The sequence below is a fragment of the Eleutherodactylus coqui genome, chromosome 7, assembly GCF_035609145.1.
Source record: "Eleutherodactylus coqui strain aEleCoq1 chromosome 7, aEleCoq1.hap1, whole genome shotgun sequence".
In the NCBI taxonomy this organism is placed as follows: Eukaryota; Metazoa; Chordata; class Amphibia; order Anura; family Eleutherodactylidae; genus Eleutherodactylus; species Eleutherodactylus coqui.
In genome coordinates, this window is record NC_089843.1 from 228,022,590 (window position 1) to 228,094,498 (window position 71,909).

The 71,909-nt window shown below is 48.2% G+C and overlaps 2 protein-coding genes across 3 annotated transcripts; one reads left to right on the top strand and one right to left on the bottom strand.

Annotated features, from left to right (window-relative positions):
* The first annotated feature begins 3,752 nt into the window (after nt 1-3,752).
* On the top strand, nt 3,753-13,693 carry ERI1 (exoribonuclease 1). The gene is made up of 7 exons (XM_066574522.1): nt 3,753-4,001; nt 6,958-7,136; nt 9,095-9,299; nt 10,447-10,530; nt 10,926-11,035; nt 13,028-13,142; nt 13,281-13,693. The coding sequence occupies exons 1-7, from the start codon at nt 3,852-3,854 to the stop codon at nt 13,521-13,523; spliced, it is 1,086 nt and encodes a 361-aa protein (XP_066430619.1). The 5' UTR covers nt 3,753-3,851; the 3' UTR covers nt 13,524-13,693.
* Nucleotides 13,694-19,719: 6,026 nt separating this feature from the next.
* Nucleotides 19,720-27,702, bottom strand: PPP1R3B (protein phosphatase 1 regulatory subunit 3B). Of its 2 annotated transcripts, none has more exons than XM_066574523.1 (3): nt 27,527-27,702; nt 25,333-25,418; nt 19,720-22,332 (listed from the first exon to the last, which is right to left on the bottom strand). In XM_066574523.1, exons 2-3 carry the CDS (start codon nt 25,365-25,367, stop codon nt 21,471-21,473), a joined length of 897 nt encoding a protein of 298 aa, XP_066430620.1. In that variant the 5' UTR covers nt 25,368-25,418; nt 27,527-27,702; the 3' UTR covers nt 19,720-21,470. The 2 variants fall into 2 exon arrangements, with proteins under 2 accessions (XP_066430620.1, XP_066430621.1); XM_066574524.1 differs by having other exon boundaries at nt 27,503-27,702.
* Nucleotides 27,703-71,909: the final 44,207 nt, after the last annotated feature.

Here is a 71,909-nt window from a genome sequence, read left to right on the forward strand (position 1 = left end):
TTCTTTTTCATGAGAACCAAGTCTGGACAACAGTTCTTATCAGGAAAAAGTCCTCCCACACTTTCAGAAAAACTTGGACAAGGGAACTGACTGTACTACAGCGAGCTGAATAACAAAGGGAGGACCAGGGAGGACGAGATAACGCTGAAGCTTGAGAACATAAATATATTCTCACTAAACAGTGCATGATTCCAATGTTTTTTCTAACCCAATGAGATTAACCCCCGTGACTAATGACGTATTCATTTTCTGTATTAGAACTATAGTCAGTCAATAAACTTTTCAGTGTGTACGCGCCTTAAGCAGAGTGGGCTGTATATACTTGCCGCGGCTCATCTCGACATATCTGTGAGAGCTAATTACTATACATCATAGTTTTTGGCCTCTCTGATGCATCCAGGTATGAACTAATTTGGAACCCAAGGCTTGAAAGGTTAATGTGACCGGTCATGTGTAACGGTCCTTAACAGTCCCATGTCAAAGGTCCCTACCAGGTCCCTGCCCGCCGCATTCTCCATATACAGCCGGGAAGCTGCGAATGGGGAACAGGTCAGATTAGTATGTAGCTGCACAGGGGACCCCCAGAATGAATTTTACTGGTGGACCCCAGTCCGACACCGGCTATCTCCACAGGAAAATAACAAAGGTATGTCTCTTGAAAATTGCAGATTATAAAATGAAAATTTAAAAAATGGTAGTATTTAACCCCGTAAGGACACGGCCTATTTTGGGCTTAAGAATGCAACGATTTTTGGGGGATTTTTATTTACACTTTTCAAGAGCCATAACTTTTTATTGTTCCGTCGACACGGTTGTATGAGGGCTTGTTTTTCGCGTGGCGAACAATATTTTTTTATTGGTACCATTTTTGGGTGCATATAAGGTATTGTCAAACTTTTATTATTTTTTTTTAGAGCAGGGCGAGAAAACACATCCATTCTGCCATTGTTTTTTATTTATTTTTTTACAGAGTCAATCATACAGCATAAATGACACAATACGTTTTTCCGCGGGTCGGTACGATTACAACAATACCAAAAACATAATTTTTTTAGGTTTTTCCACTTTTGTGCAATAAAACCCCCCTTTGTTAAAACTATAATTATTTTTACATCACTGCATTCAAAGTCCCATAACTTTTTTATTTATCCATGGACGGAGCTCTGTGGGGGCTTGTTTTTTGCGTCACGAGCTGTAGTTTTTATTTGTACCATTTTGGAGAACATACGGCTTCTTTGATCACTTTTATTGTGCTTTTTGGGAAGTTAAATGAATAAAATAAGCATTTTGCCTTTGTTTTTTTTTACGGTTTTTGCTGCACAGGACAATTAGTGTGCTTAACTTATAGTACAGGTCGCTATGGACACGCTGACACCACACGTGGGGCTTTTCTTAATTTTATTTCACACAAATAGGAGAAAATTAGCAAAAAATTGTTTTTTTTAATTATTTTTTTTACACTATTTCTTTTGTTTTTTTGTACGTTGTTTATGACCCTGATGGGGACCTGATCCACAACAGCTATGATCGCCATGCTAAGGCACTGCAGGACTTATGTACTGCAATGCCTTATTGCTCGTAATAGCAAACATAGGCAATGGCAAAGCATGGCAACACGTCAGCACTCCGCGATTACATTTTGGGGGTCCGATAATGTTACAGAGGGAGCACCCTCCCTCTGTGAACCCTTTACATGTCACGATCTACATAGATTTCAGTAAGAGGCTAACAGCGGGGGTCAGTGTTCTCGTGCACCACCGCTGTTGCAGCCAGATAGCATGGGCTTGCTTCCAATCCGGCGCCATCCACATGGCGTAAGGTTACGTCATGTTGCGTTGAATATTCTGCTGCCATGATGTAACCTTACGTCCTGTGTTGTTAAGGGGATGAAGGAAGTCTGTCCCCTAATTGTAGCAGTTCCAAGCGCTGCCATGAAGAATCCACAGATACCGTTATCAGTGTCCAGTGGGTGACCAGACGTCATGGCTTCCACCACAATGTGTGAGCAGTGCTGAGCGATCATGTGCATGCATGCTGATATCAGTACGGCCGAGAAGCAGTCACGCACATGCGCCTGTTCGCACACACATTGCGGTAGAACACACGACATCTCCAGCGGGCGGAGCTAGAGAGGTCACCGAGGATGGGAAGGGCGATGGGCAGGAACTGTAGACAGAAGTGGCCCACCTATCAGACAGTCCACGGTTAATTTGCATATGGTGCGCCACACTAATGAGCAGGGAGATCTCAGGACTGATAACCCGCTGAAACTGATAAAGGTGTCTGTGGATTCATCATAATCGCACGTGGAACCGCGCCAGACGCTCGTATACTACAACAAGGGGGCAGACTTCCTGTCAGGGACCTGTCACACAGGACGAAATATTCCGTAACACGCCCTCCTGTGGAATGTTCAATCCCAAGGACCGCGCCGCTGACGTGCAGATTGTGGTGAGGAATGTTCAGTCCCAAGGACCACGCCGCTGACTTGCAGATTGTGGTGCAGAATGTTCAGCCCCAAGGACCACACCGCTAATGTGCAGATTGCGGTGCGGACTGTTCAGTCCCAAGGACCGCGCCCCTGACGTGCAGATTGTGGTGCGGACTGTTCAGTCCCAAGGACCGCGCCCCTGACGTGCAGATTGTGGGGCAGAATGTTCAGTCCCAAGGATGAGGGGATGATCTTTCCCTTTCGCCGCCTTTTCAAACTCCGTGCCAGAGTGCACGAGTTTGGAAATAACCGCTGGAAGATAGGCGCCGCCCGATCTTTCCCGCACGTAGTATTCTCTACAGGGCAGGACCTATCTTATCTCGGCTGTATACTTAACGGGCGAGAATCCTGCTAGTCAAACGGAAAACACCGGAATCCACTGAAATGAGTAGTTTCGTTTTGTCCCATTATGAATATCACGGTCGCATAACGGGGAAAAAACCACGTCCGTCTGACTCCGCCCTCAGGAACAGCATATTACGCCACGCTGTGGCAGGATATTCCCTCCCTACGGCCCTGCCCTCTCACACAGGGCGGATTTGTCCGCAGATGTGTGATTTTGTCGCGTTTTCATCTACAGGATGCGTTCTGCGGAACGTCTTGCAGAATTTCTGCCGTTCTTTTACCCGGACTTTATCTGTGGGATTCCATTTCTTGTATGTTAGAAATCCGTAATAATTCCCCAGACGTCCTTCAGTAACGCTTTTCTGCGGCGGAACTGAATCTTGCGATTTTGAAGCAAAGACGTTCGGATTTTAACAAATTCAATCCCCATAGTGATGCCGAAAAGTCCGCATGTGAAAGATCCTTAAGGGACCGTTCTCAGGGGACGCGATCACCCCGCAGGACGCCTAATCCGCAGCTGCAGAGTTCCACGCCAAAAGCCTCGGGTCTAGCTGCGGATGCTGATGCGGATTTGCAGGCCATTTTCAATTCTGCGTCGACACCTGCAGGAGCCTCTGGATTGGGTGCATCTTATTCCGTGCTGTGTGAACGCTCTCCAACGGGATTAGCCCGCGCGGACGTATCTGCAGCACTATGTTATCCCTATGGGGCTTCCATTCTGCTAAACCTTAAGCTTCCTGCATACTCTCTGTGGCCCGGTCAGCTAAATAAACCCCTAGGGTGGATAGGGCATGTATTAATCACTACTGTCAGCGCCCTCATGCGGTCGGCTCATTTCTCTTTCCACCTCCAAGATGGCGGCTTGGCGCTGCTCCGACGCCGGACGTCCGCTTCCTTTATACCGGAAGTACGTCACCGGCCTCCTAGACGCGGGCTGGACAAGTGGTTAGTGCGGCAGTCGGAGCTATGACTTACGGCAGTGCTGTGGAGAAGCCCTAATGACCCCGCGGTGTGTATGGAGCTGCCGGTTGATGAGCGCCTTATGATGTGGCCTTCCTGTAGAGCCGCCATGGAGGAGCAGAAGGAGAACAGGCCCGTGTACCCCGGCGGCGGGGAGGAGGACGAGCTGTGCAGGACGCTGGGGACCATGGAGCTTCCTGGAGGGGTAATGGTGGCTAGTGGGGTCTGTGGTGTCCTGATCCGCCCTGCTGGCCGCGGTCACACTGTGCGGTACAGCAGGACGTTGTTAACCACTTGAGGCCCGACTGTTTTTCAGTGGCGTTCCCAAACACATTTCAATGGATTGTAACGCAGTCGTCATGGCAACCGGTGATGTGCGGCGTGTAAGAAGCCTGCAACGCGCTAAAATAGAACAGACCGTTTTTCGATTACGTGACGTTAGAACGCTTGTTGGAGAAGCCCCACTAAAGGCGGCGCAGGCTCAGAGCCGCGCTGCAGACACCTTCTCCATTTTAATTTTTTTTTACCTCCCCACATTCAAAAAAATTTTATTTTTTTTTAAATCCTCCATTAATGTCGCTGTCTGAGTTGTATTTTTCAAGAAGACTAGTTAATGTACTGAAAAAACCGTGTACGTTTGTGATCCGCCATCTTGTCTCACAACGATGTAAACATTGTGGGAGAAAGATGACATAACTGTGTTATTATACGGGCCGCATCGGTCGGAATCCGACCCGGCTGTCTGCGTGAGGCCGCACTCTTCATCCATCTGTTGCTACGGTTACGTGAGGGCTTATTTTTTGCGTGGCGCCCTGTAGTTTCTTAGTAACATTTTGGTGTGTGTGTGGTGTTTGTAATTTTATGTCGTTCACCGTGCGGGATAAATAATGTGACTTTGATAGATCGGGCTTTAACGGACGCGGCGATATCAAGGATACTTTTTTTTTTTCTCTAACTTAAAATAAACTTTTTAACCTTTGGCCCCTATAGGGGCCCTCTGCTCATACAGTGTGATGTAACATGGCGGCCCGTCTGTGGACCCCTCTGCTCATACAGTGTGATGTAACATGGCGGCCCGTCTGTGGGCCCCTCTGCTCATACAGTGTGATGTAACATGGCGGCCCGCCTGTGGACCCCTCTGCTCATACAGTGTGATGTGACATGGCGGCCCGTCTGTGGACCCCTCTGCTCATACAGTGTGATGTGACATGGCGGCCCGTCTGTGGGCCCCTCTGCTCATACAGTGTGATGTAACATGGCGGCCCGTCTGTGGGCCCCTCTGCTCATACAGTGTGATGTAACATGGCGGCCCGTCTGTGGGCCCCTCTGCTCATACAGTGTGATGTAACATGGCGGCCCGTCTGTGGACCCCTCTGCTCATACAGTGTGATGTAACATGGCGGCCCGTCTGTGGGCCCCTCTGCTCATACAGTGTGATGTAACATGGCGGCCCGTCTGTGGGCCCCTCTGCTCATACAGTGTGATGTAACATGGCGGCCCGCCTGTGGACCCCTCTGCTCATACAGTGTGATGTACATGGCGGCCCGTCTGTGGGCCCCTCTGCTCATACAGTGTGATGTAACATGGCGGCCCGCCTGTGGACCCCTCTGCTCATACAGTGTGATGTGACATGGCGGCCCGTCTGTGGACCCCTCTGCTCATACAGTGTGATGTGACATGGCGGCCCGTCTGTGGACCCCTCTGCTCATACAGTGTGATGTAACATGGCGGCCCGTCTGTGGACCCCTCTGCTCATACAGTGTGATGTAACATGGCGGCCCGCCTGTGGACCCCTCTGCTCATACAGTGTGATGTAACATGGCGGCCCGCCTGTGGACCCCTCTGCTCATACAGTGTGATGTAACATGGCGGCCCGCCTGTGGACCCCTCTGCTCATACAGTGTGATGTAACATGGCGGCCCGTCTGTGGACCCCTCTGCTCATACAGTGTGATGTGACATGGCGGCCCGTCTGTGGACCCCTCTGCTCATACAGTGTGATGTAACATGGCGGCCCGTCTGTGGACCCCTCTGCTCATACAGTGTGATGTAACATGGCGGCCCGTCTGTGGACCCCTCTGCTCATACAGTGTGATGTAACATGGCGGCCCGCCTGTGGACCCCTCTGCTCATACAGTGTGATGTAACATGGCGGCCCGCCTGTGGACCCCTCTGCTCATACAGTGTGATGTAACATGGCGGCCCGCCTGTGGACCCCTCTGCTCATACAGTGTGATGTAACATGGCGGCCCGCCTGTGGACCCCTCTGCTCATACAGTGTGATGTAACATGGCGGCCCCTATAGGGCCCCTCTGCTCATACAGTGTGATGTAACATGGCGGCCCGCCTGTGGACCCCTCTGCTCATACAGTGTGATGTAACATGGCGGCCCGCCTGTGGACCCCTCTGCTCATACAGTGTGATGTAACATGGCGGCCCGTCTGTGGACCCCTCTGCTCATACAGTGTGATGTAACATGGCGGCCCGTCTGTGGACCCCTCTGCTCATACAGTGTGATGTAACATGGCGGCCCGTCTGTGGACCCCTCTGCTCATACAGTGTGATGTAACATGGCGGCCCGTCTGTGGACCCCTCTGCTCATACAGTGTGATGTAACATGGCGGCCCGTCTGTGGACCCCTCTGCTCATACAGTGTGATGTAACATGGCGGCCCGTCTGTGGACCCCTCTGCTCATACAGTGTGATGTGACATGGCGGCCCGTCTGTGGACCCCTCTGCTCATACAGTGTGATGTGACATGGCGGCCCGTCTGTGGACCCCTCTGCTCATACAGTGTGATGTGACATGGCGGCCCGTCTGTGGACCCCTCTGCTCCTACAGTGTGATGTGACATGGCGGCCCGTCTGTGGACCCCTCTGCTCCTACAGTGTGATGTGACATGGCGGCCCGCCTGTGGACCCCTCTGCTCATACAGTGTGATGTAACATGGCGGCCCGCCTGTGGACCCCTCTCACATTGGAGGTCTTTGTTTGCAGTTGTTGGATTCGCTTCCAGCGTAATAACGGGGTGGGTGGTTATTGTAGTCCTCCCGCCGGCAGGGGGCGCAGTCCTCCCGCCGGCAGGGGGCGCAGTCCTCCACCAGTCGGCCCATAAAGCTTTACCCAAGAACTCTTTTATACCGTTTACACTCTTATCTTTCAGGGTAAAGCTAGAGGCCCGTCGGAAGTTCAGGACGACCCGGGAATTCACTGCGCAAAATCGACCGCGGGCGCCTTCAGTGATCCCGTCTACAAAGAAATCGCTTTTGCCAACGGATGTGTGAATAGGATGAGCAAAGAGGAGCTGAGGGCAAAACTTGCAGAACTGAAGTTGGACACCAGGTAACTCTAGGAGAGTCTGCTAACTCTACTTGTCTTATGGCAATGTCTGTATGATGGGACGGTTACAGAATGATGAGCCTAAAGTAACGGGAGATGACCACCTTCATGGCCGCCCTGCCGTACCAGTAAAGGAGGCCCCCCGGCCAGGAGGTGTTCATATCCGGGACTTGCTGTAGTTCCGTATTTTACCACCTCGCGTGTTTGGCTGAACACTAGCATCCAATCGTGTGTGTGTGTGTGTGTGTTGCCCAAATGACCCCCTCATACTGATATGCCAGAATGTGTGACGTCACGTTGACCCCTTAGGCTGGGGTCACACGGGACGAAATGACCGCACCGAAAAACCATGAGATTTTCGCAGGGTAAGCGCAGCTTCAAAACCCGTGGTTTCGCCGCCTGCATTTCCGCTGTGGCCCCCTCCCCACAGAGAGAAGAGCAGCCGCTGCGGGAATGAAAAAAATTGACATGCTGTGTCTTTTGTTTTCCGCACCGCCTGTCCGTTTCTGTGCAGCTTGGCCCACAATGTGTGAACGAGATTTTTGCAAATTCGCTGGCTAATCCCGGGATTAGGAGCCGCGGGCGGAATTGCCGTGCTGACATTCCGCCCCATGTGAACCCGGCCTTAGTGATGGTCAATACTCCTTTTTTTTTTTTTTATTGGTCTAGCTAATGGGCTTTAAACCTGCGCACACACTTTTTTTGGCGGTGGATTAGCTGACTGAGGCCACTCTCGCACAGGTGCTTCTAAAAACGCTACGTTTTTTTAACACAGCGTTTACTACGTTTTCAGCTGCGTTTATATATGTTTTCGACAGCATTTGACTGTTTTCAGCACAGTTATAAAAGCAGCCAAGCAAGCTGATAATGCCAGAACGGAGAAAACGCGGTCAAAAACACTGAAACCGCACCCCATTCATTTCAATGGGAGAAGCATCGCATTTTAAAATGCATAAAGGTAGAACAGACCGCTTGAAAACGCTGCATTTTAGCGCGTGTCTGAGAAGCCCCATTGAAATCAACGGTAGCGTTTAGCGCTGCATGGAAAACGCAGAAAAAATGCATTCGCGAGAGTGGCCTGACAGCCAGGCTCCTGCTCTAACCACCAGTGGCAGGTTAACCCAATACATGTCATAATAGCAACTGGACCATGTAAGCAATTGACACAGGAAGGCGGCTGTCTGACACCTTTCTGCGCCCCGCAGTGTCGCTATCTTCTGACGTTTTTTTTTATTTGACATAGTTATGTGAGGGCTCATTTTGTGCGGGATGTCCTCTAGTTTCCGTTGGTACCATTTTTATTTTATTTTTTTTGCATACAACTTTTTAATCGCCTTTTTAGTAGAATAAAATTTTCTTAGACGGGGTGCCCAGAAAAAAGCACAATTCTGGCGTTCTTTATTTTTTTAAATTTTTTTAAGACTACATTCACCGTGTGGGCTAAATAATGTGCTACTTTGATTGTTCGGACGCAGCGATACCAAATATGTATTTTTGTTTTTACTATTTACTGGTCCCTCGAACATTGGTCGGGGCATTTAAATGCTGTCAGAATTGGTGGCATTTTAAAGGCTTAACGGCTCTGATGAGCCGCTCGGCTTATCAGAGCTGTTGCGGGTGGGTGTCTGCTGTAAGAAACATCCAACAGCCGTATGTATGGCACAAGATTGCCTCGTTATTTCCCCCCCCCCCCCCCCATACATTCCCCGAAGCTGCAGAATGTAAATGTACGTCCTGTAGCGTTAAGGGGTTAAAGCACAAGATAGGCTCGTCACTAAGGGGTTAAAATGCAGTGCGGCAAAAACTAAAGTCTGCATAACACCACAATTAGTTGTGCACTTGGCGAATTAAAAGCTACTAATAACGAAGCCCAGGTTAACCAAAAGTAGCTTTTTGAGCCGGAGTCTGGAAATAGTTGGTGAAACCTTTTGTATCACACTCCTAATCGTTTTTCTCCATAGAGGAGTGAGGGACGTTCTGAAGAAGCGTCTGAAGAATTACTACAAGAAGCAGAAACTAAAGGAGCCCAGTGACAGCGATGCCTACTACGACTACATTTGTGTCATTGACTTTGAGGCCACTTGTGAGGAGGGCAACGCACCCGAATACATTCATGAAATCATAGAGTTCCCCATTGTTTTGGTCAATACAAGAACTTTGGAAATCGTAAGCTTATACATTTATCTGAATATCACACATGGGTGGAAAATGCTAAAGAAACACGCAAATGTGTCTAGGATGTATTATTGTAGTAAACTCGTAGACGTCCATATATGCGTACCATCTCAATTAAACAGTAAATTCCTGCAGGGATGCTACTGACTGCCGTGTAAATGAGGTCTAAGGCCTCATGTCCACGGAGAAAAGATTTTAAAATCCGCAGCGGATCACCCGCAAGCGGATCCGCACCCCATAGGAATCCATTGTAGATAAATACCCGCGGATGGTCAATAAAAGTGAATTACAAAAATCCTGGAGCATGGGAAAAAAATGGACATGCTGCATTTAGGTGCGGGTCTCCCGTGGGGACGGCTCCCGCAGGCTTCTATGGAAGCCGTCCAGATCCGCAGGAGACCCGCGCCTGAATTAAACTCGCCTGCTCTGGGCGATACAGGATCTTCTTTCTTCGCTGCCGGCGTGCCGAGCATATCCGCCAGGCCGAAGAAAGAAGATCCGGCCGCGAAAAAGAGAAGACATGCACGGTCCGCTGCGGGTAAGTTTATTCTGACTTAATGCCTCATGTCCGCAGGGCAGGAGGGACCCGCTGCGGATTCTCCATGGAGAATCTTTAGCAGGCCTGACTTTCCCCGTGGACATGAGGCCTAAGGCAATTTCGGGAACCAAGATTGAGACTGACAGCTTGATACAACTCTGTAGCCTTTAATATTGTGAAATGGAGAACACCGAATTATAGCCGATCGGGCTGTGTACACAAATGGTCCGTGTGGAAAGCAGATTACTCTATGACCCATTCGCCTCATGCAAATGGATGGGAGTAGGGCCTTCAAGAAAAGTAGACCGCATGTGGACAGTTGTTGTTGTTTGCTGCTTTTTTTTTTTTGTTCTAAACTCTTGGACCGACTAGAGCGATGGCCGTGTGAATAAGCCCTCAGCTGGATGTAAACCATAGTCTGCTGCGCTTTTTCTATCCTGAAAAGACTGACCGGGGCAGAAACCTGAGATTAAATTGGTCTGTTTCACACATTAAAGGCTGCGGTTGTATCCTGGAAACCCAAGACAGTGGGGGTGGGCAGAGAATGCTAATAAGAATATATGAACCGTTTTGCTTACTTCTTTTCCCCTCTTTCTAAAGGAGGATACTTTCCAGCGGTACGTGCGACCAGAAGTTAACACACAGCTTTCTCAATTCTGCATTAATCTTACTGGAATAACCCAGGTAAGTAGTTGATGGATCATTAAGAGGGTTTTCCAAGTTATTACTTTTATATAGTTTTGGGCTCCTCATGCTTTATAAGAGAAATACCGCAGCGCGGGACCGCCATCTCTACAGTTCGGCACTGCAACATCTGACGTCACCCTGCCAGCAGGCCTGGTAACATCCCTAAACCTGCATGTGGGTTTCTAATGTAGCCGCCCCGAGGCAAGTTTATGGAACATCACTGAGGTCCCTGCCGGCCTCCCATTGCCTGCAGCAGTCATGTGGGTAAACAACCCATGTCACCACTTTCACAGGGGTTAACGGTGTCTTGAACTAATGGCACTGACTAGCTAGTAGAGGTCTAGCTCCTCAGTCTTTATTGGGGGTTTATAAGTTTACTTTTCTTTCCTCAGGAACTTGTTGATAAGGCTGACCCATTTCATTTGGTTCTCCAAAGTGCAGTGGAGTGGATGAGAGAAAAGGAACTGGGTACAAAGTTCAAGTATGCCATCCTTACAGACGGGTAAGGGCTTCAGATTTACCCGCAGATGGGCAAAGGCTTCTCTTTTGCTTGAAGCTTAGGTGCACTACGCATCCCCAAACTTTCATACCTGGTCACTGCCCAGAAGGCGATACAGAATGGGCTTTCAGTAGGTCTGAAGAAGTAGCCTGTGGTTTCTGTGACTTTGATCGTCTGATTTGTGTCGTAATGTACTATGAAAACTAAAATGATTACTGCTGTGGGCCACAAGAGGGAGTATAACCTTCTATTACACGCATACGTACGATCATGTTAAAGCGGATATGTCAGAACATTGAGGCAGAGCAGCGTAGTACCGTGACAAATCTGCTTAAAGCAACCCTTTGGGTAAAACTTCCTCTGCCTTAATACTGTAAAAAAAAAGTGCTTCCATTACTCTGGTCATTGAATGAGGCAAGATGAACTGTCTGTACTTGACTTCTGATCAAAACTGGCCCAGCCACTTAACTAATTCTAAATACTGCAAGAAGACAGGATTCTACTTAATGCAAAATCTGGGCAGTGAAGGACCGATTGAAAGGAACCCCTAGAGATCTGCAATAAAGGGAGTTTGAGTTCTTCTCCTCTTATAATCTCATTGCATATTGGTAGGTTGTGCATATAAAATTGTAGTAATGTAGAGATTTAATACGAGCGACAGGCAGGCAGTGAGTGCCCGATTACAAAGTGTACCACAGGTTAATAATTCTGTGAGATCTAGGCCCGATCTGTCAAATCGATTAAGCTGCACAGCTTTTTGCAAGAATTTAGTAAGTTAAATGTAAAAATCAAATCCATGCTTCCCTCAGGGTAGCAGAGGAGACCTGACCGTTACTTTCATTAAGAGAAATACAGTAGCTGTGACGGCATACCAAGTGCAAAGTAAAATCCTTCCTTTATTCCTCCAAACGTAAAAAACACAACGTTTCGACTCCTCAGCCTTTTTTAGTATAAAAGCATAACACATGTACGTACATTTATATAGAGTCAGAGATCAGCAAGTCACGGCACAGTGTGTGGGCGAGAAATCCCCGCCTCCCTGGTTGAGCCCATGTGAATCAGTTGTCGTCATGGCGATCGTCCCCTCCATACATGCGTCAGGAAATCTTCATTGCGCATGTGTGGTATCACATAGTACAATGCAGTCCTCATACCAGTCATGTGAGGTACCTAGATACTGCCGGTGAAGACACCAATGTGTATGCGCGAGAACGCCGGTGTGTCTCATGATCACTGCGTCATCCAGGAGATCGTGATGCTGCAAGAGCTGCATCCCCAATGCACATGCGTGGGATAATGCGTTCCATGCCCACCATAATTATATATTTATTTTTATATATATATATATATATATATTTATTTTTATATATATTTATATATATATATATATATATATATATATATATATATATAGCCAAATGTGTATAAATTAATTGTATACAAATCTCATAAATACCCATCAACTATCCACATCATATATTATGTACAAGAATATGCACGATGATCCTCAATTAACCATGGGCATAAACGGGATTCTAGATTAATATCCTCCACTGTATACATCAGATTAATAATATAATATGGCCATACTGTGTTTTCACGAAGCTCACCACCAAAAAGTGACATGTCTCCAGTTTCCATGAATCCATGTGGAAAATGCCGCAGTGAATTCTGCTATGTGAACATGGCCTTGGGAGTCTTGTACTCATTGGTAACATCCAAACGCTCATTCATCACAAGTCCTAAATGTGTAGCTTAGTTTGGGTACCCTTTTTACATCAGACTAGTCTGCTGATCACAGGGGGTCGTGTTGGGTCGCCCTCTTATCACAGAGCAAGTGGCAATATGGAAGGAGATCCTCTAAAGCAGACGCTATACCTTTCCAACAAAGTAAAGGCTTTGTGCTTCTGCCCACTTAGATGGCTTGTGCAGCAGCTACTAACTGATCCCTATGTGCGTAACCATCTACTTCTGTTCTCAATATGCCTTTTGCAGGTCGTGGGACATGAGCAAGTTCTTCAACATGCAATGCCATCTCAGTCGCTTAAGATTCCCACAGTTTGCAAAGAAATGGATTAACATTCGCAAGTGTTATGGGAATTTCTATAAGGTTGGTATCCTGCTTCCCGCTCGGAGGGATATGCCCGTTTAGCTGCACTTGCATTCTGGTCGTCTAATGTATGCAAAATATTTCACCTAAAAATGAGCCATGTGTCCCATCTCAGATATAGTGTTATTTTATACACAGGTTCCAAGAAACCAGACTAAACTGACAATGATGCTTGAGCAGCTGGGCATGATATACGACGGTCGCCTCCACTGTGGCTTAGATGATTCAAAGAACATTGCCCGAATAGCTATTCGCATGCTGCAAGATGGCTGTGAACTCCGTGTGAATGAGAGACTACATTCAGGACAGCTGATGACTGTATCCAGCTCCTTGCCGTTTGAAGGGGCTCCTGTTCCTCATATTATGGAGTTGAAAAACTAGAAATTTTATATCCTTTCTCTTTTATTTTTTTACTTTTAGAGCACTTTAAAGTATATTTTAAATAAATCTATAGCTATTTAAGGCCCGCTGTACTTGTGGGAATGCTATGAAAAGTACTCGTGCCTCAGTGGATTGCTTCATTGATTTCGGTAATAAAACTTCCAGCAGTGCTCAGGAACCTTCCTAATTTTATACAAAGTTCAAAAAATTCCTGTGAGACTTGTATCAACAGGATTCATAAAGTATAGGAGCCTGATGGCCCTGGGTCAGGAAATACAACAGAGGATTGAATATTGGTCTCTGTTCATGTCGCATCTGAAGAATGCTGCCAAAACGTATTTTTGATAGGGATGGAATAGTAATACCCTACATTTTCTGAAGATATGATGTTTTTATTTCCGTCCAGCTGTATTGAAAAGAATAGACTCCTACGCGTTTCAATTCAGTTGGAAAAGTATACCAGGCAAGTGTATGCCACAAGGGCCCCCTTTTGGCATACATCTGGAAATTGCTAGTTAGAGTAACCTCAGAAGTATAGTCTGGGCTAAAAGGTGTAAGGAAACTGGGTAAATGCGCGGAGTAACCTCAGAAGTATAGTCTGGGCTAAAAGGTGTAAGGAAACTGGGTAAATGCGCGGATGAACCGGAGAAGGCTCTGTTCACACCGGCTTCCTGTTATTACAGGAGCCTTGACGCATATAGTGTTCCCTGGCCCGGCTATTGTTAATATCAAGCAAAGTACAATACTAAAATTTGACAGTGGCATTTAAATCCTGCAATCGGAGGTCCCGAACAGCCCTCACCCCCTGGCAATGAGATGGTGAGGTACTATCTGGGTGTCATAGCTGCCGGGGCATCTTGCGGCTGCCCAGTGCTACCATGTATTTCTTCCTATTAAGAGACTGCTTGGGGCCAGCTTTAATACAATGGCAGCAGAAATGCCATATACTTCAGTGCTGAAGTATTGCAGTGTATGGTATAAGCAATCAGACAATCACAAGTTCAAAAAAAGTGAACAATTTTTTTTTTTTATTGTAAACTAAGAATAAATGTTTTTAACAAACCGTTTCCTGCGTTTATAATAGTAAAACAAAAACTTTTATTCGCATTTGTAAAAGTCTGATCTAATCAAAGTAAAAAACCTATAAAGTCAAAGCTCACCTCCACATCTGACGTCTTGTTTTTTTTTCTTAGCACTCATTGATCTCCGTATGGTATAGAAGTGTCATCAGTTCATGGCCATTCGATCCAGATGGCTATTTGTCCAACAATGTAAAGGATTTCAGGAAGCCTGAACTTGGTGAAACAACTTCCATACTTTATTAAATACAGCTCAATACATCACGGCAGCGATGGGCCCGCGGAGGACGCGTCACGGCAGCGATGGGCCCGCGGAGGACGCGTCACGGCAGCGATGGGCCCGCGGAGGACGCGTCACGGCAGCGATGGGCCCGCGGAGGACGCGTCACGGCAGCGATGGGCCCGCGGAGGACGCGTCACGGCAGCGATGGGCCCGCGGAGGACGCGTCACGGCAGCGATGGGCCCGCGGAGGACGCGTCACGGCAGCGATGGGCCCGCGGAGGACGCGTCACGATCTTAACTTCAGGTCTTAGGCCTCATGTCCACGGGCAAAAGAAGAATTAAAATCTGCAGCGGATTTTAACTCTTCTCCTGCCCGCGGATCCGCATCCCATAGGGATGCATTGACCACCCGCGGGTAGATAAATACCTGCGGATGGTCAATAAAAGTGATTTAAAAAAAAAAATGGAGCATGAAAAAATCTGGACCATGCTCCATTTTCGTGTGGGTCTCCCGCGAGGACGGCTCCCGACGGCTTCTAGATCCGCGGGAGACAAAAACCGGAATTTACTCACCCGCTCCAGATCTTCCTTTCACCGCGGCTTCATCTTCTCTCCGTCTTGGCCGGATCTTCTTTCTTTGGGCCGGTGCATGCGCGAGGCACTCAAGTTGATTTTCTACCATTAAAGCATTTTAAGAAAAGGTTTTTAAAGTAGCACAATGCATGATGGAGATGAGAGGACTAAGATCTGAAGTTAAGATTGAACCGCGGCCTCCGTGGGCACATCCCTGCCGTGATGCGGCCTCCGTGGGCACATCCCTGCCGTGACGCGGCCTCCGTGGGCACATCCCTGCCGTGACGCGGCCTCCGTGGGCACATCCCTGCCGTGACGCGGCCTCCGTGGGCACATCCCTGCCGTGACGCGGCCTCCGTGGGCACATCCCTGCCGTGACGCGGCCTCCGTGGGCACATCCCTGCCGTGACGCGGCCTCCGTGGGCACATCCCTGCCGTGACGCGGCCTCCGTGGGCACATCCCTGCCGTGACGCGGCCTCCGTGGGCACATCCCTGCCGTGACGCGGCCTCCGTGGGCACATCCCTGCCGTGACGCGGCCTCCGTGGGCACATCCCTGCCGTGACGCGGCCTCCGTGGGCACATCCCTGCCGTGACGCGGCCTCTCTGGGCACATCTCTGCCGTGACGCGGCCTCTCTGGGCACATCCCTGCCGTGATGTATTGAGCTGTATTTAATAAAGTATAGAAGTTGTTTCAGCAAGTTCAGGCTCCCTGAAATTCTTTACATTATCCCACACAGTGAACGTTGTCAGAAGGAATCATTAGGGGACACAGACTACCTTGGGTATAGGTGCTGCCACTGGGAGCTGATGCGAAGTAAACAAAAAGTTAGTCCCTCCTTCCAGTTATATCCCTCCTGCTGGCACTGAACTAAATCCATTTTAGCTTAGTGTCTTGTGGGAGGCTGACCTCCTGCTCTACTGGTCTTCTGTCCTTTAATTACACTGGTCTACAAAAAAATATGAATTTTGTCACAAATGAAGCAAGATGTTGTCTCAATGTAACTTTTTGTGGTGATTTCAAATATACTTTTAGTTTTTTGTTTATCATGCAAGGTTTCTTAGTGACACCCACTTGAAATTTTAGAAAAATGTTTATTTTAATACAGAGGCCAACATGAAAAAAAATGTGGTGGCAGAGGATTTTCTGCTATTGTGCTACATCCCTCTCGAGTGTCCAGAAGTAATCAGCAAGCATACTGGGACTCCATTTGCCTTGGTACTGCTTCTCCATGCTTGAGATATCTTGATGAAACCTCTTACCATGCTCATTGCTAACTGCACCAAGATTGTCTGGAAAGAGATCCAGATGTGAATGGAGGAAATGGATCTTGAGAGACGTTACATCCCAGTGTTTTGTAGGAAAGCAAGAGTTCATTAAGTCACTAGTTTTTGGCCTTGACGTTTCCCAATAAGTTCTAAAAGAATTCCATGCTGCTGCTTCAACTTCATTGAAGAGATCTTCAAAATTCCCATCCTTCAGTAATTCTCAAATTTGTGGTCCAACACATATGCCTTCTTTAATTTTTGCATCACTCATGCAAGGAAATTTTTGCTTTAAATAGGCAAATCCAGCAGCATTTCGATCCATTGCCATGACAAAGTTCTTCATTAATCCCAGTTTAATATCTAATGGTGTTAAATATTTTCAGACTTGACCAGTGGAGGATGTGCAGTCGTTTTAAGTCCTGGAGTAAAGGGGTTCACTGTTTGGTCCGTTCTTTTTGATGTAATGCCTTTCCCTGTCTGCTATCCCACGCACACAGAAAACAACATTTTAAAGTTAGTTGTAGCAGGAGGTATCTGGAATATTTACGAAACCCCTTGGCATATTGGCACAATGTTGTGGACACGATCTGTAGTAAAAAAAAATTGATAGATTACTGTATCTCAATATGTATATACAAAAAATATATAACAAAAATGCTGTCCTGCAAAAACCATGGGTGATAGAAGATTTCTGATTACATTTTTGAATTCAGCAGGTTCCCAAAGCAAGGGGGGTGACCAGTGCTGCATCTGACAGTTACCCCCTCTTCCCAAGAAGATAAAGTGAAATAGAGCGGCGCTATCCGTAGCTGCTGGTCGTGCATGTTACTTTTGTTTTCCCTGCAGTTTAGTCGTCCCTTCGCGGGCTGGGGATCTGGTGTTGGGCCAGCTCTTTTTCAGTCTCCGATGGTGGCTGGCGCAGATGCTTCCTGCTGGGCTAGCAATAACCCTAGCCCTTGGTGTATAGGCTAGGACTAGAAGCTGGGCACATGGGCAAGGAGTAAAACTTGCCCCTCTCCACACAATTTCTCTATAGGCCATCTCTCCTGGCCTTTTGTATATCCTGGAGAGCAGGCTCTAAAGGAGCCCCTGGCTTTTGGGCCTGTACAGGCCATGACTGGAGATGGGTGTTTTAGCCTCTCTGTAGGCAGAGCCACCTCTAGCTGGGTTACACTCTAATCAAGGCCCCCGGCCTGCAGAGGCTACAACCAGAGGCAGGAACTCCTGTCGGTGGTGGCAGAGGGTGAAGTTTTTCTTCTCCCTCCATGGCTCTCTATACGCAGAGCTGCCTCCAGCTGACCTAGGCTTCATGATTAACCAAGATCTGAAAGACTTCTTGTGAATGCTGCAAGTGATCTTCATTTTTAGAGTACACAATTTCATCATCCAGATATGACAAGACTGACTCAAACTTCTTGTGACCTAAACACCTTTCCATCAATCTCTGGAATGTACCCGTGGTATTGCTGGGTCTAAAGGGCATACCGTTTAATTCAAATAAGCCCATGGGGTAGTGAAGGCAGTCTTTTCTCCATCAGCTTCACTCATTGGGACTTGCCAATAGCCACTGGTCAGATCAAGGGTAGAGAAATATGTAGCTGTACCCAGGGCAGTTAAGGACTCCTATGTGTGGTAACAGATAAGCATCTGTGTGTTGTTTATGATAATTGCCACAGTCTTGCTTCTTTACGAGCCCAATAGGTGCTTCCCAGGGACTATAGCTTTCCCCAATTATCTGGTTCTCTTATCATTGCCTTCACGTGACGATATTACAAAGGGGAGTATCGGATGCTACCTCTCTTTAATTGGCATGATAGTTAGTGGGCATTGTGTGGGAGATGCCCTTCACTGCAGAAATCCATACTATGGTGACTAAAGGCAGACTGTTTCTCCATGGCCACATCTCCCACCCCCTTGAATTTGGGTATCAGAGTTCTGATTATCTGCTATGTGAAGATCATTTGGCCAAGATGGGGAACTGCACGGGTCTGACTGGATTTGCAGGTCCCCTGCTGGACACCATTTTCCTCACTGTCTAGCACCACCACTTGAGCAATGGCCATGTATTTTTTTTTTTAGCTGAATAGGAACATTGCTAGTGTTTATCAGGCAAATTGGGACTCTCATCAGTTATGGTGACCAGGCTTCTAGCAGCCATCAAGAAAGGATGTCCCTCAGCGTATGGGCTCAACTAGCGCCTCATACGCACATCCATCTAAACCAGGCCGTGTCTGGCACCTCAGAACAAATTCAGACTTATGTAGGCAAGTATAGGGTAATCTAGTATGCTAGGCTGAATGAAGACAATGTCCATCTAGTTCAACCTGCCTCGGCCCCTTGTTCATCCAGAGGAAGGCAAAAAAAAAAAAAAAAGCAAGGGGCAGAAGCGTGTGCGTGCGTGTTAAATTCCTTCCTGACTCCATAATGGCAATCAGAATAATCCCTGGCTTAATCTTTGATATTTCCTACCTGAATATGAGACCCAGAACAACCACCCTGCTGGTCACCTAATGCCTGTATCCTGTAATATCCTTCTGCTCAAGAAGGACGTCTAGTTCCCTCTTAAACTCCTCAATGAATTTTGCCTTCACCACGTCCTCAGGCAGAGAGTTCCACAGTCTCACTGCTCTTACAGTAAAGAACCCCCTTGTGTGTTGTGATGAAACCCGCTTTCTTCTAGACATAGCGGATGCCCTCTTGTAGGGTCGTCTATAGGATTCTCTGATAGACTGTGCAAGTGACTTGAATGCGACAAAGTACATTCCTGTGAGTTACAACCATAACTCAATAAAGATGGAGTCTTACGACAAGAAGTCGGTGTAGCCTTATTCTTACTAAGAATGGCTATCGGGCAGTCCCTGCTGCTCCCTCTCCAAAGTGCTAGACACCATACATTCTAAACTTGTGCATTCACCAGGGTGTGTGTAATATGTGTGATAGAGATAGATATATGCACCTGCTTAAAAAGTTGACAAGTGCCACTGAACAAACGGATATTGTCTGGTGAGTGATGTGTGTAGCGGACAAAGACCTCGTTATCACATTGTTCCTTTAAACACTTCATCTTTATTACAATTCAGTTTAAAAACCATTCTAAAAAATAGACACATTCCAATATTGACTTGTGATTATAAAGTGACGTAGTCCCCGATGACTTGTGTACAAAGTTAGCTTTCTCTTAAAATATGCAGAAACATTAGAAGGCACCGTCTGGTTAGGGCGAGACATCTACACATCCATACAAATACTACAAAATAGGAGCGACTTTCACGTGTCACAGGAGGTGGAGATAAAGCTGGCCATGCATTAGATGAAATTGTAATCCTCTATGGTCACCTCATCACCAACATGTCGTCAGTCAGAGGCAAGAGACCCTGCAGAGAATTCAGATGCCATTTATAAAAGACTGCTTTATTAATTTTTAAAGCACAATTTAAAAAAATTGTGCTAATGTAAAAATGGCAAAAAACCTTAATATTCTGTCCCTTCTAAGACTTGTGCATGCACTCTCAGACTTGTATTGTATAGCGCATGCACAGGACTCTGAAAAGTCAGATTTTCCTGCGCCGTGCCATCTCTGTTGGAGGAACAGCGCTGATCATATATAAAAAGATGCCCAGTGTTCTGTGCTTGCCCAATTCTAATAAGTATTTAAGCAGTAAGAAGATTTTGGGGTGAGATTTAACATCTTGCAAGTCTTTGACCCGTGCCCATGCCAATTTCCCGTAAAAGTGGTGTGGCTGCCCCAAACTCATTTATGTATAGTTTATGCCAGAACCCTATGACAGCTCCAGGTTGGCATAGAGTTCTGTATTGGCACAGCAATTGCCCAATCTATAAAGAGGCATGTGCCTCCTCATACCATAGGCACTAGCAGTGATATATGTAACCGTTTCTGAAACGCTGATCATAATAAAACTCCCCCCTAAAGTGTCTACACCCCTGAGCTTTAGACTAAGTGGACACCAGCATCCACCCAAAAAAAAAAAAAAAAGTATAAAAATATTCAAAAATGCATCAACTGGTAAAATTACACCGAAGGAAACAAGATGCAGAAGTATACATGTGCAAATGTGCAGTGGAAGTTCCAAGATGTCCAAGTTAACCATTTAAGGCACAGATCTTTGTGAGAAGACAAAATGTACAAATCATGTGATGCAAGTACAGATCAGGATCATAAAAGTAGAGCTTTACAGAACCGAGAAGTACCTGAATCTGCCAAATAGAAGGCTTCTATTAAATCCGATCATCAACAGTTAAAACAAACCTAAAACCGTCTGTTACTCCAGCACCACCGAAGTGTCGTAAGAACAGGTGCAGTATATGCGCATAGGGCGGGGCAGTGCAAACAAACTTTTAATAACTCAGTTCCTGCAGACTATAAAATATTTCACCTGAGCAGAATCTGGTGGGATTAACCCAATTACATACTTCGACAGACTTGGAATCCACAGTAAAGCAGAGCCAGTAAGCTTTGGCGCAGCATCCACCACCCAGGCATTCTAGTGGAATGCACATGATAAAAGTCTAAGGAATCAAGACAAGGATGTAACATCATTAAGATTAGCAGCTCTTGGGGGTAATGGAGGGAAATTAGCAGCATTTTATAGCTTTGACCCCATAACTTACACAGGTGGTCCAATTGGGACTTCGTAAAGTTGGCAAAGTCACACTTTACTGGGAGCCAGTTACCATATAGCCTAGTAGAAGTTATGAGTTCCGACCAATGCCATGTTACATCCCAAGCCTAGAGTTGGCCCGGCTCCACTGCAACTTGGGGGTCACTTCTCCGTTTAGGCTATTTTAGTAGTAAGGTCCTTGTTTGTCGAACGCAGAGTAGCTGGACCATTCCGGAAATATACCATGGGAGCACATGGGACTTCCAAATTGGTCTAGAGAAGAACTCGATTCAGCTTCACCGCGAGGGCTCTGAAAGGCCGGGCGCATTATTCTGTAGTTCTGTCCTTTATTGCTGTCCCAGTACGTTTTCCCATTACATTCAAAGCAAATTGCAAATTCTATCCTCTCTTTTGGTTGGAGGTTAGGTGGCAGGGCAATATCAAAGGAGAACGTGTCCCTATCAGAGCCGCCATAAGTGTCTTTAACGTACTGGCATTCGTGATCCATAAAAGTTTGCCAAGAGTTACAAGTCATTCTTATCTTGACACATTTCTGGAAGGCGAGATTCTTGACTTTCACCGTGCCAACAACCGATCGCTCTCTCAGCATACAGTTTTCTAAACACACATAGTCTGTCTGGAGACGGTTCCTAAAATCCAAGTAGTCCGCTGCAGGTTGGGTAAAGGCCAAAACAAGGTGCTCCTTCTCCAAAGTAGTCAGGTTGACGATCTGGTCGATGAGCTTCGTTAGGTTGACAGAGATTTCTAAAGGTTCATCATCATCGTCTTCCGAGTACACCTTTACCATTGTAAGGGCTAAACCCCTGCTGTCCGCAAAGGAAACCCGTTTTTTAACTTTATCCCCCTGGGTTTTTTTTGCTGCGTGCAAGGCTGCGTTGTTTAGCTGGATACATGACCTCAGAGGCCTGAGTGGTTTAGGTTTACTGCACTCCAAGTGGTCTCGCTTCTTGGTTGGCGAACGCAAATAAAACTTCATAGCAATATCCACAGCCATGGCAAGCTTATCTGGGGGGACGTCCAGAACACTAAAGGGAAGAAGGAAGGAAAAAAAAAAAAGGTTTGCCATCAGATTACTAACATAGTATTAAAGGCCAAAAAAAGTGAAGTTTAAAAAACAAAAAAACAAAAACACTGACAGGCTTAACCCCTGGATCACAGGCTTTTATGTGGAGTAGGGAGCGTTTACACGGAACGACAAGCCCACGATCCAGCGACTGTTTAAGCTGACTGAAATTCTCAAGACTTCCACTGACATGTATGCAGCACCTACGAAGCTTTGCAGTCTGTATGGGGACATCTGAGGCCTCAGTGGGCCAGCCCTTCATCCTTACTAGAGGTGCACCACAATTCTTCAACTCTGAGAATGGACACCGCAGTCAGTCAATAAGATCTTCTTATGTTGACTGAAGTGAATGCTGCAGCTATAGCGCTCATCTGCAGCTGCGGTTGCATGTGTGGTGGGATCGGCATATCACACAGCCAACGGGAGAAGAGTTGTAGCACACACATAGTAAACATCTTTACTAATCGTCGCTAATCAATGGCCCACAGACTGGCTCAAGTGCAGATGTCGCCATATACAGACCTGCAGAAACTCATGGGTGCCGTACTGGTGATGTCAGCGGAAGGGAAGTATTAAGAAGATCACCGCCCAATCTCATGATTAAGCCGCATTTTGTTTAGATTCCCCTCCTGTCAGAATAAGCTGCTACTGCCTCCGGTGCTTTCATACAGGAGCGAGGATCTCCGTGAGTGAAGGAATAGAGGGCCAGAGATTACTGCGAATGGAGGCAGGTGAAACAAACATCGAATATAGTTTGTCCAATGGCTGCCTACATTTACACTGGAATCCAGTGAGAACGTGGCTGATGCTCGGCCATGTAAAAGGGCCTTCAGGTACACTCTGCAGTTATGAGAAGCAGATCAATGCATAATAGATGCCTTTAAGCATGGCAGTAAGCCTTAGCAAGGTCTATGGAAGAAGTGAGCAGGATAGCCACCAGCTATTGCATAGCTGTGGCCAGTTTTAAAGGGAAAGTCATCAGAAAGTGACATTCTATAAACCACATTTTCTGGTGACCTTTTTAAATTTTCACAAATTTAAAATACACAAAAAAAGTAAAACATTGTGAAGGTCTTCGAACTTGCTGCTAATCTACTTTCAATAACTTCTCTCCTCTAGTGAAAAGTGTATGGTTTTTTTTCCCAGGCAGCACCAGCTGTCAGTGCCAGGCTACACCGTGGTCTGACCAGTGTAGTGGCTGGCGCAAGTCTCCTGGGACGCCAGCCTGCAGTTTAATCACAAGCACAGCTCCCATTAATTTAAAGGAGCTACATCTGCAAATATGAGTGCCGGTAGCTATATAGAGGGAGCCGCAGATTCTGCTCTGACAGCTGGTGCAGCTTGGAAAGCACCTTTAGTGCTGGACTTGTCTAGGCAACCCCATCCTTAAAAAAAATAAATAAATAATTCAGAAAAAATAAAAAAAGTTAGACAACTACAGCAGAGTCCGTTTTGTTTGTATTACTAGGTACGAGTTGAGGTGCCGTTACACAGCAAAGTTTATCTTCAAGTTTTTGAAGCCAGATACAAAATCATCAAAAGTATGAAGGACAGATCTGTTATCGCACTCCTTATTCTGGCTTATAAGTGTTTCCGATACTTCAATACTGTATTTTTAGTCTATTTCATTCCATTTCCCTTACTTTCTGCCTCCATCTGCTGAGACATGTCCTACCTAGAGCAGCGGGGGAAGGGAAGAGACAACTGTTCTACAGGTTTTCTGGTTCCGAAAAGTGCTTTCTGCCCCTCAAATTACTAACTACGCCAATTTCACAGAGGCGAGTGTGTGATATCAAACCGTGATTCAATCGCCAACATGCGGTTTTCCCACGGATGTGAGGAGTTTTTATATCAAAATTGCCATGCATCACGTCGGGGGAAGTAGCGATCGCCCAACGTGGCTGTCAGCCATGGCGGATGATCAGGGAGTTTCTCTCATTGTTTTCAATGGGAAAACCTGGCATTGCGTGCACCTGGCACACAGTGCGATGCTGCCGCCAGCCCCATTGAGAACAATGGGAGATATAACGTAAGCACACGCAGGAGAGTACATGCGCGATTTGTTACCTGCATTGTGGTGCAGGGGAGAAGAAAAGTAAATTGTGTGTATGACCCCATTCAAAAGAATGGAGTTCGTATTCGTGCGTCTCACAACGCACAAATTTCCCACGATTTTCTCGGCGGCGTGGAAACGGTCTTACGATACCATCCCCTATAGGCAAGAATCTGGACCAAAAGTGTAACATTTGTGCCTGACTGCAGTTGCCCTCAGATATCCTTAAGGCCTCATGTCCACAGGGAAAATCAGGCCCGCCGCGGATTCTCCATGGAGAATCTGCAGCGGGTCCCTCCTGCCCCGCAGACATGAGGGCTGAAAATAAGAATAAACTCACCTGCTGCGGGCCGTATGTGTCTTCCCTTCTTCGCGGCCGGATCTTCTTGCTTCGGCCCGGCAGATGTGCTCGGCCCGCCGGCTGCATGCATCACCGGGCACATCCGCCGGGCCGAAGAAAAAGTTTCCAGCCGCGAAGGAAGGAAGACCTGCATCACCCAGAGAAGGAGATTTTAATTCAGGCGCGGGTCTCCTGTGGATCCAGACGCCTTCCATAGGCTTTAATAGAAGCCTGCAGGAGCTGCACACCTAAATGGAGCATGTCCGGATTTTTTCCTGCACGCGGGACCTGCACCTGCAGGGAAAAAAAATGACATCCGCAGGTATTTGACTACCTGCGGGTGTCCAATGCATCCCTATGGGGTGCGGATCCACCTGCGGGAAAAACGCTGCGGATTTAAAATCTTAATTGTACCGTGGATGAGGCCCAAGAGTCCTTAAAATGGTAACTGCGCAAACTAAATGAAATTCAGCAAAAGCTAAATAAGTTTATAGACATTGACAAGTGGAAAGCAAGCACAGGGGCGCACAAGTGAAGGAGCAGAGACCAAGCCGGGCTGCAGGTTTTACCTGGTTGCACTCATCGGTGAGACAATCCTGGGCATTGATCACACATGGAAACAGTTGACTGCGGGAAGAGCGCAGCAGTCCGTTGTCTGTGGAGAGAAAAAGCGGAAATTAGTACAACACGTATGCAGGAACACACCCCTCGTCTCCTGCTGCTCACTTCTACAGACCGACACTGCCACCTAGTGGAAGCTGTGGGCACTACAAGTACAAGAGCGAAACAAGACAATGTAACAGATCAGACTTTAGAGGTTCTGCGAAGCAGAAGACAACTGACAGCGGGCCGCTGGGGTAGGGGGCTCAGTGCACAGATAGGGGGCAGGGGCTTAGGAAGCAAATCCTGTTTCTGCTTTTAGGGAGTATTCACACGGGAGAATGTGCGTTTTGGTCCGTGAATACACAGCATATAAAACAAATCAAAATACGTGGCTGCCTTCCGTTTTTCTGCCTATAGGGCAGTCTTCCCATGCAATCGTAAAAAGCATTAAAAAAAAATAATAAGACACTCGAGTGAACAAACTTATTGAAATCAATGGGTTCTATTCACTGTGTGGGAGGAGAAACGTTGGCATTTCCCACTGCAGACTCTTCGCTCTATGGGGAGAGACCCCTCAGCAGAATACAGGCTGAAAGCAGCTTTCAAAACCTGCGCCAAAAATGGAGATTTCCATCCTGTGTGAACCCAGCCTTAATCTGCCAGGGTCTGAGGTTTCTCCATTCCCAGCAGTTAGAGCAGGAGCCTGGCTGTCAGTGTAGATGTATGTGCAGGTTTAAAGTCCGTTAGTGATGTCAGAAGAGGGAGGGGAAAAAAAAAAAGGACGCACGCACAGATTTTAGGCATTTAGTGCGGCTCATCACCCATCACAATGTGTGCCATGCAGGTAAGAATTGTGGCAAAGCACGGCAATAGAAATCACTGCGCTTTGCTGCATCCATGTGTGAGAGAGGCCTTATGTAACCAGGTCTAACACCATCAGCTGATCTAGTGGAGTATTGGGAAGACCCAGAAGTAGTCCTTCCATAGATGTACTGGGGATATGTAGGCCCCGCAGCACACCTCATTGATGGAAATCTATGATTACAGCTCAGGAAGGTCTAGACAACTCCATGTACGGACAGAATTACAATATGGCGGGAGGGAAATATCAGCGTCACCCGCTCCCCATTATGAAGGCTCGCTATAGGAGCCCCCACCAATCAGGCTACATTTCTGCTCAGTTTTTGGAGGGCGGAAAGATTTTTTTTCTCCCCAATTTGTTTCACATTCTCTCCTAATACCAGAGCAGAGAGACCGAGACCCTTAGCTCCAGGGTGAGCGCGGGCTGCCACCGCCAGAGGGTCCCCCCTCCCCGCCCCCCAAACCAGGGTGAGCGCGGGCTGCCACCGCCAGAGGGTCCCCCCTCCCCGCCCCCCAAACCAGGGTGAGCGCGGGCTGCCACCGCCAGAGGGTCCCCCCTCCCCGCCCCCCAAACCAGGGTGAGCGCGGGCTGCCACCGCCAGAGGGTCCCCCCTCCCCACCCCCCAAACCAGGGTGAGCGCGGGCTGCCACCGCCAGAGGTCTCCCTCCCCGCCCCCAACCCTGCTGAGCGCGGGCTGCCACCGCCAGAGGTCTCCCTCCCCGCCCCCAACCCTGCTGAGCGCGGGCTGCCACCGCCAGAGGTCTCCCTCCCCGCCCCCAACCCTGCTGAGCGCGGGCTGCCACCGCCAGAGGTCTCCCTCCCCGCCCCCAACCCTGCTGAGCGCGGGCTGCCACCGCCAGAGGTCTCCCTCCCCGCCCCCAACCCTGCTGAGCGCGGGCTGCCACCGCCAGAGGTCTCCCTCCCCGCCCCCAACCCTGCTGAGCGCAGGCTGCCACCGCCAGGGGTCCCCCTTCCCACCCCCCAACCCTGCTGAGCACGGGCTGCCACCGCCAGGGGTCCCCCTTCCCACCCCCCAACCCTGCTGAGCACGGGCTGCAACCGCCAGAGGTCTCCCTCCCCGCCCCCAACCCTGCTGAGCGCGGGCTGCAACCGCCAGAGGTCTCCCTCCCCGCCCCCAACCCTGCTGAGCGCAGGCTGCAACCGCCAGGGGTCTCCCTCCTCGCCCCCCAACCCAGGTGAGCACCCCTGCCTATCAGCTGCCTTCTCCTTCCTGGACTTGACCCACATACTGACAGCTGATAACACAAGCTGACCTCAGGGGGCTCCGCACAGCTTACCGCGGCGTCCCCTCTCTACAGTCCGGGGAAGGCAGCGCTGGAGCGGGGTGGACCGTATAACATGCTGCAGGCAGTGGGGTTCTCCATCCCGGCCACCGCCGCACTCCCGATCTCCTCCAACAACTGAGCGGACTTGTCCAACACTCAGCGCCCTCATTGTTAAAGTAGCCGGCGCTCAGTCCCACGCCCCCCTTCACGTGAACTTGGCTGTTCAGCCAATCACAGTGTCCCCGGCAGAAAGCGCCAACCAATAGGGCTTCAGAAACGGCGAGGTGTGCTCCACGTGATCGTCTGTGCATGCGGCAGACAGAGGGGGCTGTGGGAGGGGCTGAGTGATCCAGACAGGTGTGAGGTGAGGCTGGAGGGCCGCCAGCAGGTGAGGTGACCGCCCGCCGCACGGCTCACTAGAGGGGAGGATCAGGCTGATAGTAACCAGCTTCTCGCTCTCACAGCCCAGTAATGGGGGAGGAAGTCATCCCTCCAAGAGTTATGCTGTTCTGTATACACTCACCGACCATCCCTCCCATAGAAGGTGTATATATATATCTATCACTAGTTAATGACCCCACAGCCAAGCTCCCTCCATGTTTTTTGGTTTTGCGCTGCTTCTTTCAATTATGTGATATCCGTGCCAGTATCCGCTCTGGCAGTATCAGCCATCGTGTTCTTTGGCGCCGGCTCTTCTTCTGCCGCTGATCTGTCCAAGCATTAGGCCTCTTTCACACGGGCTACAAAATCATCCCTACAAAACCATAATGTTTTTATGCTTTAGCAGCCATGGTTCCTGGTCTAATGGACACAGGGAACCCACGGTTTAATGGCTGCTAAAGTATAAAAATCTTAGACTTACCTTTTTTCCTGTTGTTGTTGTGCAGCAGGGTCATCTCCCAGCAGGCTCTTCTTCTTTCTCCGACGAGCCGCCCCCACCTTTGGAAATCCGCGCATGCGCAGAAGATAGGTGCCCTCTGACAGGAGTCAGGACGGCCCGCCTCTCCACTGCGCACACGCAGCACTTGGGAGTTCAGCCAGGACGGACGGGCCGCCCACAGCAAGCACTGCTTGGGATGTGGCGCCCGTCCGTTCACCTCAGAAGTGGCTGACGGACGGAGCAGAGCAGGAAGCAGTCATTTTAACCATTCCAGCTCTGCTTCTAGAAGCCACAGAAGAAGATGCCCGATGGAGGGGACATGCCTGGCGATCGGTCCTGTACAGGCAAGGCAAGTAAAAAAAAAAAATTTTTTAATTTCAGAGCCCCTTTAAGGCTACAAAACATCTCATGTGAAAGAAGCCCTAAGCTTCACATACATACTTTTTGTAGTGATGATTTTGTAGCCCGTGTGAAAGAGACCTGAGTCCAGCCATCTTGTCCTCCGTGAGCCTGAGCCCGGCCATCTTATCCTCCGTGAGCCTGAGCCCGGCCATCTTGTCCTCCGTGAGCCTGAGCCCGGCCATCTTGTCCTCCGTGAGCCTGAGCCCGGCCATCTTGTCCTCCGTGAGCCTGAGCCCGGCCATCTTGTCCTCCGTGAGCCTGAGCCCGGCCATCTTGTCCTCCGTGAGCCTGAGCCCGGCCATCTTGTCCTCCGTGAGCCTGAGCCCGGCCATCTTGTCCTCCGTGAGCCTGAGCCCGGCCATCTTGTCCTCCGTGAGCCTGAGCCTGGTCATCTTGACCTCCGTGAGCTTAAGTCTGGCCATCTTGTCCTCCGTGAGCCTGAGCCTGGCCATCTTGTCCTCTGTGAGCCTGAGCCCGGTCATATTGTCCTCTGTGAGCCTCAGCTCGGTCATCTTGTCCTCTGTGATTCTGAGCTAGGTGATCTTGTCCTTCGTAAGCCTGGTCATTTTGTCCTCCGTGAGCCTGAGCCCGGTCATTTTGTCTTCTCTGTGCCTGAGCCTGACCATCTTGTGTTTTGTGAGACTGAGCCCGGCCATCTTGTCCTCCGCGAGCCTGAGCCCAGCCATCTTGTCCTCTGTGATTCTGAGCTAGGTGATCTTGTCCTTCGTTAGCCCGGCCATCTTGTCCTCTGTGAGCCTGAGCCCGGCCATCTTGTCCTCTGTGAGCCTGAGCCCGGCCATCTTGTTCTCTGTGAGCCTGAACCCGGCTATTTTGTCCTCCATGAGCCTGAGCCTGGTCATCTCGTCCTCCGTGAGCCTGAGCCCGATCATCTTGTACTCTGTGAGCCTAAGCCTGGCCATCTTGTCCTCCGTGAGCCTGAGCCCAGCCATCATCTTGTCCTCCGTGAGCCTGAGCCCAGCCATCTTGTCCTCTATGAGCCTAAGCCTGGCCATCTTGTCCTCCGTGAGCCTGAGCCCAGCCATCTTGTCCTCCATGAGCCTGAGCCCAGCCATCTTGTCCTCTATGAGCCTGAGCCCGGCCATCTTGTCCTCTGTGAGCCTGAGCCCAGCCATCTTGTCCTCTGTGAGCCAGAGCCCGGACATCTTGTCCTCTGTGAGCCAGAGCCCGGCCATCTTGTCCTCCGTGAGCCTGAGCCCGGCCATCTTGTCCTCCGTGAGCCTGAGCCCGGTCATCTTGTCTTCTGTGATCCTAAGCCTGGCCATCTTGTCCTCTGTGAGCCTGAGCCCAGCCATCATCTTGTCCTTCGTGAGCCTGAGCCCGGCCATCTTGTCCTCTATGAGCCTGAGCCCGGCCATCTTGTCCTCTGTGAGCCTGAGCCCGGCCATCTTGTCCTCTGTGAGCCTGAGCCCGGCCATCTTGTCCTCTGTGAGCCTGAGCCCGGCCATCTTGTCCTCTGTGAGCCTGAGCCCGGCCATCTTGTCCTCCGTGAGCCTGAGCCCAGCCATCTTGTCCTCTGTGAGCCTGAGCCCGGCCATCTTGTCCTCCGTGAGCCAGAGCCCGGCCATCTTGTCCTCCGTGAGCCAGAGCCCGGCCATCTTGTCCTCCGTGAGCCAGAGCCCGGTCATCTTGTCCTCCGTGAGCCTGAGCCCGGTCATCTTGTCCTCCAGTGATATATCAGGTCTTATATGATTCAGGACTTCTCTGTTTGTTACTCTCGCCGTCCAGGGTAATTGCAACAGCTTTCACCAGCATGACAGCTCAAACGCATCAATCCTCCTATCAGCTTTCCTTGCAGTCCAGCTTTCACCTCCATACATGGTGTCAGGGCAAACAATGGTTTGCACTATCCTGCATTCAGTTGCTATGCCAATATTTCTACTTTTCCAGATTTTGTCCATGTTTAGCATCGCGCTTTGCCGAAAAGCTATCCTATGTTTTATCTCTGGCATACATTCTCCATCTTGGTCTGTTTTCGCACCAAGGAAGATGATGTCTCACATGCATTCTATGGGCTAGTTGTCAATTTTGATTAGAATTTGGCAATTTTTTGCAGTTGTCCTAATTTTTGTCTTTTTAAAATTCTGGTAGAGTCCCATTTTTTCAGTTTTAGGGCTTTCCCACAGGTGACACGGTGGTCCATGCAATATCGTTGTGTTTTATCACGGCGATACCGCGATTTTGTGGCGCTACAAAGTCGCACGTGGTGCTACAATGTAGCTCGACTTTGTACTACCCCAAAAATAAGCCCTTGTTGCAGAAAAAAAATAATAAATAACTTAAGCTGTCCGGCTGGGGAACCGGGGAGAAGACGGTCCGGAGCCGGACAGCGCCTCTTAGGTAATGTAAGGTAGGGCTTAGTTTAAGGCTTTGACAGTAGGATTTCCTACCTTCAAAATTGCATCACACCGCAGGAAAACCGCATTTTCGTACGATGCGATGCAACAGAAAGAAAGGCTACATAGGGAAACATGGCCTACAAAACCTCACAAGTCGCGTGCATATTGCAAAACACGCAAGGTTTTTGATTGTAATGTCGCAGGCTACAAAACTTCGCAAATGTGAAAGAACCCATAGGAAAGCGTGGGCTTCATATACATGCAATTTATAGCATTGTCGCAACGTGTGAAACAGGCCTTAATCCTACATATCAGCGGCTTCAGACCTGCTTCTGTTTATTCAAGCAGAGTTGTGTCATCCGTGTAACGGAGATTGTTGATGTTTCTGCCACCTATTTTCACCCCGATTTCCAATTCGTCCAGGTCCATTTTACGCATGATCACATCCGCATATAGATTAAACAAGAAGGGTGAGAGGATACAGTCCTGTTGGACACCATTGCTGATCCCAAACCAATCTATGCCCCCATACTGTGTTCTCATAGCGGCTTCTTGATTGATATGAAGTGATTTTATCAGCCTGACTAGATGTGCCGATACACCAGCTCTTGTAGGGGGCGCCATAGATTGTCATGGTTGATGCAGTGAAAAGTCTTGATGTAGTCGATAAAGCACATGTAGATTTTCTTTTGATACACTTGAGCTTTTTCCATGGTCCATCATAGGTTTGCAATATGGTCGCAGGTGCTGTGCCCTTGTCGGAATGCTGCCTGCGCATCAGGGAGTGCCACTTTCACTACTGATCTCAGTCTTTCCTGTATGATTTGAGAAGGATCTTGCTTGCATGTGGAATGAGGGCTATTGTTCGGTAGTTGGAGCAATTCTGGGAGTCACCTTTCTTTGGTAGAGGGATGAAGACAGATTTTTTTCAGTCTTGTGGCCATTGTGCAGATACCCATACTGCCTGGCACAGTGCTATGATGATTTTCACTGGTACTGGCAGCAATAGCACTGCCGGTTAGTTATCTATGCCTGGTCCTTTATTTTTGGATAATTGTTTAATTGCCATAACCACTTCTGACTCCATAATGGGGGTTCCAAGTCCACAGCCTCCACCTCATTCAATGGTCCAGCTACGTGATTGCAGGCATATAGTTCCTCTGTGTATTCCCTCCATCCAGACCATCACACCAGCAGTGGGGGCATTGTGCCACCCCACAGCAAAGTCAAGATTGAGGCGCTCAGCCCGAAGTCTCCAGATATGAACACAGCTGTCACTGAAGACAACCCGTTACATTCTGTAGCAGTCCAGTTTCGTCATTCATGACACCACTGCAAATGGAAGCAATGGTGGTTGGGTGTCAAAGTCATTACATGTTATGGGCCTTGAAACCAAATGTCCTTCAGCCAAGCGCCGGGAAATGGTTCCAACAGGCACAGGGGCCTTTAACAATGTCTCTGGATGGAAGACAACTAAACAGTTGGAGCTGCTCATGCCTTTCAGACATTCAGATGATCCTATCTACTGGTAGTCTCCCGGGAGTGTCCTGAGCCTGATCGCCTTGTGTACATGCCCTCATGCGTCCACTCATCTCAACTCCTCCTAACAGTCTGGTCAGAACAGTCTGGTGGGGGACAATTCATCAATACGACCATCCAGCTTCTTGCTTCCCAATAATGTGCCCCTCTCAGACTCTGGTAATGGGGTGAAATCTCCTCTCTGCATTGTAGAGGCGTCAAGTGGTCAACAAGCTCTACACAAGCGGAAGAAGAGGTCACTACACAGAAGGAGCCTCCGAGAGCCTTTTATAGGCCAAGGAACCACTTTCAGGGTCTCTGGTGACAAGACCGATCATCTAATCACACCACAACTCTAGTCATTTACCGATCTGACTGAGATGGAACTGCATGCTGAGTCTTGTAGCAAAACAACAACTTCTAGGAGCTAGATTTTTTTCACAAAGAATGTAAACAAAGGGATTTTGCATGTCCTATTCTGGTCATTGGGAAAAATCTGGCATATGTATGACCTCACAATGATGCAGCCATGTGGTGTCTGAACTTTTAAATTCCTATTTTGTAACTGTTTTCTCTTAGAAAGTAGATGTAACATCAACTGATCTTCCCTGTGCTATTGGAGAAATAAAAGAATGCACTAATATCACTAACACGGAGGAGGAAAGCACAAATGCTGACCAGTTGCCACTTCCATAGACTTTATAGAGACCAATCCAAATGATTTCTTAGATGAACAAGGTAGGCCTGAACCTTCCACATCTGCCACTGTCTTACCCAAACCATCTGTTAACACAGCTAGAGAAAAGACCCACCATTAGGAAGAAAAAGGTGACTTGCTCTGCAGCTGCCTAAGTGGTCCTCTTGTACTACAGTATAAGTGTTGAAGAAGATGTTGGGGACGTTTTTGCGAGAAGCCTGGGGTCTTATATGAGGATGGTATCGCAGTAGCTGCGGCTGCATACTCGCACAAGCATCCTCATCAAGTCTATCACTCCACCCAACGACCCCCCAAAATGCTTCAAGGCACTTGAGCAGTGGTGAGTCAGCGGCCATGCCATACCAGCCAGCTACATGCCCTCCAGCTCCTCTGGCTCCACACCCTTCTTATTATTGTGCCGATAGGAGTACCCAGCCTGTGGCCTTTTAACAATCCCCTCCTCTTTCTTCCCAGGATGTACCACTTTGCAGGGCTCCTAATTTAGAGCTGGACCCCGCAATCATCCTTTAACCCTCTCATTACTGGGCCATACACTTTGCAACCTATTAGGCACCCCCATCCTATGGTTCAAAGCCATCATCACAGCAGTCCTCTGAACGGTCTACACTTCTCGATGGGTTCACAGACAGGTGCAGGCACACTATAAACAGCAATTGAAACTAAATCAAGCACTTCCGTGGATTTCAAAATAAAAACAGCGTTTTATTTAAATTTCATATATAAAAACATCTTCTAAAATTGTGCTTCTATGTTCACGGCAGACTTCTTATGCACAGCATGAAATAAGTTTTTTGTGTTGTATGAGGGAGGAGGGGGTAATGTTATATACAGAAAGAAGCTGTTTTCCTGAACATAGTCTGGCTGTCATGGACCAGCTCCCTCTAGGGGCATGAAATAGACCACATACAAGTCCCTGAGTCCTAGACCAGATGATCCATGTCTTGTTTGCAGTATCTGTTCCAGCCATTCTTTCACATCCAAAGCACTGTCATAAATTAGTGAAATCTGCAGCAAATTCCTTGGCAATACCCGCACCATTTGATGCAGATTTTCAGTAGGTCACAACTTTCATATACAGGATAATGTTGCACTTAACCTTGTGATTGTTGCAAAATACAGAATCATGTACAATTACGCTGCCTGTCCACAGGCGTTTTTACATTGCGTTCCTCACAGCGATAATCCAGCCGCAGGGAACGCAATGCACGCTTTCCATAGCTTTGACACAGTGCCGTGTCCATGAGGGGAGAATTATAGCGAGCATCCACTCGCAGCCAGCAATTCGCAGCATGCTGCGAATTGCCGCGATTCTCTGTGGTCAGTCTATCTGTCAGATAGGCTGACTGCGGAGATCCGTCTGCAGGCTCCTGCTCCCGGGATACCGTAACGCCTGTGCACAGGCAGCCTTATTGTGTGCAGCTTTTTTCTCTAAGGGTATGTTCATACATCGCGGATTCTGCACTATTTGCATCAGATTTCACCCCTTCAGTTGAAGTAGTGAAATCCACAATGAAAATCTGCATCATACATTGCAATACTGTTTGCATACTTTTTTTCCCCCAGGGAGCATTGCATGGCCTATATAAGACTCCTTACGCCAACTTGTTGCTGTCTTTAACCACTCATATTACCAGGCATCTTCTGCCAGAATACACTGGAGTTGGAGCAGAAGCACTGCTCCGACCCCTGTGTAGCGGCCGGCACTCCTAATTGCAGACGCAGCTCTTATTGAAATCATTGGGAGCTGTGCCTGCAGTTACAAGTGCCACCACTACGGAGGGGTCGGAGCAGTGGCTTCCACTCAGATCCCAGTGTATCCTAGCGGACGCTGCCTGGGTAACCCCTTTAAAGACCTCTCACCCAGCCAACCAGTGCCCTGCTCTGCACTCACAAGGGAAATACACCCCAAAACATGCTGTTGGCAGATGGATGTCTTTTCTTTCTGGAGAAGACTGTAGTTTGGTATATATCCTTAAGAGAGATGAGCAAGCATGCTCGGATAAGGCAGTTACTCGAGCGAACATCACTCTTCTCGAGTAACTGCCTTCTCGTCTGAGCAGGCTCGGGGGGGCAGCGGGGGGGAGAGAGATCTCTCTCACTCTCCCCCCTGCTCTTCCCTGCCGCCCCCCGCTGATCCCCGAGCCTCCTCGGACGAGAAGGCAATTACTCGAGAAGAGCGATGCTTGCTCAAGTAACTGCCTTATCCGAGCGTGCTCACTCATCTCTAATCCTTAGTCATCAGGAAGTTACATTCCAGAGGATGTAGGTACTTTTCCATCCTCTGTTTGCATACTATTTCCATGGCCTGTATATCACTCCCTATGCTAACTTGGTGCTCTCCTCAAGGAGAAACATTATCCCCCTAGACCTAGATTTAGCCTAAAATGAAGAGCTTCATAGAAATAGGCTCTGTAAGATAAAAGATTAGTTATAAATAGAGATGAGCGAGCATACTCGGCCACGCCCCTTTTTTGCCCGAGGGCCGCGATTTTCGAGTACTTCCATACTCGGGCGAAAAGATTCGGGGGGGCGCCGTGGGTGAGTGGGGGGTTGCAGCGGGAGTGGGGGGGGAGAGGGAGAGAGAGAGGGCTCCCCCCTGTTCCCCGCTGCTACCCCCTGCTTCGCCACGCCTCCCCCCGCCCCCCCGCGTGAATCTTTTCACCCGAGTACGGAAGTACTCGAAAATCGCGGTGCTCGATCGAGTAATTACTCGAAACTAGTATATTCGCTCATCTCTAATTATAAATAATACATTATTTACATACTTAAGTCAAAGAAGATTTATTACGTACAGTAAGTGTGTAGCATCTCTAGTATGTGAACTTTGTCATTGCTTTCATGTTGAATCAAAGCATTGGTAATGTCAGACATGGCTAGACTGCATTCAGTTTTGTATCTGCTACTATCCAAACTGCATATATGTGTTATGCAATACAACTATGACCTGGTTTAATAATTAAATACACAAAGATTGGATTCTATTCAATTAGATTTGCAGCAGACTCGAAATCTGTGTAGCAATAAAGAGCATGAAGCCTTCAGCTCCTCATTTAGACTAAAGTCTGATGGGGAAAATAAACAGAACTTCTATCAGTCATTTCTGTAATAGAACATAAATTCTATTACGGGTGGATTTAATTTATAAAGGCCCACTCTTAAAACATACACCAAGTCTAAGGCCTAATGCCCACGGCCATGACAGGCTCCAAAAGCAGAATACCGCAGCGGAGTCCATTACGCGCCCCCCCGAAGACTCCATACTCACCTCTGGATCCACTGCGTAGCTCCCGCATGACACTGCCATATGACGTGCCGGCAGTGTCACATGACATGCCGGCGGTGGACGGGGCGCGTATTCAAGCTATACTTCGGCTGTGCTACAGTGGAAGTATAGCGTGATGGGCGGCTTCCATTGACTACATTGGAAGCTGTCCGCACGTATGCCCGCGGAAAATAGAACATGCTGCGGGTAATTTCACACTTCCGAATTCCGCGGTGGAATTCCGCAGCATGTACATTGAGCTATTAGGTTCGACAGAACCTAATAGCTGCGGTGAAACGCCGCGGATTTCCACCGCGTTTCACGTTGCGGAAGTCTGTCCGTGGGCATTAGCCCTAATGGTGCCTTCACATATGGCAAATTCACTGTAGGCATCCTACAGCAGAAAACCAGCAGCAAATATCTGTAGCATAAGTGGGCATGCTGCAGATTTAGGATTCGCAGATTGTGATATGGAAGGAACTCACACAGGAAAAGAACACATGGTTTCATATGCAAGTGATTTTTCATTTGGACAATGGTCTGCATTTGAAAAATTGCTACATCCTATTCTTGTGTGAGTCTCCCATGACAATAGTAAATATACTGTGTGGTGTCCTGCACACGGGCCAAGTGTGAATCGCAAGCGCATCTCGCATCACCTGTATAAATACATCCTTAGGGCTCATGCTCACGACCATGTTTTCAAGGACTTTCATTGACCCATGCACACTGGCATGTAGACACTGCGTATCAATATGCAAAAGAAATTGGAGCATGCTCTATTCTCTGTGTACTGTGAGGGATTAGCGTTTAGGATCGGTAGCAACCTGGGCATAAGCAGTCAGAGACAGTGACACTTGCGATAAAGTCTTTAGTCCAGGCTTTGCCTGGGTTTATTTCCAAGCAAACAAAGCAAAATACAGGCCTTTACATCAGGCAAACATAAAGTAAATCCTGCTCGTCTGAGCACTTACTATACATGTAGCGTCCCAGTCTACACACTGGTAAAACAAATGGCTCCTGCACACAGCCAGCCAGGACTCTCAGACCTGCAAAGGTCTCAGCTCTCCTCCTGGCCCTGTAGGCCCAGGCTTTATAAGGCCTGGTACCAGCCCCACCTGGTACGTGGGAGTGACCATCCCACCCTTCACTTTGGTCACTCCAGAAAAGCCGGCCCGGATTATGTGGCTTGGAGCCACTTACTTGCTACAACGTGTCAGTAACTTAATGTTACTGACACCATACTGCCGGCTTCCTCCACCGAGCCCAGGCTGCTCGGTGGCACGTACCTGGCCAAGTGCTCCCCAAAGCCGCATGGGAGAGCATCCTAGGTGAAATGTAACGGCCCTCCAGTACTTTGCCGGTCACTGTCTCACAGTACATATGCAGCTCTATACACTTGTATGGGCTGCGTATGTCCGTGCGTGTGTGATTCCCGGGCATGCACAGCGCCACACATGGTCTCTTCCGGGCCAGCAGGGCGTATGGCTGCAAAATGTGTAAAATGTATGTGTTTTCCGCATATAGCCAGGGGCATGAGCCCTCATTCTGTTGTTAAATGGTTAAAGGGGTTGTCCCGCGCCGAAACGGGTTTTTTTTTTTTTAACCCCCCCCCCCCGTTCGGCGCGAGACAACCCCGATGCAGGGGTTAAAAAAGAACACCGGAGATTGCTTACCTGAATCCCCGCGCTCCGGTGACTTCTTACTTACCTGCTGAAGATGGCCGCCGGGATCTTCTTCCTCGGTGGACTGCAGGGCTTCTGTGCGGTCCATTGCCGATTCCAGCCTCCTGATTGGCTGGAATCGGCACGTGACAGGGCGGAGCTACAAGGAGCCGGCATCCAGCACGAGCGGCTCCATTGAGGAAAGAAGAAGACCCGGACTGCGCAAGCGCGGCTAATTTGGCCATTAGACGGCGAAAATTAGTCGGCTCCATGGAAACGAGGACGCTAGCAACGGAGCAGGTAAGTGAAAAACTTCTTATAACTTCTGTATGGCTCATAATGCACAATGTACATTACAAAGTGCATTAATATGGCCATACAGAAGTGTATAGACCCACTTGCTGCCGCGGGACAACCCCTTTAACCCTTTCCAATTCAATTTGTATCCTGGTTTTCCTAGGGGGCTTACTCTTTTTCTGCCATTATACAATGGCACTATATGCTGGCTAAAGCCAGTGCTGCATGAGATGACACATTGGATAGGCTCCGACAGCCGAGAGGCTGGCAATATACAGTAAGAGAACCCCGACGGATGTCTTCGAACATCGGAGCTGTACAGCCTTAAATCATAATGTCTTCAGAGGTCAGACAGTGGATTGGAAAGGGTTAAAGGCAACCAAAACCCTTTCACCCATTAGGCACAATTATTCATCAGCTGTACCGGTCAGTGTTAAGAACCTGGCTGTTGGACTGTTTTTGATTCTGTTTACTATTATCAATATTTGCAGGGTCAAACACTATCAGCTAGACATCGCTCTAAAATCATATGAGCAAGATATAGCGGGACAGATTTATCACTGAAGTAACTATTAAACATTCGCAGCATTTTTGAATTTTTTGGGGGTACTGAAGGCACTTGAATCTTGTCACTAGAAGAGACATTACAGAATGCAGATGTGAACACAGCCTTATGAGCTGCTGCTGATGCTCTTCAGAATTGCCACAATACAGTTCTGTTAGCTTGAATTAAAAAATATCTACATCAGATCCTGTCGTTTACTAGGAGATGACAGGGATTGCCATTCCAAACACTCCTGTATCCTCTCTTCTGTTTATGATCATTGTCGGCAATCCCCTATTCAGAAGGTCTCTAGCGAGTTACCTGATCCAAGCTGTCATAATTACCATGTTAACAGGGCTGATGGTGACCAGCCTGTGACATACAGCACCCAAGGGCAGAACTCAGGGTCACCTTATTTCCAGCTCCACAGATCCTGCGCTTGTGCAAGATGAAGGCCAAATCACACCCAACATGGCCTAGCACGCCCCCACATACTTCGCCGCCAACACTGACCATTTCTGAGAAGTCGGTCAGTCACCTTTGTTCTGCTCACTGTGTGAATATGGGTCTTCCCGGTATCCACCAGCCGAAACACAATTCATACATCTACAGGGTTATGGACTGATTTATTTAGTTTCAGCTCTAACAAAGTTTTAAAGCTTTGTTAAGGCTAGGAATGCTTAGATGAAAATGTACAAAAGGAGTGAATAACAAAAGAAAAAGGAACATATAAAATACACAAAGCAGTATAAAATAAAAAGAAATAAAGTAATAGAAAATACCAGTCTATAAGTTTGATTCAAATATTGCTGGTTGTCGATAGCGCATAGAAAGATTGACAGTCCTGCATCAGATGCAATTCTTGGGTATGACAATGGGCAGGGGACCCTCTTTAGTTTTAAATGCTCTTCGAGACGCACCTTTACCATCCTCCTTGTGATATCATGGAGAGGCCAGTTAAGTAGATGCACAGATGCTCTAGATGGAAACCAAATTTAATATTTTGACCATATTTCCCCAGGAGGTGCTCCAAAGGGAAAACTATGGCCACTATGTTACATCGCATAAAAATTTACCAATAATTAGACTCCAAACACCATATGTTAGGGATTATTAGTCCAGCAGGAGTGCAATTGTCAGGGCTTGAACACACAACCTCTTGTGTTCCAGTCTGCAACTCTCTCTGCTTGGCTATCCAGGATTTGGACAGTTCCTTGCTGAAACCCAGCCTTTTTCTATGTTTCCTTGCGCCTGCTAAATCCACTTCCTGCCTCCTTGTTCTGGTTCTGTCCTGCTACTAATTAGGATTTCCTATATAAGCCTAGCTCTGCCACTCCTTCAGTGCGTGATTATTGTGTTCCACCACCTTGATCAAGCTCCTCTTCCTCTGGCTCCTCTACAAGCATACTGATACCTACTGCTGCTGACCTTTAGCTTTCATTGACTACGCTTCCGTCTCATCCCATTTGTACTACATATTGATACCTCCTGCTGCTGACCTTTGGCTTCCATTGACTACGCTTCCATCTTATCCATTTGTACCGCATACTGTGACTTCCCGATAATGACTCCCGGCTATTCTGACTACTCTCCAGTGACCGGCTCAGCTACTACACCTGCAGCTCCAATCCAGCTTTGGTAAGATGTGACAAGATAATTACGCCCTCTAAAATGGAGTCTGTAGTAGCTACGTTCAGGAAACAAGTCAAAGAGCTGCAAGAGTTCTGGGCCTCCTACCAGGAAAGGGTTGCTGCTATGCAACATGAGATCAAGGGGTTACAGAAGCAACTCGTGGAGATACGCAATTTAGGGCCAGATGTCCGCATGCCATTGCCACCAAAATTTGCTGGAGATCATCGCCAATACCAAGGTTTCTTAAATCAATGCTGGATATATTTCCAGGTGCAGTCCACCTTTTTTTCCAGTGACAGAATGGTGTTTTTCATCATTAACCTCCTCACTGATGAGGCGCTTGCATGGGCCTCGCTGAACATAGAGACTAATAGTAATCTGCTTAACAGCCTTGATGCCTTCACGACCACTATGGGTCAAATTTTTGATGGTCCGAACTGCTGTGCCACAGTCGAAGGGAGGTTACATGGCATAGTTTCATCGCTGGACGATTGATACCACGTGGAATCCAGCTGCACAACAGAGCCAATTTTGTCTGGGATTATCGGAGTGAGTAAATGATGAACTTGCCAGAGTGGAGACTCCTGACAACCTGGAAGACTTCATTCAACTGGGATCCGGATTGACAAGAGACTTTCCGAATGGCGAAAAGAGAGACTGCGGGGTTGGGGTACTAACACCCCTTATTCCTTCAGTCAATCCACATTGAGTCCTCCGCCCAGGACTGAAGTCGCACTAGAACCGATTCAGGTCGATGTCATCCGCAAACCATTTCTATCGCTGAAAAGGAGAGACTCTGTGTTGATAATCTGTGCCTTTATTTTGGAAACTCGGAACATTATTCTTTAAACTATCCAAACAAGTTTCAAAGGACTCTCGCCCTAGCCAACATGAAGGCCACAACCAATCTAGCCATTGCAGAACAAGGGGATGTCACCAAACACACTTTTGCAACGGTAATTGAAAAAAGTGTGAAGACCCTTCCCTCGCTCCACTATTCTGTTCTACCAATAGAGATCTTCAAGGGAAATCAGATGACGTATTGTTCAGCGATGCTGGATTCGGGAGCAGGAGGAAACTTTATGGATTTAAAATTTGCTCTTGACAAAGACATGGCCACCAGACTTAAACCCATGCCAATTGAAATAAAAAATGTGGATGGGTTACCCTTGTTCTCGGCATCTGTCACACAGGAGACAGTCGAACTGGAGCTCCGCATGAAACTGAACCATCAAGAAACGATCAGCTTCCAGCTCATCTCATCACCTAAATTTCCGGTGATTCTCAGGATCCCTTGGTTCTCTGCCCACAATCCCTCTATCAACTGGGATTCAATGACTATTACTTTCCCTTCAGAATTTTGTAAAGAGAATTGCCAGGTAGCACCATGCACCCTTGAACCAGTGCAAGACCCCATGGATGATCAACAGGACTTTGGGAAGTTACTGGTTCATTATCACATGTTCAAGGATGTCTGCAGCAAGAAAGCTGACCAGTTGCCACTTCATTGGCCATATGGTTGTCCTATTGAGCTGCCCCCTGGATCTTCTATTCCATTTGGGCGTATCTACAACCTCTCAAAACCAAAATTAGGGTCCCTTTGGAATCATTTGGATAAGAATCTAAAGAAGGGCTTCATTCGACCATCTTTCCCCTCGGCTGGAACACCCATTTTCTTAATGGAAAAGAAGGACTCTACTCTTCGGCAGTTCATTGACTACAGGAGCTAAACAAGATTACTGTTAAGAATCACTATCCTCTCCTGTTAATTCAAGAACTGCTGGAAAGGCTACGGGCAGCCAAGGTCTTTACTAAACTGGACCTCAGAGGAGCATATAATCTGATATGGATCCGACCCGGAGATGAATGGAAGACGGATTTTAGAACAAGATATGGACACTTCAAATCTTTAGTGATGCCATTCGGTCTCTGCAATGCTCCTGCTACCTTCCAGCACTTCATCAGTGATGTATTTCGAGACCTGTTGGACCAATTCATAGTGGCATATCTCGACTTCCTCATTTTCTCTGATAACTTGGAGGAACATTGCAAGCACATTCAGGAGGTCTTAGAGCGACTCCAAAAGAATAACCTCTACATCAAGTTAGAGAAATGTGAGTTCAAACAGATTGAAATAAAATTTATAGGATACATTATCTCCCTAGAGGGCTTAAGTATGGATCTCAGCAAGATTAAAGCCGTTCTGGATTGGCCTATTCCAAAAAAATTGAAGGAAGTACAGCGCTTGACTGGTTTTGTGAATTTCTACAAGCAATTTATCAAGGACTTCTCAAAAGTAATTTTTCCTATCATCTCCCTCACAAAGAAAGCATGCAGGTTTTCCTGGTCACCAGAGGCACAAACCACTTTTGAGAAACTAAACACTCTATTTACTTCAGCACCAATACTGATCCACCCAAACCCACAGTTGCTTTTTGTCATGGAGGTGGATGCCTCTGACTCCATGGTGGGAGCCATTGTGTCATAGCAAATGGGATGCAACTACACCCTTGCACATTTCTATCCTATTACATGCAGAGAAAAACTACGATGTTGGGAACAAGAAGCTTCTTGCCATCAAAGTGGCTTTCACTGAGTGGAGACACCTCTTGGAAGGAGCTTAACATTCAGTGACGGTTCTTACTGACCCTAAAAATTTTGAGTTCTTCCGTACTGCCAATAGGTTATCTGCAAGACAAGCATGATCGGTCTTGTTGTTCTCCAGGTTTAATTTAATTGTGCATCCACTACGTTTAGAGGAAAGCAGGTTTCATCACCAACACAGAAAGGGGTTCTTTACTGTAAGAGCAGTTAGACTGTGGAACTCTCTGCCTGAGGATGTGGTGATGGCAAAATCCATAGAGGAGTTTAAAAGGGGACTTCCGGGGGCGTGGCCAGCGAATGAGGGAGTAAGTCGCACTCCAGCTCGGCTCCCGTGACCGACCCCTAGAAAGCCGCATTTAGATGACCCAGACCCGGCTACTTACCGCCATGATGAGAGGAAAGAAGAGGGGAGCCCCGAGGACATCGCCAGACGACTCCGGGAGAGGAATTGCCGCATTCCTGAGAAGAACCGCGGGAGAGGGGTCCCGCGCGGCAGTGTCCAAGATGGCGCCCGCAGCATCTCCGTCGCGGCAGACAAGCTCCGAGTCAGAACAGGAGCAGCCGGCAGAACCCAGCGTACAGAGCGGGGCATGTGAGGACCACGGGACCGCGGCAGCGCATAGCCCAGACAGCAGGAGGGGCAGAGGAGCCGCCGGAGTCTTCAAGAAGAAGCCGGAAGAGAGTGGTTCCCCAGAGCCAGTGGACACCAGCGCCAGAGGGAGAGGAAGCTCCAAGAGCCGGGACCGGTCAGCAATACCCGCGGCAGCGGGGGTGGTGAGCGGGGCAAACATAAAAGCCGCAGGAGAGGGGAAAGACACACACAACACGGAGACAGGAAGCACCGGAGCCCCGCCGGCCCCCCCGCATACTCCCCCCTGAGCCCCACAGAGTTACATGAGCCAACAGTACCCCAACTCAGCCCCCCTTGCCCAAGGGAGCCCCGAAGCACCAAGGAGCAATAGGCTCAGCCCCCACCTCTAATAAAATGAGCCCAAGAGCCCACACAAGAGCTGGGCCCTCGCATCCCGCAGACCTAGGAGGGGACCCCCCACAGTGCAAACTCCCCCAAGGCAGTGCACCCACAACAACAGGCTGCTCTCCCCCACTGCACAGCCCCCCAGAGACACACAGCTCTCCCGATCCATACCCCAGCACCAGTGGCGCCTCCAAGGGGTATGGCCCCAAACGGCCATCACACAGATACAGGGACCGCTACAAGGACCCAGCCACCCTATGGCACCCCGCAACCACCAAGACCTGCGAGCCAGAGAAGGCACAGACAGCTGGACACCCAGGGTACTTCTGCCATCACTGAATCCACACTCCAGCCACACAAGCTGACTCCAAGGCACAACAGCCAAGATACCCCCAGCTACAGGGCTGGACAACCACCTGACTCCAGATACTCCCAGCAGAGGGACCCCGGTGATCCCCCACGCCGGCGCCCGAAGATAGTTGGGATTGGAAAAAGCATCTCATGGCACTACCGACTCAGAATCATATCGATGCCCTATTCCAGCAACTAGAAACCGCCCGTAAGAAGGACGTGGCGTCCCTACAATTCGAGATCCGACAAATAGGTCAAAGAGTGGAGGCAGTAGAGGAGGCCCAGGAGAAGACTACAGAGACCCTAGAGTCCCACAACCAAGAACTCCACCTGCACTCCCAGCAGATTCTAGAGCTCTACACTCATCTAGACGACCTTGAGAATCGCCACCGAAGGAATATCTTGCGTATAAGAGGTCTCACAGAGGAAGTAGAGTCCCCACAACTCGAGTCCTGGGCCCAGTCTTTCTTTAACAGCATCCTGAAAAGACCCGAGTCTACCACCTTAGAAATGGATAGAATTCACAGAGCATTAGGGCCGAAATCCCAGGGACGTGGTCTGTCGAATCCACTTTTACAAGGACAAAGACTTAATACTACAAAAAATCCGCTCCCTCAAAGACCTGTCTTTCAAGGGTACACCAATCCAAATTCTACCAGACCTATCATGTCGAACCCTACAATTACGTAAAGCTCTAAAACCCCTACTGACCCTGCTGCAGGAAAGAGGAATTCCCTATCATTGGGGTTTCCCTTTTCAACTACATGCATCCAAGAACGGCAAGTCCACGACCTTCAGAGGTCTGGGAGACCTACCGAACTTTTTGGGCACCCTGGAGCTCCCCCCGGTCCAACTTCCGGACTGGCCCTCCCCATGCGCTTTACCAGTGATGCCCCCAAGGAACACTTGGCAACCAGCACCCACAAGGTCCAGGCGCCGTCGCAAGGAACCCCGACAGGGAAATAGGAACGACACCGGAAGCGAGGCCCCTGAATGATCCGGCGGAAATTATGCGTATCTTGTTCTTTAAACTCTCTCTGACTCAACTCCCCCCTTCTCTCGTCTACTACCCCCCCCTCTTTTCTCTCTACCTCATGCGCCATCCCACATAGGGAATGCACCACCAGACTAATCCAGCAGAGGGGGAAAGTTTGACCCGGCCGGGTCTGGGAACATCTATCCACATTAATATCACTCCTGGGTCTAGAACCCGGGAAACATTTAATGTACGGGGTTGGGAAGCGGGAGGGAGTTTACCATTCCTTGGCTCCCACTCTCCCACATAGGGCTGACAGCTAACTAAAGCTGTGGTTTTCTGCCGGATTTAGGCAGGCAATTAGTTGGAGGGGACCAGTAGCGTCCCCCCTATTAGTTAATGTTTGTACCCTGGTTGTACGTCTTTACCTCATGTATTGCCCACCCACGACCTCTCCTCATGTGTGTCCCTCCCCCCCCCCTCATCCCAACCCGCCAGAGTGGAGATGAGAAACATGCACCTATCCTTATACCAAATCCCAGATGGCGAACCTAACATTCTGCTCATTCAACACCAAAGGCTTAAATAGCCCCCAGAAGAGAAGGCAGCTCCTGTACCACCTGCACAAAAAAAAGGTGATGGTAGCCTTATTGCAAGAAACACATTTCAAGATAGGTTGCGTGCCGACCTGCTCCTCTGCGCTCTACCCTACATAGTTACACAGCCCTGACCCCTTGAGAAAGGCGGGAGGGGTCTCCATCACCCTGCACAGAACCCTCCAGAACCAGCAAGTCGACTCATTGATCGATCCTGGCGGTAGATATATTTTTCTTAAGGTTGAAATTCTGGGCAGAGCAATCACATTTGCAAATATCTATCTTCCCAACCAGAACCAGGTACCCCACGCTCTGAGAGTGTTGAACATCCTCGCCAACTTCGCAGACGGGGCGAAAATTGTCCTGGGAGGAGATTTCAACATGGTCATGGATCCCGCCATGGATACTTCTTCGGGTAAGTCCTCTATCTCCCAATCAGCAATCAGGACACTTAGGAAAAAACTAGATACACTACAGCTTGTAGATCTCTGGAGAACTCTGCACCCAGAGACCCGGGATTATACCTTTCACTCAGCGGCTCACAATTCATATAGCAGGATAGACTACCTATTGATCTCCCACAGTCTTTTAGACAGCTCCCCCTCATGCTCTCATGGAGACCTGCTGTGGTCGGACCACTCTCCGGTCCTGGGAGGACTGGCGGGGTGGGGCTCGGCGCCAAGACACCAGTCTTGGAGACTCAATGATAATCTTCTAAGAGATCCATTATGCATCGCGGCAATTAAGAAGGAAATAGAAACATTCAAAGAGACACACCAGGCCGATCAGACCCCTGCGCCAATAAAATGGGAGACACTCAAATGCATACTAAGAGGGGTTCTAATCTCCCACGGGGTAGGAATTAAAAAAGAAAGATCCGCCACCTTAACGAAACTGTTGGCCTCTCTGGGGGTCAGGGAAACCGCTAACAAAAGACAACAAAGCGAAGCCCTAAGAGCCGAAATATCGTCAATTCGGCAACAAATACTAGAGATTCTAGATCAGCGTTCCTTGACCTACAGAGACAAGCTCAGAAAGGGGTCCTTCGAATATGGGGATAAATGTGGGAGCCACCTCGCCAGAACCCTACACCCCAGGTCACCTCTCACTTATATCCCCAAAATTCAGACATCCAGAGGACATTTGGCCCATAGCACCAAAGACATAATAGAGGAATTCAAATCCTACTATAATAAACTCTATAACATCCCAACAGAGACCCACTCTTCCTCTCCTTCCCTAGACAAAGAGATAGAAGCATATCTGTCTGACCATGCCCCAAAGAGCCTAACGCCAACCGAGGCGGAGGCCCTGGAACAAGACTTTGCCCCACAAGAACTGACAGACATAATCCAAAACTTAAAGATAAACAAAAGCCCAGGGTCTGATGGGTATACAGCAAGATTCTACAAACTATTTGCAGAAGAACTCTCCCCAATAGCATTAGATGCATTTAATACAGTAAATTGAGGTCATCCGTTTCCGAAACAAGCATTACAAGCCCATATCTCAATTATCCTCAAACCTGGGAAGGACCCCTCGGCCTGCGGGAGCTACAGACCAATTTTATTAATAAATGTAGACATCAAGATGTTTGCAAAACTGATAGCAAACAGACTACAGAACCCAATCCCAAGGCTGATCCATCTGGAGCAAGTGGGCTTTGTACCAGGCAGAGAGGCAAGGGATAACACCATCAAAACAATATCCTTAATAGCTAGGGCCAAGACCACAAATACCCCGCTGTGCCTTCTGGCAATTGACGCCGAGAAGGCCTTCGATAGGGTGAGCTGGACCTTCCTCTCTGCCACTTTGAGAAAAATCGGAATAGGCCCACGAATGCTCCAATGGATCATGGCATTATATAAGGACCCCACGGCCAGAATTAGAGTCAACGGGACTTTATCCGACCCCTTCAGAGTGAATAACGGAACGAGACAGGGGTGCCCCCTCTCCCCCTTCCTATACATTTTAACTATGGAAGCTTTAGCTAACTCCATACGAGGCAACGACTCAATAAAAGGTCTCACGATAAATTCGATAGAGCAAAAAATGGCTTTATTCGCGGATGACCTGTTATTGTACTTATCCAATCCCCGAGTCGGTATGCCTATGCTTTTAAAAGAATTCGAAAAATTCGGAAGAATCAATAACTACAAAATCAACGCACAGAAATCCGAAGCCCTAAACATCTCGCTCCCACAGGCCGAGGCCTCCCATCTGGGGTCAGTACTCCCTTTCCGATGGGTCAACTCGCACATAAAATATCTAGGAACGAACATCTCAGCAGATCTATCCTTGTCCTATAAACTTAACTTCATCCCCTTTGTCAAGAACCTCGAAAAGGATCTGGGCAAATGGAATCCCTTATACATCTCATGGAACGGACGAATTAATGCGATAAAAATGGATGTATTACCTAGATTTTTATATCTCTGCCAAACCATCCCGATAGGGCTACCGAGAACATTCTTTTTAAAAGTCAGAACCCTAATCATAAACTTTGTCTGGAGGGGCCAAAAACCATGACTACGACATTCTCTGCTGACGAGGGAAAAGGAAAGGGGGGGCCTGGGGCTGCCGGACTTCTCCTTATACCATAAGGCCAACATAGCAAACTGTGCCCTCGACATCATCACAGGTAGGGGGTTCAAAGCTCTGGGTGGAAATTGAACACGCAGGCGAAATAGACGACCTATACGGAGCCCCCTGGATTCCCCCCAAGTGGGTTAAGTCTATCCCCAACATTTCCCCCTTCAGTCTCCAATTATTTAACACATGGGCGAGTTTCGCCCCCCGATCAGGACTAGTCACAGTCCCAGGTCCGCTAACACCACTCATAGCAAATCCCCTATTTGAAATTTCCACAAGCCAGAAGGGACTCCTATCCCTTCCAGCTGACCCAACCCCAAGGCTGAGAGATGTGCTGACACAGACGGGACTGAAACCCATGACCGAGATCCTGGGACAGACCTCACCACAGCCAGGCACCTGGCTCCAATACCTACAGTTGAGGGGTTTTGTGAGCTCGCTGACGCCGAAGGTAAACCTGACGGCGCCCCTCACGGAGTTCGAACAAATTTGCATATCGAACCAAGGTCAGAGACACATGATTTCTAGGATCTACAAAATACTGCTGAGTCGGGAGATGGAGGACGAGACCCCGAAATATAAAGGGCCATGGGAAAGGGAACTAGGTGGGAACCTCACCGAGGAGGACTGGAGCAAGGTTTGGACCTTTACCCACAAGGTCTCTACAGCAGGCAAAATCCAAGACCTTAATTACAAGTTGGTCTCAAGATGGTACAGAACCCCAGACCAACTACAGAAAATTTTCCACCAGTCCTCCCTGGTGTGCTGGAGATGCAATGGGAGCAGAGGGACAATGATTCACATCTGGTGAATGCCACCCAGTATCAGACCTCTGGAGGGAAGTGACAATACTATACAATCGGGTCGGTCACTCAGATGTGATTATGACTCCTAAACTCGCCCTGCTCTACCTGTTCCCAGGCCCTTTAAGAGTAGTGAAGTCAAGCCTTCTAAAACACTTTATAATCGCAGTGAGAAGAATTATTCCAAGACTCTGGCGTTCCACAACCGCTCCTACTAGAGGCATGTGGGTAGAGGAGCTCCATACCCTCATGAGATTTGACGAGCTGGGGGCAGACGAGCCTAAACTGTGGGAAGCCTACCAAAAGACATGGCAGTCTTGGGTTGCGTTTAGGGAAACAGATGCCTTTAAGCAATGGTTAGACCAAGGATCAATTGATTGATCGCTTACCTGTCGAGCTTCTGGACAACACCCGCCACAACGCCATTAGTCTCCACTCATCTAACCCGATACCCTCTCCCTCCCTACCTACACTTGTCCCCCTCCCTGTCTACCCCCTCCCCCATTTCCCTCACTCCCGCGTACATCTTAGTGTAAGTAAAACAGAGTTTGGTAAGAAAGGAGTAGTCACCTCAAGATTCCATCTTAGAACCGGAATGGAATGCTTATTCGCGATTCTCAGACAAAGCCAAGAGGAGGAACAGAGTGGAGAAACACCATAGCATGTGCTCTATCCACACAACTCCTGACCAACCTACTTGAGTCAGGTGCACTCCCACTCAAACACTCCCCTCTCTATCTCCTTTCCAACCCTCATAGGTATAATTGTCTGGGAAATCGTCACAAACAGATAACCTCCTTTTAAAGTTGTTTCTTTTTCTTTATATCTTTGTGTGACAAGTTTAAGCTGTAAACAAACAAAGGCAAATTTGTATTCAATAAAATTTATTTGAACCTAAAAGGGGACTTGATTTCTTTCTGAAGCGGAAGGATATTACAGGATATAAATCTTAGGTTAATTGTTAATCTGGGTATACAAGCAGGTAGGAACTATTAGGGGTTGATCCAGGGATTAGTCTGATTGCCATTATAGAGCCAGGAAGAATTTTTTTTCCCCAAAATGGCTATTTGGCTTCTGCTCTTGGGGTTTTTTGCCTTCCTCTGTATCAACAAAACAGGAAGATAAACAGGCTGGACTAGATGGACATTGTCTTCATTCGGCCTTACAAACTATGTTACTATGTTTCCCGAAATGCTTGACAAAGACCTAGTAACAACAGAGGTCGAAACGTTGCAGCCATATTTCGGATGAATAAAATAATTTTATTATCCTTTGCACCGGGGTGCTGCCATGGATCTTTTCTTCATATGTACTTCTGGTGGCCTGACTGCAGGAGGGATGTGAAGAAGTATCTCATCATTTGCGAGGTATGTGCTCGGAACAAGACACCACAAACTCACCCTCAGGGATTGCTTTAGCCCCTTCCAGTCCCATCCAGACCGTTGGGATCTATATCGATGGATTTTATAGTGGATCTGCCACCCTAAAAAGGGATGACTACAGTCCTTGTGATTGTGGATCAACTTACGAAGATGGCCCACTTCATCCACATAGAAAAGATTCCCACCGCCAAACATACCACGGAGTTGATGATCCGGGAAGTTTTCTGATTTCAATTAATTCCAGATGATGTGGCCTCTGACAGAAAGGTCCAGTTCACCTCAAAGTTCTGGAGACATTTCTGCACGGCTCTGAGAATTACCATAAATCTCTCCTCTGCCTTTCACTCCCAGTCTAACAGCCAGATGGAAAAACAAATCAGACTCTGGAGCAATATCCTCTGGAGCTGCTTTATCCCCTGTCTACAGGATGACTGGGTGGATTATTTGTCAACAGCAGAGTTCACCTAAAAAAATGCTCAACACAGTTCAACTGCCCAGAGCCTGTTCTATTCCATCTACGGTACACATCCCATCTTTATTCCTGACCTCTCTATCAACACTTCGGTCTCAACGGTTAACCATAGTCTGATGGTGTTAGCAGAAACGCAGAAGCAACTAAAAGAAACCTTACAAAAAGCCCAGAATACCTATAAGAAGGCGTCCGACCATCATCGCCAAGCAGCTCCAACCTTCCAGGTTAGAGAAAAGGTGTGGTTAGCCTCCAAGAACCTTAAGGCACATGTATCCTGTCATAAGCTTGGGCAAGATTCTTAGGACCTTTAGCAGCAAGGGTCAGCCAGGTGGCATTCTGACTGAAGCTCCCGGGCAACCTGAGGATTCACAGTATCTTTCACATTTCCCTACTAAAGCCATTTCATGAGAATACTTTTGTGGGAAAACATTAACCGCCTCCCCCTTCTGTGAAAGTTCAGGGCCAAGACGAGTTTGTGGTAGAGAAGATTCTAGACTCAAGACTTCAGAGAGGTAAAATACAGTACCTTGTGAAGTGGCAAGGGTATGGGCCAGAGAAAAATCTGCATGCTCCACAGCTCACAAAGGAGTTTCACAGGGAAACCGGCACCTGGGATGTCCAAAGGCCATCCTCAAAGAGGGGGACTACTGTCAGGGCTCAAACCCACAACTTCTTGTGTTCCAGTCTGCAGCTCTCTCCACTAGGCTATATAGAATTTGGACAGTTCCTTGCTGAAACCCAGCCTTGTTCTATGTTTCCTTGCTCCTACTAAATCCACTTCCTGTCTCCCTGATCTGGCTACTAATTAGGACTTCCTATATAATCCTAGGCTGGCCACTCCTTTATTGCATGATTATTATGTTCCACCACCTTGATCAAGCTCCTCTTCCTTCGTCTCCTCTACAAGCATACCTACTGCTGCTGACCTTTGGGTTCCATTGACTATGCTTCTGCCTCATCCATTTGTACTGTATACCGATACCTCCTGCTGCTGACCTTTGGCTTCCATTGACTACGCTTCCGTCTCATCCATTTGACCGGCTCGGCTACTACACCTGCAGCTCCAATCCAGCATTGATAAGATGCGACAGCAATTCCATATGTTCTGGCGATCGCAGGGATGAAAGTGGATGCATTGTATTCACAGTGCGCTTACAGGTCATAAAATATAATTAGTGTGTGGGTAAAACTCTCAGATTACTCAGAATCCAAGTTATTAATTTATCCTTTGTCTCATTTCAGTAGTTGGCTGTCACAGTCAGTCAGTCTGTGAGAATGTGTATTGGAGAAGGAAAATGGACTTTCCTGCAACAAGCTAATTTCATTATCATAGATCAAAGGCTTCCAAGTTGATCATAAAAGGAGCATATGAGATCAAAGACCACCTGACAGGTGTGAATATTGATGCTCTTCTTGTCAGGATGTACACTTGTAAATATTAGTTTGAATCCACCCAACTCTCCCATATCAAAGTGGCTGATACTGGCAGGCAAATCAAAGTAGCTGATACTGAAGACACCTGCTGACATGCAAAGATCGGTGAATCTACCAGTCTCATTTTATTACACAAGTATTCAAGATTGTTCTTCTGCCTCAGTTGAAAAGTAACAACCCTCCGGCAGAGGAGTGGTTTGCAGAGATAACCATTTTTTTCAGTATGGAAGATTTAATAGCTTCCACCCTCACAGCTAGAGACAGATATTGTCACACCTAGGGAGCTTGGCTAAAATTTCAACGGAATGATTCATATAGTCTAACTCAGGACTAGGGATGCATGCTCTCTCAATAGGATATTTGTTTGTTTCTTAGAAGTGTTATCACTGTGAAATCCTTAAAACCTAATGGTGAAACAATTACAAGGGGTTGTCTGGGAAATAATGATAAAATACTATACACAGTACCATAAATAGACCCCTAACTACCTTGAGTCATTCCATACACATAATTTTGTCAAAGGGGCAGTCATTAGTGAATTGGTTGCTTCAGGACGGAGAGCTGAATACATTTCTGAGCTATTCTTTCTGCTCTGTCTGTCACTAAACATTCCCTTTACTAGTAACTAGCCTGACAGAAGAAACAACAGAGGATAGTGTATACATATCACAGCTGAAATAACATCTCAGCTATGTATGTGAGCCTCAGAGTAACAGAGTTTGCACAGTCATAGCTGAAATCTACTTCTGCATACCAAGTGGCCATGATATGCGATCTGTAGTGTTATATAAAAGATTTAGATAATCATGGACGAAGGCATAACATTTAAGTTAGAGGAGTCCTGCAATCTACAGGCAATGAGGATGTCAGAAATATTCTTAGCACCCCTTTTCACACAATGCTAAGTAACCCACCAACCCACCCTAGTAAAACGGACGGTGCGCTGTGCTTTATGTCCCAAAACACCTAGAGATTAGAGATGAGCGAGCACCAAAATGCTCGGGTGCTCGTTACTCGGGACGAATTTATCGCGATGCTCGAGGGTTCGTTTCGAGTAATGAACCCCATTGAAGTCAATGGGCGCCCGGAGCATTTTTGTATTTCGCCGATGCTCGCTAAGGTTTTCATGTGTGAAAATCTAGGCAATTCAAGAAAGTGATGGGAACGACACAGAAACGGATAGGGCAGGCGAGGGGCTACATGTTGGGCTGCATCTCAAGTTCACAGGTCCCACTATTAAGCCACAATAGCGGCAAGAGTGGCCCCCCCCCCCTCCCAACAACTTTTACTTCTGAAAAGCCCTCATTAGCATGGCATACCTTAGCTAAGCACCACACTAGCTACAACAAAGCACAATCACTGCCTGCATGACACTCCGCTGCCACTTCTCCTGGGTTACATGCTGCCCAACCCCCCTCCCCCCTGCACGACACAGTGTCCACAGCGCACACCAAACTGTCCCTGCGCAGCCTTCAGCTGCCCTCATGCCACACCACCCTCATGTCTATTTATAAGTGCGTCTGCCATGAGGAGGAACTGCAGGCACACACTGCAGAGGGTTGGCATGGCTAGGCAGCGACCTTCTTTAAAAGTGGTGGGGCGATAGCCCACAATGCTGTACAGAAGCAATGAGAAATCCAATCCTGTGCCACCTCCATCAGGAGCTGCACACGTGGGCATAGCAATGGGGAACCTATGTGCCACACACTATTCATTCTGTCAAGGTGTCTGTATGCCCCAGTCAGACTGGTAATATGTACCTTAACAGTAACCGCGTTGGTGGTAATGTGGTGGTGACTGCGGACCTAGTAGAACGGTTGTATTTTGTTGGTTTTCGGAATGCGGCCAGGATTAAGTGGGCCGTGGCGGGGGATGTTTTGGAGGCACTACGTGTCCTCTCCACGTGTCCGTGGTTATATGCACCTTAACAGTAACAGCGTTGGTGGGAAATGGCCTCGCCGCCATCATGTCTTTGGGAAGCCTCTGTTTCCACACCCCAGAGACATACCATTAGCAGCGGTATAGGCAGAGCCCAGAATTAGTAACATTTCAGCCGTAGCATTAGCGACAGGCCCCACTAACATATCACTAGCAGCATTATAGGGGGAGCACAGTCTTAGTTCCATTTCAGTAATAGTAGCACTCAAGACAGGCCCCAGTAACAATTCCGAAGCAGCAGTATAGGAGGAGCATAGTCTAAGTTCCATTTAAGTAATAGTAGCAGCCTACACAGGCCCCAGGAACAATTCCGAAGCAGCAGTATAGTGGGAGCACAGTCTTAGTTCCATTTCAGTAGCTGCAGTATAGCCAAGGCCCAAGTTACATTTATGTAGCTAACGTGTAGGCCAACCCCACACACCTTTCTGTACCATGAGTGCAGGCGAAGAACATAGAAATTGCTATGATTACACTGTAGGTGAGGGCCCAAAAAAATTGGTGTACCAACAGTACTAATGTACCTCAGTAAAAATTGGCCATGCCCAACCAAGATAGCAGGTGAAACCCATTAATCGCTTTGGTTAATGTGGCTTAAGTGGTAACTAGGCCTGGAGGCAGCCCAGTTTAACGAAAAATTGGTTCAAGTTAAAGTACCAACGCTTTTAAGAGCATTGAAACGTATAAAAAATTTTTAGAAAAATTATATGAGTGAGCCTTGTGGCCCTAAGAAAAATTGCCCGTTCAGCGTGATTACGTGAGGTTTCAGGAGGAGGAGCAGGAGGAGGAGGAGGAATATTATACACAGATTGATGAAGCAGAAATGTCCCCGTTTTGGATGGTGAGAGAGAACTATGCTTCCATCCGCGGGTGCAGCCTACGTATTGCTTAGGTATCGCTGCTGTCCGCTGGTGGAGAAGAGATGTCTGGGGAAATCCAGGCTTTGTTCATCTTGATGAGTGTTAGCCTGTCGGCACTGTCGGTTGACAGGCGGGTACGCTTATCTGTGATGATTCCCCCAGCCGCACTAAACACCCTCTCCGACAAGACGCTAGCCGCAGGACAAGCAAGCACCTCCAGGGCATACAGCGCTAGTTCAGGCCACGTGTCCAGCTTCGACACCCAGTAGTTGTAGGTGGCAGAGGCGTCACGGAGGACGGTCGTGCGATCGGCTACGTACTCCCTCACCATCCTTTTACAGTGCTCCCGCCGACTCAGCCTTGACTGGGGAGCGGTGACACAGTCTTGCTGGGGAGCCATAAAGCTGTCCAGGCCCTTAAAGACTGTTGCACTGCCTGGGCTGTACATGCTGCTCGATCTCCGCACCTCCCCTGCTACCTGGCCCTCGGAACTGCGCCTTCTGCCACTAGCGCTGTCGGGTGGGAATTTTACCATCAGCTTGTCCGCAAGGGTCCTGTGGTATAGCAACACTCTCGAACCCCTTTCCTCTTCGGGAATGAGAGTGGGAAGGTTCTCCTTATAGCGTGGGTCGAGCAGTGTGTACACCCAGTAATCCGTAGTGGCCAGAATGCGTGTAACGCGAGGGTCACGAGAAAGGCATCCTAACATGAAGTCAGCCATGTGTGCCAGGGTACCTGTACACAACACATGGCTGTCTTCACTAGGAAGATCACTTTCAGGATCCTCCTCCTCCTCCTCAGGCCATACACGCTGAAATGATGACAGGCAAGCAGCATGGGTACCGTCAGCAGTGGGCCAAGCTGTCTCTTCCCCCTCCTCCTCATCCTCCTCATGCTCCTCCTCCTCCTCCTGAACGCGCTGAGATATAGACAGGAGGGTGCTCTGACTATCCAGCGACATACTGTCTTCCCCCGGCTCTGTTTCCGAGCGCAAAGCGGCTGCCTTTATGGTTTGCAGGGAACTTCTCAAGATGCATAGCAGAGGAATGGTGACGCTGATTGCAGTATCGCCGCTCACCACCTGGGTAGACTGCTCAAAGTTTTGAAGGACCTGGCAGATGTCTGCCAACCAGGCCCACTCTTCTGAAGAGAATTGAGGAGGCTGACTCCCACTGCGCCGCCCATGTTGGAGTTGGTATTCCACTATAGCTCTACGCTGCTCATAGAGCCTAGCCAACATGTGGAGCGTAGAGTTCCACCGTGTGGGCACGTCGCACAGCAGTCGGTGCACTGGCAGATTAAACCGATGTTGCAGGGTGCGCAGGGTGGCAGCGTCCATGTGGGACTTGCGGAAATGTGCGCACCTTTACGTGCAGGTCTGACAAGCGTGGGTAGCTTTTCAGAAAGCGCTGAACCACCAAATTAAAGACGTGGGCCAGGCATGGCACGTGCGTGAGGCTGCCGAGCTGCAAAGCCGCCACCAGGTTACGGCCGTTGTCACACACGACCATGCCCGGTTGGAGGCTCAGCGGCGCAAGCCAACGGTCGGTCTGCTCTGTCAGACCCTGCAGCAGTTCGTGGGCCGTGTGCCTCCTATCTCCTAAGCTGAGTAGTTTCAGCACGGCCTGCTGACGCTTGCCCACCGCTGTGCTGCCACGCCGCGCGACACCGACTGCTGGCGACGTCCTGCTGCTGCTGACACATCTAGATTGCGAGACAGAGGTTGAGGAGGAGGAGGAGGAGGAGGAGGGTGCTTTAGTGAAGGAAGCATACACCGCCGAACATACCACCACCGAGCTGGGGCCCGCAATTCTGGGGGTGGGTAGGACGTGAGCGGTCCCAGACTCTGACTCTGTCCCAGCCTCCACTAAATTCACCCAATGTGCCGTCAGGGAGATGTAGTGGCCCTGCCCGCCTGTGCTTGTCCACGTGTCCGTAGTTAAGTGGACCTTGCCACTAACCGCATTGGTGAGGGCGCGTACAATGTTGCGGGAGACGTGGTCGTGCAGGGCTGGGACGGCACATCGGGAAAAGTAGTGGCGACTGGGAACTGAGTAGCGCGGGGCCGCCGCCGCCATCATAGCTTTGAAAGCCTCCGTTTCCACAACCCTATACGGCAGCATCTCAAGGCTGATAAATTTGGCTATGTGGACGGTTAACGATTGAGCGTGCGGGTGCGTGGCGGCGTACTTGCGCTTGCGCTCCAACACTTGCGCTAGCGACGGGCTGGACTGTGCGGTGCGAGACATTGGTGGATGGGGCCGAGGACAGCGGAGGTGAGGGTGTGGGTGCAGGCCAGGAGACGGTAGTGCCTGTGTCCTGAGAGGGGGGTTGGATCTCAGTGGCAGGTTGGGGCACAGGGGGAGAGGCAGCGGTGCAAACCGGAGGCGGTGAATGGCCTTCGTCCCACCTTGTGGGGTGCTTGGCCATCATATGTCTGCGCATGCTGGTGGTGGTGAGGCTGTTGGTGGTGGCTCCCCGGCTGATCTTGGCGCGACAAAGGTTGCACACCACTGTTCGTCGGTCGTCAGGCGTCTCTGTGAAAAACTGCCAGACCTTAGAGCACCTCGGCCTCTGCAGGGTTGCATGGCGCGAGGGTGCGCTTTGGGAAACAGTTGGTGGATTATTCGGTCTGGCCCTGCCTCCACCCCTGGCCACCGCACTGCCTCTTGCAACCTGCCCTGCTGCTGCCCTTGCCTGCCCCTCTGAAGACCTGTCCTGAGTAGGCGTTGCACACCAGGTGGGGTCAGTCACCTCATCGTCCTGCTGCTCTTCCTCCGAATCCTCTGTGCGCTGCTCCCTCAGACTTACTGCCCTTACTACTACCTCACTGCAAGACAACTGTGTCTCATCGTCATCGTCCTCCTCACCCACTGAAAGGTCTTGAGACAGTTGCCGGAAGTCCCCAGCCTCATCCCCCGGACCCCGGGAACTTTCCAATGGTTGTGCATCAGTGAAGATAAACTCCTCTGGTGGGAGAGGAACCACTGCTGCCCAATCTGAGCAGGGGCCCGAGAACAGTTCCTGGGAGTCTTCCCGCTCCTGAGCATGTGTCATTGTAGTGGAGTGAGGAGGCTGGGAGGAAGGAGGAGCAGCAGACAGAGGATTCGGATTTGCAGCACTGGACGGCGCAGAACTCTGGGTGGATGATAGCTTGCTCGAAGCACTTTCTGCCATCCACGACAGGACCTGCTCACACTGCTCATTTTCTAATAAAGGTCTCCCGCGTGGACCCATTAATTGGGCGATGAATGTGGGGACGCCAGAAACGTGCCTCTCTCCTAATCGCGCAGCAGTCGGCTGCGACACACCTGGATCAGGAGCTCGGCCTGTGCCCACACCCTCACTTGGGCCTACGCGTCCTCAGCCGCGTCCACGTCCTCTAGGCCTACCCCTACCCCTCAGCATGCTGTATTACCAGTGATTTCCAAGCCAGGAAAGAAATTGGCGCAAGCCTGCAGCCAAAATAGAATTTTTTCCCTTGTTTTTCAAAGGACAAGCCACACTGCGTGTATTCAATGAATACTACTAAGTTTAATAACTGTGTTGTGGCCCTGCAAATGTGTCACAGAACTGCAGTGATGCAAAGTTATTCGCTACAGCAGATCAGAGATTTCCCATGCAGGAAAAAAATTGGCGCAAGCCTGCAGCCAAAATAGAATTTTTTCCCTTGTTTTTCAAAGGACAAGCCACACTGCGTGTATTCAATGAATACTACTAAGTTTAATAACTGTGTTGTGGCCCTGCAAATGTGTCACAGAACTGCAGTGATGCAAAGTTATTCGCTACAGCAGATCAGGGATTTCCCATGCAGGAAAAAAATTGGCGCAAGCCTGCAGTAAAACGTAGCTGGCTGCGTCTGATTTTTTTTAACGTTCTGCACGCAGCACACACGTACCCAGAGCCCTGAGGACTGTCAGAGGCAGGCGAAATAGAATTTTTTCCCTTGTTTTTCAAAGGAAAAGCCACACTGCGTCTATTCAATGAATAATGTATGTCTTCTGGCCCTGCCTACACAATTCTATCCCTGTAGTATTAATGCCGGGTGCAATGGTCTGCACAGCCGGTTTTGAGAAAAAAAAAAAAATATGCAACACTGCTAACAGCAGCCCGGACAGTACTGCACACGGATAGATGTGGCCCTAGAAAGGACCGTTGGTGTTCTTGAAGCCTACACTCACTGCTAACACTCTCCCTGCCTAACCACCACTTCTGTCCCTATTGCAGGGCGCAATGCTCTGCAGATCCAATTTTGAAAAAAAAATAAAAAATACAGTGCTAACACAGTACTGCACACTATTAGATGTGGCCCTGAGAAGGACCGTTGGGGTTCTTGAAGCCTACACTAACTCCTAACGCTCTCCCTACAGCAGCTCCAGCACGATAGCACTTTCCCTCAGCTAACTCACAAGGCATCTGAGCCGAGCCGCGGGAGGGGCCGATTTTTATACTCGGGTGACATCAGATCTCCCCAGCCACTCACAGCAGGGGGGTGGTATAGGGCTTGAACGTCACAGGGGGAAGTTGTAATGCCTTCCCTGTCTTTCAATTGGCCAGAAAAGCGCGCTAACGTCTCAGAGAGGAAACTGAAAGTAACCAGAACATCGCGTGGTACTCGTTACGAGTACCGAGCATCCCGAACACGCTAATATTCGCCCGAGTATCAAGCTCGGACGAGTACGTTCGCTCATCTCTACTAGAGATCTTTTCTGTAATATTGCCTGTTGCATAATAAACTTTTAACTTAAGGAAAACATCATGACTAAGATGCGCACTCTATGCCGCATTGATTTCCAAGACATACAAATTCAACTATTCCATGATCCGTTAAAGCTAAACCTACAGCAACCCAGGACTGTGCCCTCTAATCAGTCTTCTAAAATAACATGTCATTCTACGTAGATAGCGTTTCACTTTCAGCCTTACAGCTTGACAAGAGGGCTGCTCTGCCGCCTATGCTCTCCGGAGGACTTGAGAATCTTCCTGCCGAAGTACCTTGACTGAAGCCCTTCTTTTAAGGTCTCCTCTCTGGCCCCAAGTTGTCAGCCCTCATATTCCTTCAAACGATGGCTTTTTCACCCTATGTGAGGGTAACGGCTTACTAGCGCTGGATAGGAGCCACGGGTGTAGTAGCCATGCAGGTCACAGAGTAGTCAGGATAGCCAGGAGTTGTTATCAGGAAGTCTCGGTTGCTTTACAAATGGATGAGGAAGAAAGCATAGTCAGATGGAAAGCCAGAGATCAGCAACAAGTAATCATAGTTTGCAGAAGAGGAGTAAGTTTAGCAAATGACGCTTGATCAAGGCAATAATCTCCCAAGGAGCTGGGGAGAGGGCCAGGCTTTTATAGGAAATCCTAACTGGAAGCAGGGTGGGGCCAGGACAGGGAAGCAGGAACTGGGCTAATAGGAATTTGTCCAAAGGCTCCGATGGCTCAACAGGGAGAGCCGTCCATCTAGGAACAGTAGGTCCTTGTGTTATGTCTTATCGGCGCTGCAGTACAATGAGATGCGATAGAAGTGTAGTCAAATGGAAGCCAGAGGTCAGCATCAGTAGGTATTGGTATGCAGTACAATGGGATGAAACAGAAACCTAGTCAAATAAAAGCCAGCGGTCAGCAGCAGTAGGTATTGGTATGTATTGCAATGGAATGAGATGGAAGCATAGTCAAATGGAAGCCAACAGTCAGCAGCAGGAGGTATCAATACAATTGCAGATAAGCAGGAGGAAGAGGAGCTTGATCGTGGTGGTGGAGCACAATAATCACACACTGGATCTCAGGCAGGGTCAGGCTTTTATAGGAAGTCCTAATTAGTAGCAGGGCGGAGCCAGGACAGGGAAACAGGGAGTGGACTTAGCAAGAGCAAGGAAGCATAGAACAAGGCTGGGTTTCAGGAACTGTCCAAACCCTGTATAGCCTAGTAGAGAGAGCTGCTAATGGTAGCGCAAGAGGTCTATGGTTCGAGTTCTGACACCAGTTCCCTCCTTCCGGGATGGCTACTAGATATCCCAGGAGCTTACCTGGGTACCTGAGATGAAATTCCTTTGTCAGTTGAGGAGCATGAATGTTGGAGGCTGGTTCCCAGGAATTCTCCTCTGGGCCATATCCCTTCCAACTGACCAGGCACTGCAGCCTTTATCTATGTTTTCTGGAGTCCAGGATCTGCTCTACCAGGAACTCTTCTTTGCCCTGAACCATCCCTGGTGGAGGAGATGGTGGGCTTCTTCCAGGGAAATGCTGGAAGGATTCAAAGACTGCCAGAGAGTTTTAGGCGAAGGCGACCTAGCTCACTTTTGTGGAAATCTGAAAGGGCCCAATAAACATTTGCCCTAATTTGGGGGTGGGCCTTCAGGTTTTTTTCGCCTACCTGGAGGCAGGGGCAGCTTGGCGGTATTTATCCAATGCATGTTTGTAAGCCTCTTGGGCTTCCTGTAAGGCTTCCATTAACTTTTTCTGAGTTCTAGCAAGCGCTGTCAGTCTCTGAGTGACAGTCGGCACTGGAGTATTAATAGGGAGGCCGGGAACAAAGGCAGGGTGCACCCCATAATTGGCATAAAACGGAGTCTGGGCAGTAGAGCTGTGTTTAGCATTATTATAGGTAAACTCTGTAGTCGATAAGTAATCCACCCAATCATCCTGGAGATGGCTAATAAAGCAGCGAAGACACTGCTCCAGGGTCTAATTTGTTTTCTCAGTCTGGCTGTTGGACTGAGGATGAAAAGCAGAGGAAAGATTTACGGAGGTTCCCAGGGCTGTGCAGAAGTGTTTCCAGAATCTTGAGGTGAACTGAACCCCCCCATCAGAGACCACATCCTTAGGAATTCCATGTAGTCGGAATACTTCCTGAATCATCAGCTCTGCGGTGTGCTCAGCAGTGGGAATCTTCTCTATGGGGATGAAGTAAGCCATTTTCATGAGTCGGTCCACCACTACAAGGATGGTAGTCATTCACTTTGATGGAGGCAGATCCACTATAAAGTCCATGGATATAGACCCCCATAGCTTGGATGGGACTGGAAGGGGCTGTAGCAAACCAAGAAGGCGAGCTCGTGGTGGCTTGTTCTGAGCACATACTTTGCAAGAGGTAACATACATCCTTACACCCTACCTGCAGTTGGGCCACTAGAAAAAACAAAGCAGAAGTTCCAAGGTCTTTGTGACCCCAAGGTGACTGGCAAGTTTGGAGTCGTGGACTAGTTTAAGGACTTTGAGTTGCCCAGCTTCAGGGACATATAATTGATTTCCCTGTCTCCAAAGTCCATTCTCAAAAGAAAGCTTCATGTCCTTAGAAGGAGGATTCAGAAAAGAGTCACTTTTGTAGCCTCCTTTAAACCTTGTTAAGTGGTCCTCAAAATGCAGGTTTCCTAAAAAATTATTTGAAGATAGAATTGTACGGTCAGTATTTAACTTCTCTTCAGGCTCTGAAAATATCCTGAATAATGCATCTGCCTTTCCATTTCGGGAACCTGGGCGGTAGGACACAATGAAATTAAACCTGGAGAAGAACAGAGCCTATTGTTCCTGTCTTGCAGATAACCTCTTGGCAGTACAGAGGAATTCTAAATTTTTATGGTCAGTAAGCACCGTTACTGAATGATGGGCTCCTTCCAAGAGGTGTCTCCATTCGGTGAAAGCCACTTTGATGGCCATAAGTTCCTTTGTTCCCGACATCATAGTTTTTCTCTGTGGATGATAGGGTGTAGGACAGGAATGCGCAAGGATGTAGTTGCATCTAAGCTCTGAGTTGCTATGACAGGATGACTCCCACTGCAGAGTCGGAGGCGTCCACCTCCATGACAAATGGCAATTCTGGGTTTGGGTGGATCAGTACTGGTGCTGACGTAGAGTCTTTAGTTTTTTCAAAAACAGCTTGTGCCTCCTGGGACCAGAAAAATGTGTATGCCTTCTTTGTGAGGGAGGTGAGGGGAGAGATGACCTTTGAGAAGTCCTTGATAAATCTTCTGTAGAATTTTGTGAAACCGATCAGACTCTGTACTTCCATCACATTTCTTGGAATAGGCCAATCCAGAATGGCTTTAATCTTGCTGGGATACATACTTAAGCCCTCTGGGGAGATAATGTATCCCAGGAATTGTATTTGGGTCTCTTCAAACTCACGCTTCTCTAACTTGATGTAGAGGTTATTCTTTTGGAGTCCTTCCAAGACCACCCGAACATATCTGAGATGTTCCTCCAACTTGTCAGAGAATATAAGGATGTCGTGAAGATTCAAATTGGCTGCTCGAAGCCTCTCCAGCAGTTCTTGGAATAATGGAAGAGGATAGCGATTCTTAATAATAATCTTGTTTAGTTCCCAGTAATCAATGGTCTTGCACTGGGTTAGGGGTAGATGGTGTCATCTGCCAGTTCTTTTTACAGTATTCTGAAGGGAAGGCAATGGTCCTCGTTTCCCAGTTGATAAAAGGATTATGGCTAGAGAGCTAGGGAATCCCAATGTGAGGTATGGCCTTATGCCCACGTGGTTTTGCAGCACTGCTATCTAGTCTGTAAGTGGAAGGGTTAAATGCTTTTCAGCATCTAGGAAAGCTGAGTGCTAAAGTGGGCTTTGAAGCAGGCTTCAAGAAGACTGTCACAACCACCCAGTGGGCCTGTAATGTACAACAGGCCTTCACACCCCAGTAACTTCTCCTCCCCATTTTTGGAAACGGCTATAGCCAGACCTGACATCTTTTTGGAGCCAAATTCTAACAAAGGAAATGTGCTCAAACAAATAAAATGTAATTTGGAAATTATGACTGATCTGCATGTCAAACTCACTGACAAGAGTATTTAGCAAAACATCACATCACCACGAATCAGGCACAGGTGCTCCCATCCTTGCGAGACACTCAAAGACCAAAGAACCAGATATCGGGGAAAATATGTATCTGAACACATTTGTGTGTGGGCTCAAACTGTATGTAAAATCTTAAAACTTCGTCGTGATATTTTCATTGTGGGTCCCACCCACACAAAGTTATGAAGGAAATATGGATCTCAGTGCCCATGTGCTCCAGTGTAAGCCAAACCCCTATGGGGGCTGGAAGGAGCTAAATGGGAGTTACTCATGTTCAGGGCCAGCCCCTTGGAGTGTTCTATGTGTGCGGACTTTCCTGTAATTCTGTGTGACTCCACACAATGAATGGTAACGCTCTTCATTTTTGTCCTTTAATTGTAAATACTGTCTGCAAATATCTTCTGTATGCCTCTTGCCTATTACCTGGTAATATTTTAGTATTTTTCTGTAAATAAGCATTGCTAACTTTTTAGAATTAAACTTATAATTAATTAGTCAACCTCGTCTGTATCAACACGAAACCATATATCTAAAGACATAATTGTGGGTATTAGCATTCGGGTCCAATGCCCGTGAACGTTGGTGGTGGCAGCGATATTGAGCACAGGGCTAGGCAGATTGCTGTAGAATTGTGTCCAAAGGTGATCGTTGCTTGTCGGGTTGACGTGCAGAGTCTTGGAAAGTTGGGTACCAATCACTCCAAAATCTAAGCCTCCCCTTGCCTATGTGACAAATTGGTGGCAGTGGTGGGATACCGTTAACACATTCATGCCAGGATTAAGCAATTAATCTTCATACGAAAAAAAAGTGTGCAGTCTTTGTGAAGATTCGTGCCCTTCTTAAAAGGTTTCTTTTTAGTGCCTTTTGCATAAGAGACATATCTCCAGACAGTCCGCTTCCCTTCCTTCTTGTTTTCTATCATATCTTTTATTTGGTAAAGCAACTATGGAGATGCCAGCTGTTTAGAAGAAGCAGTCCAAAGAGGCACTGATCACCCGATGCATGGAGAGAGAACTGGATGTGTCTGGAAAGACTAAGGCACAGCTGATCAAGTTGTTGATCTAACATGATGTCTGGAATTCTGCCACTGTAGATGCTGAGCCAGGTGACGGATACCTTGTGGGTGAGCCTGGATGCTCATGTAGAGCAGGCCCTGCAACAGCTGCACACAACAGACCCTGCACAATATCTGGGGCTTGTCCTCAAGCTGAACAAGAAATGTTGCGCTAAGTGCGAACGCCAGGCAAAGCATGAACACCAGCTGTGACTAAAACAGCTTGAGATGGGCAGTTTGAACTCACAGAGTCCAGAGACCCTAAACCATTCAGACCCCGAATAGAACATTCCCCTGTGTTGGACAAGGATGGATATCTGGACGCTTTCCTGAAGGTATTTGAGTGGACATGCTGCCAGTATCAAATACCCGAATCGGAGTGGGTGCGATATTTAACCCCAGGGCTTAAAAGAAAGGCCCTCGATGCGCTCTAAGTTCTTCCCAGCAAGCAGCATGCAGATTACGCAGTCATCAAAGCGACCCTAATCCGAATGTACAATCTCATGCCAGAGATCTACCGCTACAAATTCCGGACACTACAGCATGGCCCCAGGGACAGTTTCGCTGACATGCGAGATAGCCAGAGAGCTACCCTCTGACAATGGATCCAGGGACAATCCATCACCAAGTTTGATAGCCTGGAAGATATGGTGTTGAACGAGCAGTTCCTGGTTATGTGCCCAGCAGATGTGCGTCAGTTTATCCTGGACCGGAGGATCAAGAAATCGGCTGAGGCGGCACAGGTTGCGGACGAATATGTCGCCAACCATAAGCTGGACTTACGGAAATCCGAGACCAGCTGGAGATTGGGTAAGCCGAATGTTAAACCTGACAACCCTTCTTCCCCTGCCTTCGACCCCTGAGGGGGTTGGCCTCCCCTTTCTCATCCAAGCCTGCTACAGAAGCTTGCACATGTTTTATTTGCAACAACCCGGGTCACCTCGATGTCTCCTCCCTGACAAGAGGAAGAACCCTTCTTCTTCCAAGCCCACCCCACCAGCCCCAGCTGTGCTTCTGACCAGAGGGGGTGGTGGGAAAATCAACCATGACTTACAATCTGTCACCGTGGGCAATACTGTCACTGTATGGATGCGTGAAAGCGGAGCTGAACTGACTCTCATCCTCCCTGAACTTGTTTCCCCCACTGGTATTATTCCTGGAAAGACCATGACTGTTTCAGAAGTTGGAGGCCTCACCCCTGCCATCCCAATGGCCTGGGTTTACCCAGATTGGGTGCGGGGAGTGGGGTCAAGGAGGTAGTGTTGTCTGATGACCTCCCTGTAAATGTGGTACTGGGGAAGGATCTAGAGAATTTGGTGTCTCAGTACAAGGAATACGAGGTAGTGAGTTCTCCTTCAATGGAAGTGTTCAAACAAAGCCTGGATAAATATCTGTCTGGGATGATTTAGTTAATCCTGCACTGAGCAGGGGGTTGGACCCAATGACCTTGGAGGTCCCTTCCAACTCTTCCATTCTATGATTCTGTGATTCTATGATTCTCAACAGGAGGAGGCCCTGATCCCCTTCCTATTTGCCTTCACCGGGAAACCAGGGAGGACCCAGATGGCAGTTCACCATATCTTGGTCTGAATATGGCCCACTGCTACTATCCTTCTGTCTCTCTTATTCATCATTGCATACCTACCACTGTTGTCTGAATGAATACCTTCTGATTATTTTAACTGCAGTGAATTGTGCAATCACTTACAAAATTACTTCTCAGATAACTTCTCATCTGCCTCATCAATAAGTATTCTATGGGAAGTGCATAAAAGTATTTCTAAGGACACTGCATAGCCATAACATCTTGTCCAAAGACATTAGCAGCAGCCAGGCTTGCCCTCTAAAAAAATCATCTTCAGCTAGAGGCTCAACTCCATGCGCACCCCTCTAGATATCTCCTCAAACACGTCATTGATGTGGACTCCTAGCTAAAAATCTTGGACAAAGCTGAGAAGTGACTCCGTTATACCAAACATCACTTCTATGAACATGGAATATCTCCATAAAGGCTTTGCATATCCAAGTGATTCTGACATTGTTTTTTCATCACGTTGTACTTCATTTAGGTGGTAAAAATAGTCCGATAGAATTTGTGTATTTTTATTAAAATCTTCATTTTTTAACTACAATATCTCAAATAGTGCAAACCTAATATAAACATTTTTGATAAGATATATATTTCCATCTGTTTACTTTATTCTGGATGCATATTGGTTTAGGAGACATACAAATTTAACATTAATTATTATTATTAAAATTTTTAGGAACATTTTGTTTTCCTGCACCAAGCCAAGATTGCAAAGGCTTATAGCTGTCAGAATGACAGACACCCGCACAAATGACCCCATTTTAAGAAATACACCCTTTAAAGGGGTTGTCCCGCAAAAGCAAGTGGGGGTATACACTTCTGTATGGCCATATTAATGCACTTTGTAATATACATCGTGCATTAAATATGAGCCATACAGAAGTTATTCACTTACCTGTTCCGTTGCTAGCGTCCCCGTCTCCATGGTGCCGTCTAATTTCAGCGTCTAATCTCCCGATTAGACGCGCTTGCGCAGTCCGGTCTTCTCCCTTCTGAATGGGGCCGCTCGTGCTGGAGAGCTGCTCCTCGTAGCTCCGCCCCGTCACGTGTGCCGATTCCAGCCAATCAGGAGGCTGGAATCGGCAATGGAACGCACAGAGCCCACGGTGCACCATGGGAGAAGGCCTGCGGTCCACCGTGGGTGAAGATCCCGGCGGCCATCTTCGCAAGGTAAGTAAGAAGTCACCGGAGCGCGGGGATTCGGGTAAGTACTATCCGTTTTTTTTTTTAAACCCCTGCATCGGGTTTGTCGCGCGCCGAACGGGGGGGGGGGGGGGGGGGCGATTGAAAAAAAACAAACACATTTCGGCGCGGGACAACCCCTTTAACGTATTCACTCAGGGGAAGTCGGGAGTATTTTGACCCAACAGTTTCTTTTCAGGAATTAATGCAATTTAGAAAAGAAAAAAAAATTTCTTATTTTTGCAAATTTGTCATTTTAAAGACAGGATTTTTTTTCTATAATGCACATGAAAATGAGGATTTGCACCCCAAAATGGATCCCCCTGTTTGTCCTGTGTTCAGAAGCATACCCGTTGTGGCCCTAATCTTATATCTCTATGCACAACAGGGCCCAAAATAAAAGAAGCAGTGGGTGGCTTTCAAAACAGACATTTTGCTTGAAGGCGTTTTAGGCCCCATTGCACACTTGTTGACCCATTGAGCGGCCAAAACGATGGAAAACCCCCACAAATGACCCTATTTTGGAAACCAGACCCCTTAAGGAATTATTCCAAAGATGTACTGCAGGTTTTGACCCCACAGTTTTTGAATTAAGCTAAGCAAAGCAGAAGGAAAAATTCAGATTTTTATTTTATTTTTACAATTATGTCATTTTAAAAGCATTATTTTTGTACAGCACACAAAAGAATGAAGACTTTCATCTCAAAGTGGATAACTCCGTCAGAAACATACCCAATGTGGCCCTAATATTATGTCTGTATGCACAACAGGGCCCAAACCGAAAGGAGCCGCCGGTGGCTTTCAAAACAGACATTTTGCTTGAAGGCGTTTTAGGCCCCATTGCACATTTGTAGACCCCTTGAGCGGCCAAAACGATGGAAAACCCCTACAAATGACCCCATTTTGAAAACTAGACCTGTTAATTCATTTAGGGGTGTGCTGCGTATTTTGACTCCACAGTTTTTGAATGAATCGAAGAAAATCAGAAGGAAAAAATTAAGATTTTTCTTTTTTTGGCAATTGTGTCATTTAAAAAATATTTTTTATTGTACAGCACATATATGAAGACTTTCACCCCAAAATAGATACCCCTGTTTGTCCCGTGTTCAGAAACATACCCACTGTGTCCCTAATGTTCTGTCTGGATGCACAACGGGGCCCAAACCGAACAGAGCATCAAACTTTAACTGTTTTTTAACTTTTACATGATCGCAATTATCCATTGGATAACTGTTTTTTAACTTTTACATGATCGCCATTATCCATTGGATAACAGTGATCACGTGACCGGAAAGTGCTCACCGTGGCCATTGGTCACTGCTCCAAGCTCTCAGCTCCCTTTAGTAGCCAGGAGCAAGGAGATTTTGAATTTCCTGGGCCCTCCCCAGCTTTTGCCCTTGTGTCCGCCCCTTTTGGCGACGTGCGCATGCGCCAAAGCTGGAGAAAGATCCACGGATAAGGATCACATTGGGGGACATTGCTGGAGGCCTTAGGTAAGTAATTTCACCTCACCTCACGGTTCAGTTCCATGACGGGAGCTGAAACCTTAGCTTTTTTATTACTTTTACGTGATGGCATCCAATGGATAACGGCGATCTCGTGATAAATAACCACGTACTGCGGCCCCCCATGAAATCTCCAGACTCTCAGCAACATTTAGTACATTTACCCGGGCAATCTGCAGCTTTTGCTCATGCGTCTGCCATTCTGGCTGTGGGCGCATGTGCAGAAGCCAGGGGAAGGTCCACAAATAAATCTGGGGGCCTCAGGTACATCATTTCATCTCCTCTTACAGATATGATCCGTGAGGGAAGATGAAACAAACTTTTTTCTTTTTTTTTTTTCTTTTTTACACTTTTAAAACTTTTTTTTACTTTTACATGATCACTGTTATCCATTGGAGAGCAACGATCATGTGACTGGGAACCGCCTGCAGTGGCTTCTGGTGACAGCTCCCTTATCTCGGCTACGCATATTAGCCAGGAGCAGGGAGTTTTTACATTTCTCGAGCCTCACGGCCCTCTGCGCGTGCACATGATGTAAAGACTTATGCCGCGCATGCGCAGACGCCGAAGTCAGCTCCTGCAGGACCAGAACACCGGGAGACATCGCAGATTACAGGGGTGAGTATTCTCAGATATCCTTATGATCAGATCCGTAAGGGGAGCTAAAACTTTAACTTTTTTTGCTTTCCATTTACTTTAATGCGATCACCGGTATCTGGTAGATACCGGTATCGCGTGACCGGGGGAGCGGTCCCGCGCCCCAGGATGACAGCTCCAGGATGTCGGCTACCTCCGGTAACTGTCACGTCCAGGCCTGCAGGGTTTTAATCCCCAGAGGAAGCATGTTTTTATGTCCTCGGGGATTAAAACCCATCAGACTTGGATGTAAAAACACTATGGCCTGGTCACTAAGGGGTTAAAAAACTCGTCAGGTACAATATTTTATGACCCCTCAAAATGTTTCAATCTTCCAAAAGTACTACTCCTCCCTCTACCCCCTCCCCTGTGCTCTACCTTTGGACCTTACTGCCCGCAGACTTCCTCTACTTCATGCTTAAAACTTATAACCTAGGCCTTCACCATGCCAAACAAGTTTATTTCACCTCCCTTCTCTCCTCACTATCCCACAAACTCAAATAACTCTTTGAGACCTTCCGCTCCCTCCTCAGCCCCAAAGAACAGCCCCTGTGACGGACCTGACTGCTGGAGAACTAGCTGCCTATTTCAAAGAAAAAAAAAATCAACAACATCCGAAAAGAAATCTCTGAAAACTGCACGGCTAGCCCTGGTCCCAGTTTCCTCGGCACTGCATCCAGCACTTACTCACTCTCTACGTTAGAACCAACGACAGAGGAAGAAGTCTCCAAGCTGCTCTCCGCTGCCCGCCCCACCACCTGCTCCAGCTACCCTCTCACCTCCCCCGGTCCCTTTCCCCAACTCTCATTACCCACCTCACCACAATCTGCAACCTCTCCCTAACCTCTGGCACTTTCCCCTCCTCATTTAAATACTCCATCATATCCCCGCTGCATAAAAAAAAACAACCCTGGACCCGACTGATGCTGCCAACTTCCGACCCGTCTCAAACCTCCTCTTCATCTCCAAATTACTAGAACGCCTGGTCTACCCCCGCCTCACACGCTTTCTCTCTGACAATTCACTCCCTGACCGCCTCCAGTCTCGTTTTTGCTCTCTACACTCGACCGAAACTGCCCTTACAAAAGTATCAAATGACCTGATGATGGCAAGGTCGAGAGGTGACTACTCCTTACTAATCCTCCTTGACCTCTCTGCTGCAATTGACACTGTTGACCATGACCTCCTTCTCACTATGTTCCGCTCTATTGGTCTAAAGGACACTGCTCTCTCCTGGTTCTCCTCCTACCTCTCTGACCGCTCTTTCAGTGTCTCCTTTGCTGGCTCTATTTCCTACCACTTCCTCTCGCTGTTGGGGTACCCCAGGGCTCGGTCCTTGGTCCCCTTCTCTTCCCTATCTATACTGTCCCAATTG

Excerpts from the sequence above, each read along its gene's own strand:
- ERI1 (XM_066574522.1), top strand. The coding sequence starts at position 3,852 with ATGGAGCTGCCGGTTGATGAGCGCCTTATGATGTGGCCTTCCTGTAGA. Across the intron at positions 4,002-6,957 it reads CCATGGAGCTTCCTGGAGGG|GGTAAAGCTAGAGGCCCGTC; the intron begins GTAATGGTGGCT and ends CTTATCTTTCAG. Across the intron at positions 10,531-10,925 it reads ATCTTACTGGAATAACCCAG|GAACTTGTTGATAAGGCTGA; the intron begins GTAAGTAGTTGA and ends TTCTTTCCTCAG.
- PPP1R3B (XM_066574523.1), bottom strand. The coding sequence starts at position 25,367 with ATGCCCAGGATTGTCTCACCGATGAGTGCAACCAG. Across the intron at positions 22,333-25,332 it reads TCACCGATGAGTGCAACCAG|TGTTCTGGACGTCCCCCCAG; the intron begins GTAAAACCTGCA and ends TCTTCCCTTTAG.